General features: G+C 41.0%; 1 protein-coding gene, 1 long non-coding RNA gene and 1 pseudogene across 3 annotated transcripts; all 3 read left to right on the plus strand.

Annotated features, from left to right (window-relative positions):
- Positions 1 to 4,563: 4,563 nt before the first annotated feature.
- Positions 4,564 to 32,202, plus strand: LOC131682855 (uncharacterized; annotated as a pseudogene).
- A 23,066-nt stretch (positions 32,203 to 55,268) lies between these two features.
- LOC131680035 (uncharacterized) lies at positions 55,269 to 55,844 on the plus strand. The gene has a single exon (XM_058960767.1). It carries the CDS (start codon positions 55,269 to 55,271, stop codon positions 55,842 to 55,844), a length of 576 nt encoding a protein of 191 aa, XP_058816750.1.
- Positions 55,845 to 61,833: 5,989 nt separating this feature from the next.
- LOC131682861 (uncharacterized) lies at positions 61,834 to 65,928 on the plus strand. 2 transcript variants are annotated; one of them, XR_009304210.1, is made up of 9 exons: positions 61,834 to 62,086; positions 62,167 to 62,196; positions 62,256 to 63,034; positions 63,172 to 63,312; positions 63,385 to 63,680; positions 63,772 to 64,029; positions 64,346 to 65,314; positions 65,377 to 65,490; positions 65,550 to 65,928. It is a non-coding gene; the product is annotated as an uncharacterized LOC131682861 (long non-coding RNA). The 2 variants fall into 2 exon arrangements; XR_009304209.1 differs by having other exon boundaries at positions 61,834 to 62,196.
- Positions 65,929 to 72,089: the final 6,161 nt, after the last annotated feature.

Raw genomic sequence — 72,089 nt, forward strand, 5'->3', positions numbered from 1 at the left:
TGCCATTTGCCTTTGTTAATTGAAAACTCACTGATTATGTCATTTAATAGTCTGATGTATTTATATTTTTAAAATAATTTTGGAATCCTCGATTTAGCTTAAACAAAGTAACATTAGTATTATTTAAGATCCAAGTGGCTAATACTACGTTCACACAACAAGTAAAAACGTGTTTTAACGCTATCTCGATGACATTTTTCTTGTTGCTAATTATTATAACATGTTTTAACTCTGTAGTGTAAACATGGTATACAACGTTATTTCGCTATTTTGCTAATAATAGTGCATACTATCGTGAACGTTATAGAGTTGTATTGTTAGTCTCTAGCCACTCCAAGGATTGAAAAAGCTTCTCTAACATTATATTTAGTAGTCAGACAGTTCAGCCAAATCTGACTATTTCAAATTAAATCAAATGCTTACAAAACAATAATGGAAGCCTAAAAATCTTTCCTGAGTTGGGCTCAACCACACGACACTTCAGTGCACTAGCGTCGCGAAAAGTCAAGATCATTCTGCCCAACTATACTTTGAGAACAAAAATCGAGGGCACGATTTAATCATTGTTTTGGGTACTTGGGTAGTGCTTGTTTTATACCGCTCAAAGTGTAGTTCAGTCAGCATAATAACCCGCGCAAACATTGATCGCATTTTGTTCAATCGTTAGTAGAGAAAAAAACAATGAAAGTGCATATTAAAAATAATCATGACTTGTGTTCCTACTACCCAATTCTCAAACGAATATTGATATCAGACTAGCTCGCGCTTTTAGAAATACTCCTACGGCCGGCTGTTTAGAGTTGTTCAAATTGCTGTAGTTTAGGGAAAAACTAAATCACTCTCGATGGCCGGCTATCCAGAGTTTAAATACAAGAAAAATCATAACTAAATATCTTTTTGCTGTGAGTTATACTCTAATGTTTAGTAAAGTTACAGTGGTTGTGTCTGAATACGTTTACTATTTTTGTGATCCTAGTTTATAATTGTAGGATGCATTGATTTGCATCAAATTTATCAACTAAAAAAAACTAAAATTCTCTTCGTGGTGTCGTGATATTTTGGTGATGAGTTTACCGTTGGATTGTTTTACTCATAGCCGTAAGCTCAAACGCGTACTATTTCTAAACCGGACTAACTTTTAAACCGGCCTAAACTATTTGGTAAGCTTTAACCGAAGACTCCATATCAAGAAGACTGGCAACTCTGTCCAGAATCCGGAGACAGTAACAGCAACGCCACTTGCGGGTGAAGGTGGTACTTTTCATAGTAATGCACACACACATATACATTTTTACATTAAGCTTCCTCCCTTCTTCCAATAGAGGCGCTGTAACCTCTGTCGCTTCTCGTTTGTATGGGGGAAGGAAAGAGATATCAGTCTTCTTAATATGTAGTCTTCGCTTTAACCCAATGATGCTGTCATTTATATGGCTGCGTTCTGATCTGCGATACACGACAATTTAAAAACAACAAATTCGTGTTAAAGAAAATGAGTAAATTAGACAACATGGAGAATTGTTTTTCATTCGGATATTTTCTTGCAATAAAATAGCCTTTCTTCGTCATATGTCTCGTTCCATAGTGTGGGAGAACAATTTTGTCTACATGTAACTGATATATTTCTGAATTTAGAACTTTAACTTGGTGGATAGTTTATAATTGGCCGATGATGTACAGCATTTTTAGGGACATAATATTTAATGCACAAAAGAAAATAAGTTTGACGTGGTTGAACCATCGTTTGTAACTGGTGTCATGATAGTTATTTTAAGCATTGATTAAAACATTGGTTGAAATATTTCAATATGAATTAAAAATGAACTGTGTCCTGTGAATATCATTCTAATTGAACACGATATCTGTCGACACGGTGGGAGAATATTTTTATTCGTTTCAAGCTAATTTTCACAAGTTTGGAATAAATATCAATTATAAATATTGGTTAGATCACACTTTGCAAATTAGAATTGTACACGTTTTTTCAGCGAAGCTTAAATAAAAAGTAAACAAAGGTCAAACAAAAAATTAAACTTTGACAGAATGATCACAAGTGTTATAGGGTGATGAGCCCATTTGTGCCACGTTTCTATTATCACCCTACCCATTTGAAGCCATTGGTTAGAGCAGTGTCTGCTATCTTTGTTCAACGCATTGAGTCAAATGGTAGCGTAACAATAGGGGCACTCGATTTGAGTTTTCGTTGCGCTCAAACACAACAATTTCACTGTTTTCAGTGCATTTTTGTTATTATATTGGTTCTTAACAACGAAGCAAAGCTGTTGATGTCAATTTTTACGTATTCCATTGATTGTAGGGCGAGAAATTAACGAATTAGTGAGGCACCTTGCTTAGTATGGTGAAAATAGGCACTTCACCCTATGTATTTCATATTGTTGATTGCATATTTCTGTAATTCATCAATGCAGATTGGAACGATTTTATTTGCTAACAAAATTTTTACGATTTTATAAATAAACAGAAATGAAAGTTTTGAGCAGCCTAGTAATATATTTTTACGAACAAATATATTGATCGCCGTTGCGTTCGCAATCAATTTTAAAATATTTTTATTTGTGAGTTTATTCATATAGGAAAAATTCGTATATTTAAAATCTTTTCTTTAATCTTTGCTTAGGGTGTTTATGGAGTTACTTTGTAAGCAGTTAGCATTCTGATTCAATTTGTCTATCCAATGAAAAAAAAACTATTTTTTTCGTTATTCACTTTCTTTGATGTGAGATACGACAGATATATGGACAATAATTCGTGATAACATGTTATTGATTTGATAACATGTTATTAAGTGATCCTATTTATTCTCACAGCGATATGTAAAAGAAAATAAAACAATTCTTATTGCAGTTTTCATTCTAATTCGTAAAAACAACATTGATCTGAATATGCAATAATCGATTCGATTTATCCAAATGCTCTCCTGTAACTCTTCGATGAGCAATTGGAATCATGCATATAGAGAGAAGGAAAGAACAGAGAAATCAAAAATACAGGTAAATATAGTTCGACGGTGCTTGTCTTTTCTACCTGTTAAAACTGGCTTATTTATTGCCATCTTTATTGCGAGCAAAGAGAGCCATATTGATCCAGAAGAAAGCCGAAGAGAGGATTGAAAATAACGAAGTATGCGCAAGAGAAGCATGTCATATTTTTATCTTTTTCCAGTAACATGATACTGCCATTTGCCTTTGTTAATTGAAAACTCACTGATTATGTCATTTAATAGTCTGATGTATTTATATTTTTAAAATAATTTTGGAATCCTCGATTTAGCTTAAACAAAGTAACATTAGTATTATTTAAGATCCAAGTGGCTAATACTACGTTCACACAACAAGTAAAAACGTGTTTTAACGCTATCTCGATGACATTTTTCTTGTTGCTAATTATTATAACATGTTTTAACTCTGTAGTGTAAACATGGTATACAACGTTATTTCGCTATTTTGCTAATAATAGTGCATACTATCGTGAACGTTATAGAGTTGTATTGTTAGTCTCTAGCCACTCCAAGGATTGAAAAAGCTTCTCTAACATTATATTTAGTAGTCAGACAGTTCAGCCAAATCTGACTATTTCAAATTAAATCAAATGCTTACAAAACAATAATGGAAGCCTAAAAATCTTTCCTGAGTTGGGCTCAACCACACGACACTTCAGTGCACTAGCGTCGCGAAAAGTCAAGATCATTCTGCCCAACTATACTTTGAGAACAAAAATCGAGGGCACGATTTAATCATTGTTTTGGGTACTTGGGTAGTGCTTGTTTTATACCGCTCAAAGTGTAGTTCAGTCAGCATAATAACCCGCGCAAACATTGATCGCATTTTGTTCAATCGTTAGTAGAGACAAAACAATGAAAGTGCATATTAAAAATAATCATGACTTGTGTTCCTACTACCCAATTCTCAAACGAATATTGATATCAGACTAGCTCGCGCTTTTAGCAATACTCCTACGGCCGGCTGTTTAGAGTTGTTCAAATTGCTGTAGTTTAGGGAAAAACTAAATCACTCTCGATGGCCGGCTATCCAGAGTTTAAATACAAGCAAAATCATAACTAAATATCTTTTTGCTGTGAGTATACGTGTACTCGGAGATTAACCATCCCACCGCATAAAACATATTCATTTTGTGGTCGCATTAGCTGCTTGTGGCGAATCCTAGACATGTACCTGTCCTTCAATCCAACTCCGTAATACCTATGGAAGCGTCGCTGAGTCGGGGACCTTCCTTAAGTAGGTATTACATCAACATTTCCTACCCTATCCTAAGTATCGGTGAAGATGGTCGTGGCCGGCAATAACGATTCTCATGCTATTGGTTTACTGAACTCATAAGAGATAAAGTTCATTCTCGATCATTTATCTCACAAGCAAGATGAGTTGAGCTACCTATAGGCAACATGATAATCGTTAGTATGCAATCTACGAATAGCATCGTGCTTCGCAACGCAACGCAACGTACACTAGGTAATTCATAAATTTTAAAATAGCATGAGCAAGTGAACTCTTAATATCTTCATTTTAAATTTTCTCGGTGGTAGGCATGCTAGAAGTAAAAGAAAGCCAGACTGGTCATTTTCTCAAAAGCAAAATACTGGAAGTACTGGAGGCCTACGACATCGACATCAACCAAATATTCTCCACCACAACGGATAATGGTGCGAATATGATCGCTGCTATTAAAGCAGTCCAAACTACAATCGCTAGTGCGGACTCAATATCATGTGATGACGATACAGATGACCAGGCCGATGAAGTATCAACATCAATAAAGGCTGAGCTTTCAAATCAGTTAAGCTTGGTAAGATGCGCTGCACATACTCTTCAGTTAGCAGTGTCCGACGTGATAAAAAAAATGACGCGAGAATCCGTAAAGTGACCAATGTAGTAAAGGAAACGAGGAAGACAAAATACACGCTTTATTTTGAGCACAAACAGGCATCTAAAGTCCCCCTTTGGAGTTTTACTCGGTGGGCTGGAAGGTACAAAATGGTAAAATCCATAGTTAAGCAAGAACCTTTTTACATCGAACTTGGCGTACAGTATGAAGATATTGGTATGTATACATGTATGTTGAATGGTTTAAAATCTTTTGCTCAGTAAGGGGAATGGGCGCGTTGTGTCAGGTTTTTTTCCATACGTTTAGTTGACACGGCATTTGCAAAAGCTTTTTACGCCAGTTTCTTTTTTTACATAGCACGTTACAAAAATCCTTAAGACTAATTTTAACTATACTAGTAATTTGTCTAAAACTAACACTGAAATCACTTTATTGTTTGCTTTTTCCTAACATTGTTGTATTTCATAATGATCTAGTATTTTCGGGTGTATTTATTTACTTTTTTTCTGTTATTGTCTAAATTTAAAAACTGAATATTCTAGGACACTTTAATTGGTGAATGATTAGCCTTGGATGAGAGTATGAGGAGATGAATTTGATTAAATTGGAAAATGATAGATAAGTTACATGTATAGAGGATCGCGATACGCCGGGATGTCTATAACAGGAACATGGATTGGTCTTCCTCTGACTTGTAAAGAATCTACTAATTGTGATCTGGTTTCACGATATTCAGTGCAGGACCAAACAACATACTCAATGTCATGGTAACCCTCTCCACAAGCACAATGATTACCCTCAGCGAGCCCAATACGATGGAGATGCGCATCTAAAGTATAATGATTGGACATGAGCCTAGACATCACACGGATGAAGTCCCGACTTACATCTAATCCTTTGAACCATGCCTTCGTTGATACTTTAGGGATAATTGAGTGTAGCCATCGTCCCATATCTCCATTGTCCCAAGATGTTTGCCAACTAGCAAGTGTCCTCTGTCGAGAAGTGCTATAAAATTCATTATAAGCGATACGTCTTTCATATATTTCACCATCTAGTGCACCAATCTTGGCTAAATTATCAGCTTTCTCATTGCCCGCAATAGAGCAATGGGTAGGAAGCCACACTAGGGTAAATTTATAACATTTTCTTGTTAGGTTACTCAGAGATTCTCGTATCTTCCCCAAAAAGAATGGATCGTGATTATCAATCCTCTTTAAGCGTAGAGATGCAATTGTGCTGAGACTATCAGTGAGGATAAAGTAATGGTTCGGGGGTAAAGTATTAATTATTTGCAAACTATAGTGAACTGCTGCTAGTTCCGCTATATAAACAGAGGCGGGTTCTGCAAGTTTGAGAGAAATTGAAAAATTATTGTTGAAAATACCGAAACCAGTGGCCTCACTGATTCGTGACCCATCAGTGTAAAACATTTTAAGGCAGTCTGTGTGTTGATATTTATTTGTGAATATTTTAGGGATCTCCCGCGAGCGTAGATAATCCGGAATTCCACGAATCTCTGCTTGCATGGACGTGTCGAAGAATAAAGTGGATTCAGGAGTATCTAGTATATTGACGTATGTGGGGACATAACTAGCAGGCGTTATTTTTTGTGACATATGATTGAAATACACTGTCAAGAATCTGGTTTGGGGTTGAAGCTTGACAAGTCTTTCAAAATTTTCAATTACCATTGGGTTCATAACCTCACATCGAATAAGTAAACGAGAGGAGAGATCCCAGAATCGGTCTTTTAAAGGAAGAACTCCCGCTAGTACTTCAAGACTCATCGTATGGGTCGACTGCATGCAACCTAAGGCAATTCGTAAACAACGATACTATATCCGTTTCAGTTTAATAATGTGAGTGTTCGCAGCTGAACGGAAACAGATGCACCCATATTCCATTACTGAAAGTATTGTTGTTTGATACAATCTTATCATGTCACTTGGATGAGAACCCCACCATGATCCAGTTATTGTTCGCAGAAAATTTATCATTTGTTGGCATTTCGTTATTAGATAATTAATGTGGCCTCCCCATGTGCCTTTAGAATCGAACCAAATTCCAAGGTATTTAAAAGTCAGGACTTGGGCTATCGTTCTACCAACCATCTGAAGCTGAAGCTGAGCTGGATCACGCTTCCTTGAGAAAACGACCAACTCTGTTTTCTCCATAGAGAAATCGATGCCCAGTTTTAAAGCCCAAACTGATAAATTATCTAAGCTATCTTGCAATGGTTGTTGTAAATTTATAGCTTTTGGTCCTGTGGCAGAAACCACACCATCATCTGCAAGTTGTCTTAGAGTGCATGGGCTGACAATACAATTATCAATGTCATTCACGTAAAAATTATAGAGAAGGGGGCTTAGACAAGAGCCTTGTGGGAAGCCCATGTAACTTATTCTGAGTGTCGCCAAATCGCCATATTAAAATGCATGTGCTTTTCTGACAATAAATTGTATAAATAATTATTTAATATCGGTGAAGGACTACATTGATGTAGCTTCTCCGAGAGAACATCAATGGAGACTGAGTCGAATGCTCCTTTTATGTCTAAGAACACAGACGCCATTTGTTCTTTTTTCGCGTAAGCGAGTTGGATTTCTGACGAAAGTAGCGCCAGGCAATCATTCGTTCCCTTTCCTCTCCGAAAACCAAACTGGGTATCTGAGAGCAAGCCGTTCGCCTCAACCCAATTTACGAGACGTCGTAGGATAATTTTTTCCAACAATTTCCTGATGCAGGATAGCATTGCAATCGGTCGATGCGAGTTATGATCGGAGGCTGGTTTTCCCGGTTTTGGAATAGCGATAACTCTCACTTGTCTCCAGTCACGCGGGACAATATTCCGCTCAAGAAACTTGTTGAATAAATTCAACAAGCGTCTTTTTGCTAGGTCAGGCAGATTCTTCACCAAGTTGAATTTAATTCTGTCTAGTTCCGGAGCATTATTGTTGCACGAGAGGAGTGCAATTGAAAATTCCATCATTGTCAAAGGCGAATCTATGCAATCGTTACTTGTGGGAGCATCGCGAATGATTTTCTGCGCAGGAGCAGAATCTGGACAAATTTTCTTGGCAAAATTAAATATCCAACGATTCGAAAAATCTTCGCTTTCATTAGTCACATTTCGATTCCTCATTCTTCTGGCTGGGTTCCAAAGAGTACTCATTGATGTTTCTCTTGACAAGCCATCAACGAAGCGTCTCCAATAACTAGACTTTTTGACACGACGTATACTGTCAAATTTGTTTTGCAAAATGAAATAATTGTGTTGATATTTATTTGTGAATATTTTAGGGATCTCCCGCGAGCGTAGATGATCCGGAATTCCACGAATCTCTGCTTGCATGGACGTGTCGAAGAATAAAGTGGATTCAGGAGTATCTAGTATATTGACGTATGTGAGAACATACCTAGCAGGCGTTATTTCTTGTGACATGTGATTGAAATACACTGTCAAGAATCTGGTTTGGGGTTGAAGCTTGACAAGTCTTTCAAAATTTTCAATTACCATTGGGTTCATAACCTCACATCGAATAAGTAAACGAGAGGAGAGATCCCAGAATCGGTCTTTTAAAAGAAAGACCTCCCGCTAGTACTTCAAGACTCATCGTATGGGTCGACTGTATGCAACCTAAGGCAATTCGTAAACAACGATACTATATGTTCCAGTTTAATAATGTGAGTGTTCGCAGCTGAACGGAAACAGATGCACCCATATTCCATTACTGAAAGTATTGTTGTTTGATACAATCTTATCATGTCACTTGGATGAGAACCCCACCATGATCCAGTTATTGTTCGCAGAAAATTTATCATTTGTTGGCATTTCGTTATTAGATAATTAATGTGGCCTCCCCATGTGCCTTTAGAATCGAACCAAATTCCAAGGTATTTAAAAGTCAGGACTTGGGCTATCGTTCTACCAACCATCTGAAGCTGAAGCTGAGCTGGATCACGCTTCCTTGAGAAAACGACCAACTCTGTTTTCTCCATAGAGAAATCGATGCCCAGTTTTAAAGCCCAAATTGATAAATTATCCAAGCTATCTTGCAATGGTTGTTGTAAATTTATAGCTTTTGGTTCTGTGGCAGAAACCACACCATCATCTGCAAGTTATCTTAGAGTGCATGGGCTGACAATACAATTATCAATGTCATTTACGTAAAAATTATAGAGAAGGGGGCTTAGACAAGAGCCTTGTGGGAGGCCCATGTAACTTATTCTGAGTGTCGCCAAATCGCCATATTAAAATGCATGTGCTTTTCTGACAATAAATTGTATAAATAATTATTTAACATCGGTGAAAGACCACATTGATGTAGCTTCTCCGAGAGAACATCAATGGAGACTGAGTCGAATGCTCCTTTTATGTCTAAGAACACAGACACCATTTGTTCTTTTTTTGCGTAAGCGAGTTGGATTTCTGACGAAAGTAGCGCCAGGCAATCATTCGTTCCCTTTCCTCTCCGAAAACCAAACTGGGTATCTGAGAGCAAGCCGTTCGCCTCAACCCAATTGTCGAGACGTCGTAGGATAATTTTTTCCAACAATTTCCTGATGCAGGATAGCATTGCAATCGGTCGATACGAGTTATGATCGGAGGCTGGTTCTCCCGGTTTTGGAATGGCGATAACTCTCACTTGTCTCCAGTCACGCGGGACAATATTCCGCTCAAGAAACTTGTTGAATAAATTCAACAAGCGTCTTTTTGCTAGGTCAGGCAGATTCTTCACCAAGTTGAATTTAATTCTGTCTAGTTCCGGAGCATTATTGTTGCACGAGAGGAGTGCAATTGAAAATTCCATCATTGTCAAAGGCGAATCTATGAAATCGTTACTTGTGGGTGTTCTGTATGACGGTGGAATGAAAGACGAGAGTTACTTACGCTATACTTTATATTTAACAGTCGGAATACAAAAGAGAGTTAATCTAATCAGCACAGGCTTTATATAGGTTTAGCACCGGAAATGAATAGGTTGAACAATCAACAATATAATGTTTCACATTCAAGATAGTGAGAGAGCTGCCCTGACATCTATGGCGTAATTCTACAGCTATAATTATAGTAACAATAGAGTAATCTAATATATTTCATCCTCCCAGTTTTGAAGGATCTTTTAATACAATTTTAATACTTCATGTAATTCCTAAAATCAAATCTAAGCGGTGCTCTTTTAATTCGATTCGATCTTCTAACCTTTTTCGGCGAACTCAATTTTACATCACTACGTCTATTATTATCCATTGGTTGAGATTCTTCATTTGGAACAAAAGTTTTGGCATGGACCAAATAATCAGGATGAAACCTATCATCTAAGCTGGATTTCCTAATCTGATTACGGTGAACATATTTAAAATTATCGTTAACATTAATTAAGTATGTACAAAAGCTAACCTTTTTTACAACTCTTGCTGGAATCCATTTTACATAATTTTTAAACACATTTTTGTACATTATTTTTGCATTATTTTCAAAAACTTCTTCATCTATCCTTTTGTCTTGTTTTTGTCCATCATTCGATTTTAGAGTACAATTTTGTTCCGAATTTTGTTTTTCTTTTTGCTTAGGATTTAATTTACTTAATAGCGTTCTTGGTTTAAATGAGTAGATCAAACTATTTGGAGTTCTGCCAGTAACAGTAGAGGGGGTATTGTTGTATGTTATCACGAATTTACATATCAATTCAGACAGAGACATCCTTCGATCTGTTGACGAATCAAGGAATACCTTTTTGAATACTCCTTTGACTGTTTGCACAGCCCTTTCCGCCAACCCATTGCTTTCGGGATGATACGGGGGAATTCGAGTCATTTTAATACCATTTTGCTCTCCAAACTCAACAAATTCCTTGGAACCAAATGGCGGACCATTATCAGAGACGATCTGATCAGGTAACCCAAAGTACGCAAAAAATTCTCTCATTTTACTGATTAATGAAGCAGCATTGGTTTTGTTCATTTCCTTTACATCTATAAACTTCGAAAATGAATCGACTACGACCAAACATGTATATTTTTCGAAATGAGAAAAATCGACATGGATTCTTCCAAAGGGTCGAGTAGACTCGGGCCATTCTACAGTGTCTTTGGAGCACTTCGAGTTTTGTGTTTGCTGGCAAGTAGGACACGATGCAACGAATTTTTCAATGCCTTCGTTGATATTTTTCCACCACACATACGATCTAGCATTCATCTTCATTCGTACTATTCCACAATGAGGCTCGTGCACTATAGCGAGTACATTCTTCTTTAGCTTTTCAGGGACAACAATACGATCATAGTAGAACAAAGCACCATCTTCAATGCTAAAATTGCAACGGATTTTGAAGTACGGTTGTAAATAATCAGGAACCATGTTAGGCCAACCATCATGGACGCAAACGAACAATTTCTGGACGAACTGATCACGTTTTTGTTCATTCCTAATCTTTTCAAAATCAAGAGGACAATCTTCAGTTAAACGGTGTATAGATTCATCTTCAATACCAGTTGGTTCTGGTAACGGTAATCTAGATAGAGCGTCAACATGGCGCATTTCTCGTGCTGGGCGATGGATGAATTCGTACTTGTACATCGACAATATGACTGACCACCGCTGTAACCTTGATGCAGAAACGACAGACGTTTCTTTTGTAGGACTGAATATTTGTTTCAGTGCTTCAGAATCGGAACATAGAATGAAACACTTACCATATAGGTACTTGTGAAAACGAGTCACAGCGAAGATTATTGCAAGTGCCTCGCGGTGTAGCTGGGAGTAGTTTCGCTCCGCTGGGGAAAGTGTGCTTGATGCAAATAGGACTGGACGCTCAACCCTATCAACAATGTGAGATAGTATTGCACCCACACCGAGAGGACTGCCATCAGCACATACTACGATTTCCTTCTCCGGATCGTACAGAGTTAAGACATTATTCTCAAGAATTAGTTGCTTGCTTCTTTCAAATGTAGACTGACAAAGGAGACTCCAATCAAACTTTGAACCCTTTTTCAACAAATTGTATAGTTCGCGCAATTCCTCGGACAATTTAGGGATGAATCTACCATAATAATTTAATAATCCCAAGTAGGCTTGTAGCTCAGGAACGGACTTGGGAGCTGGAGCATTTACAATCGCTGCAACTTTTTCAGCATTTGGACGAATGGTATTACAACTTAGTGTATGGCCTAAGAAATCTACAGACTGTTCGAAAAATTTGCACTTTTCAAGATTGATCTTCACACAATGTTCATTCAGACGACTAAGAACCTCTAAAAGTCGAACCTTACACTCTTCCATGGTCCTACCACCAATAATAATGTCATCAAGATACACTTTTGTCCCAGGTACGCCTTGCAACACCCTATCAATCACAGACTGAAATATCGAAGGTGCACTCGACACACTGAATGGCAATCGTGTGTACTGATATAAACCCTTGTGTGTATTAATCGTTAAATACTGGCGAGACTGCTCAGACACCTTTAATTGCAGGTATGCCCTGGATAAATCAAGTACACAAAAATAGTTCAAATTAGCTAAACTAGCGAACAGATCATCACTGCGTGGAAGAGGGTAGTGTTCGGTTTCGATAAATTTGTTGATCGTAACTTTACAATCTATACAAATACGCACCGAATCAGACTTTGGCACTACCACAATTGGAGATGCCCACGGACTAGACTTTACGGGGATTAACACACCTTCGCGACACATTCTTTCCAGTTCATTTTCGACTCGATCACGGATTCCGAAAGGAACCGTATAGGCTTTATGGAAAATTGGAACGGCTTCTGGTTTGAGCATTTCTGCTTCGTAACCGATAATACACTTGGATAGACTTTGAGAGATCACACTTGGAAATCGTTTCTGAATATAATCCAGATCGATAGACTCGTTACCCACGAATTGAATTCGTGTTGTACTAGAACTGAATAATTGTCTCCAGTCTGGGACCAAATTATCGAGCCAGGGGCGACCGATTAACGGCATCTTAGATACTGCTGGCATCCTACACTCACAGATGACAAGTTCTAACTCTACAACACGTGCACTTTCTGGTAACCTAACCTTAACCTTAATCTGACCATTAATTTGGATCTTATCCCCAGTTAGAGTTACAAACGTTTTGGGGCACTTTTGAATCGGAATTCCACTGAATAGCGATAAATACCTTTCTAGTGGCATGACAGACGCACTAGCTCCTGTATCGACCTCCATGATGACAGACCTGCCTTCGATGATGACATCCATCTTGGCTACTGGACTGCTGGACGACGTACTGATATCGTTGACTACACTGACGGCTTCAGTTGACCCTTCTACTTCCTCCACTAACTTCATGGCAAATACTTCGCCTTCTTCTTCGCTGTCGGACACTTTATGTTTGATTTTGTGAATTCTTGACGACTTTTTCAAAACACTTTTCCCGTTCTTCTTCGGTTTCGACCTACAAACCAACGACGTATGTCCTTTCTTCCCGCACGCAAAACATTCCCAGTTCCGTGCTGGACACTCCTTCGGCTCATGAGATTTTCCACACAGATGGCACGTTTTACGAAATTCGCTTTTAGTTGGGTGTGACGATGGCTTCTCTTCTTTAGCATGTGATTGCTTCAAACCTAACCTCTTCACATACTGTTGCGTTGGATGTTGCAACGTGGTGTTGCCGGACTCCGCCATTTCGTAGTTCAATGCCAATTCACACGACGATTTAAAGGTTAAATTTTTCTCCTTTAGAAGAATTGCTCGCAAACCCGAACTTTGAATTCCAGCCACAAACCTGTCCCGCAAGGCGTCATCTAAGAAATCTTCAAATTTACACGACTGAGCACGTGTTTTTATCGCGACAATGTACTCTGCTATCGATTCTGACGATGCTTGCACACATTGGTGAAACTTATACCTTTCCGCGATCACGTTTACTGTAGGCGCAAAATGGTTGGACAATACGGTCACCAATTCTACGTACCCCTTCGTCTTCGGTTCTGCAGGGATCACTAACGACTTTAGGATCTTATAGGTTTCTGGACCGATGAGTGTGATGAGCATAGCGACACGCTTGTTATCGGTTACATCATTCAGCTCGAAAAAGAGTTCGAGACGCTCTTTGTACTCTTCGAAGCACTCACCAGGGACGTATGGTTCAATGCTTCCGATCATTCCTCCACGATTTATGATTACCGGTTTTGAATGTTCAGATTCTACTTTCTTTTCGCCCTCTGGCATTACTTCACGACCACGTGATTTAAACCGACGAACTGACTTTAACACGACCAATATCACTCAAACGTCGAACATGCGTTACCGATTTCCTCGTCGCCAACTGTTCTGTATGACGGTGGAATGAAAGACGAGAGTTACTTACGCTATACTGTATATTTAACAGTCGGAATACAAAAGAGACTTAATCTAATCAGCACAGGCTTTATATAGGTTTAGCACCGGAAATGAATAGGTTGAACAATCAACAATATAATGTTTCACATTCAAGATAGTGAGAGAGCTGCCCTGACATCTATGGCGTAATTCTACAGCTATAATTATAGTAACAATAGAGTAATCTAATATATTTCAGTGGGAGCATCGCGAATGATTTTCTGCGCAGGAGCAGAATCTGGACAAATTTTCTTGGCAAAATTAAATATCCAACGATTCGAAAAATCTTCGCTTTCATTAGTCACGTTTCGATTCCTCATTCTTCTGGCTGGGTTCCAAAGAGTACTCATTGATGTTTCTCTTGACAAGCCATCAACGAAGCGTCTCCAATAACTAGACTTTTTGGCACGACGTATACTGTCAAATTTGTTTTGCAAAATGAAATAATTTTCAAAGTTCTCACGTATACCCCCTTTCTGTTTCATAATTTCTTTGTAGGCAACTGGTTTAGCTTCATATGCATCTCTTTGTCCCACCAAGGATTAGGGGGCCGTCTATTTATTGTCATTCCAGGATTGCATTTCGTTTGGGCTTGTTCTGCTGCTTCAATAATTAAACCCGCTAGGAATTCATATTCTTCGGTAGGGGGTAGCTCTTCTGTCAAAGCAAGAGAAGTGGAAATTAATGTTTCGTATGTTTTCCGATCAATATTTCGTGTTAAGTCATAAGGAACATTGATTGAATTCGTAAGGCCTAATTCACTGTTAATTGAAACAACGATTGGCAAATGATCGCTACCGTGAGGATCAGGTACAACCTTCCACGTGCAATCTAACCGAAGTGATGTCGAGCACAGAGATAGATCTAATGCACTTGGACGTGCAGGAGGTCTGGGGATGCGTGTTGTTTCGCCAGTATTTAAAACTGTCATATTAAATTCGTCACAAACATTGTATATCAAAGAGGATCGATTATAATTGTAGAGGGAACCCCACAATACTCCGTGCTAGTTGAAGTCTCCCAGTATCAGACGCGGAGCAGCCATGAATTCCACTACCTTAAAAATTTGACGTTGTCCAATTTGAACTTTGGGAGGTATATATATAGAAGCGATAGACATGTATTTGCCTTTAATATTCGTTTGGACTGCTACAGCCTCAATGCCAGCAATCATGGGGATGGTAATTCTATAGAAAGAATAGCACTTTTTAATTCCTAGAAGCACTCCTCCATACGGGGTGTCTCGGTCTAGGCGAATGATGTTGAAATCATTTAAGTTGAAATTAATGTTTGAGGTACGCCATGTTTCACATAGAGCAAAAGCATTGCATTTTAAATTATGCAGTAAAATTTTTAAGGAATCAATTTTTGGTATGATACTTCTGCAATTCCACTGTAAAACAGTGATGGAGTCTTTCACCTTAGGAGTTGAATTAACCATTGAAAGATACAATTGCTGCAAGGATGGGCCATTGAGCAATCAGCTGATCTAAAAATGTTCTAATTGTTGGGAGGAGAGCTGAAAGTATACTCTTTAGTGGTTCAGAAATATTGAATGCTTTAAAAATCCAATCAACAATTTCAGAAAATTTCTATAATCCTACCCCCGGCTGAGGCTCAGAGAAAGTCGAAATTTTATTATTTCCAGTAATGGTGTTTTGTTTGGATTGTACGTTCCCAAAACCGGGCGGAATTGATTTCGGTTTTGAATCGGAATTTTTCGGTTTTGGGAGCAGTTTATCTATTGGTGGAGAAATTTTAAGGCCCTTTCTTGGTAGCTTGGGAAAGGAAGACTGTTTTCTTTTTCTGGAATTTCCGGGTAAAACAAATGATGTACCTTCGCACGCTCCGTCAGAGTCAGACTGTTCCGAAAATAGAGATGTGTAAGTGTTTTCTAAGAAGATGGGTTTAGGCGTAGCATTTTTCAACATTTCTGCATAGGAGCGCTTAGACCTCTCCTTCAAGGATCGTTTAATTTTATCCTCGCGCAATTTATAAATGGGGCATGCAGGGAGCTCATGCGAGTTTTCTCCGCACATTAAACATTTTTCTGAATTTTCATTGCATGTATCCTCTTGATGAGAACCCCCACATTTGCCACACCGTGCCTTATTGGAACAGTAAGTGGCTGTGTGGCCAAGCTGTTTACAATTAAGGCAATTCATTACACGAGGGATAAAAAGGCGAACAGGGAGACGAATCTTATCGATAATGACATAGTTGGGCAGCGCAGACCCAGCGAAAGTCACGCGAAACGAGTCAGACAGTCGATAAACTTTTTTATCTCCTTCGTGTGATACTGAATGCAATTGCTTGCATTCAATTATCTTTACGTCTTTAAGTATGGTGTCTTTGAAACGACCAACCCCATGCTTAATTAAGTCATCAACAGTCAAACTCGATTCTGTGATGACCCCATCAATTTCAATTTCCTTTGAAGGAATATACGCTCTATATTCACGCGTAAAAAGCTCGCAAGAAGCAATTGCATTGGCTTGTTTGAGACTACCAACGACAATGCGTATTTTATCTTTATTAACTTTGACTATCTCTTTCACATCCGAGAATCGCGAAGTCAAATCTTTCGAAATTTGAATGATATTTAGCGCCTTTACTTTACGCCTAATAAATACAATCCATGGTCCCGTTGACGACTCTGGGTAAATTTTAATTCTAATCGGGTTTTCATTTTCAGCAAAAGGCTTAGGGGGAGGGTCTGTTACTCGTTCTCCCATCTCGTCATCCATTTTACCTAGCAAGAAAAACTATCACAAAAAGTAATGAAAAATATACCTGTTATCTGCTATCTCTTAGGTGACGAAGACACCGGTAGAACACACCTCATGTGTTACGTTGTAAACTCGGTGCCCGTTGTTTGACAATGTGACACTTGCTGTCCTTCTTCGTCGCGTTGCTTCTTCAGTAGAGAAATAGGCCTACCGGCAACACTTCAAAACTCTCTCCGGTTAAGCTGCTCGTCGGTATCACCACCGCAAGCGCGCTCTCTCCGTTTCCATCACCGCGGTAGACAAATGTGGCTACCTGTGGCTTGCTGCGAAAATCCCACTGTCGATGTATTGTGTCAGGTTGGTCGTGGCACAATTCGATTGTGAGTCAGTGAATGCATGACGCACAAAAGAGCCTGAGCCGATTGCAATTACTGTCAGGGATCAATCGAAGACTTAGAAATGGAAACATGTACGTCATTAAAATCGGTTCAGTTTACATAGTTACAATTCGTCAACAATTTGGGTCACTAAACTATAATATAATATATTTAAACGCAGTGTATTTATCACAAAATATGACTAACCATGTCCCGTTTCATGTCCGTTGAACTATTCTGAGTGGCCAACATAAATTTATTTATTCGTAACACTCACCTTTTTCCTTTCTATATCGTTTTAGTTATTTTTTCTTCTCTGGAGAAGCGGACAAGATTTACTAAAGCTTAATTATGTGCAAACAGTGCTGCATTCGGTAACCGTAAACAGAAAACCTTCCTACACAGTTGCAAGTACTCATATTCGACTGTCTTTCCGTATAAGTTCTCACACTGTGTGTGACAGCAACATATAGTGTCAGTCATACTACGTGAGTGCCTTTGCGAAAAAAATGTTCTGTCTTTTTGCTCTTTGGTTCACTCAGTTTGACTGAAGCCTCTCGATGACAGTCAGTTTTGAAAATTATTGTCATTAAGCCTCGCAAAGGAAATTTTAAATTCTGCACGATGCAAGTCGATATTACAGTTTAAATACATTACAATTGGTTTGGTTGCTAACCGAAATTGTTTGAGAAATGTTGTCTTTCATTTTCCGTCATTGTTTGCAAGCCACGTAAATCACGTGTGTGTGATGGTCAACGGTAGCAAGTGAGTTGTTCGTGGTCGCAATTCGGTTGGATTTTTAACCATGCAAAGTGCACCCATGCTACGATAGTTAACGACATAGTGTTTTCTCGCTCGAGCACCTATTTACGGAACATAGTTGATTATTCCATCCTACCGCCGGTGGTGTGAAATTATCGTTTTGTTTTACTGGTTTTGCCTTCGGTATTGACGCTGTGCTGAGTTCATCATTCCACCATTGTGTAACAAACCATTTTAATCACTCACTTGAATGAACACCAACAGAGCTCTCACTCGTGCTGCTCTGACAAAAATGGGTAAAGATAGTAAGGATAAACAAATGCTTGCTGTGCCAGTGGGATCCAATGTCGTATATACAGGTCTGGCGAAGATGGCACTTTGGTATTCGTAAGATGAATCTTACATGAGTGGTGTGAGTGATCACAGTATAAATCGACTTGCTTTCGTCATACCGGTCGTTCCGCTCCCATTGAATCGTGTGACCGCTATGACGTCGACCCGTTGTGCTTCTGGATTGTTTACATATTTTTGGTTGCCAACACTAGCAAACCATGTGTTCTGCCACACCTATATATACCTCATTGAGTGGGATCCACCAGTGGCGAAAATCCAAACAAAAAACGATCACGAGAGGATTTGGACCGAACCGACGACGATGTTGAATGTTTTGATCAGCTGTTAATTCGTATCAAGCAGATGAAGATGGATTGATGATGGAAATGCAAAGATTGAGAGGAAGATCGATTCCAGTAATGCGGCTCTCGTCAGTGAAATATCAACCCTGCGTCAGGAGGTGAATCAACTCAAGATCGACTACGCTCGGGATGTCAACGGATTGAGTGAATCTCACGTGGAAACAACAGAGGAAGCGCGCCGGCATAGAGATACGGCTGGTAAACTGCTGAAATCGAATGATCTCATTCTCACAGGTGTACCCTATAGCCCTACGGAAAAAAACAGATGATTTCCTGCAAAAAATATGTACAACTCTTGGGTACAGTGACTCTGCTGTTCCATCAGTTTATACTAAACGTCTGGCTCGAGTTCCTATTGCCGCCGGTGCAACACCGCCAATCCTATTTCAATTTGCGTTCAAAGCGTCGAAAGATGAATTCTTCCATCGTTATTTCACTACGAAGAAATTGAGATTGCTTTATCTTGGCTTTGGTGTTGATAAGCGCATTTATTTTAATGAAAACCTTACCGAAGCTGCACGAAACATCAAGGGAGCTGCACTGAAATTGAAGCGTAGTGGTCATCTTCAGAACGTGTTTTCCAAGGACGCAACTATCTACGTGAAACCGCTCGAAGACATTCCGGCTCATCCTATCTTCGATTTGGACCAGTTAGCAAATTTTGGCGGCCGAAAATAAACCCTTCCTTGAAATTTCTTATTTTCCTACCAACAATATTTCCATCATTCCATCCCTACTTCATCCCATGTTATCTTCCTTCCTGAAAGTTAAAACGATGTTACGCAGAAAGTGCTCTACGATCCATTAGAACGTTGCTGTGGTCGCTGTTGTTGCTGCTTTCACCAATCAATATCACCGATATCGTTGTGCTTTAGCTATAATTTTCAATTGAATTTGCGATCCAAAAGCCACATTCTAGGTAAAAAAAATAGAATAATGATGATTTCAAATGTTAGTGATATACATGTTACCCTATTCATAGATTTTTTTCCATACGTTTATTTGACACGGCATTTGCAAAAGCTTTTTACGCCAGTTTCTTTTTTTACATAGCACGTTACAAAAATCCTTAAGACTAATTTTAACTATACTAGTACTTTGTCTAAAACTAACACTGAAATCACTTTATTGTTTGCTTTTTTTCCTTACATTGTTGTATTTCATACTGATCTAGTATTTTCGGGTGTATTTATTTACTTTTTTTCTGTTATTGTCTAAATTTAAAAACTAAATATTCTAGGACACTTTAATTGGTGAATGATTAGCCTTGGATGAGAGTATGAGGAGACGAATTTAATTAAATTTTGACAGACGCTGTTTTTAGAAAATGATAGATAAGTTCCATGTATAGAGGATCGCGATATGCCAGGATGTCTCTAACAGGAACATGGATTGGTCTTCCTCGGACTTGTAAAGAATCTACTAATTGTGATCTGGCTTCACGATATTCAGTGCAGGACCAAACAACATGCTCAATGTCATGGTAACCTTCTCCACAAGCACAATGATTACCCTCAGCGAGCCCAATACGACGGAGATGCGCATCTAAAGTATAATGATTGGACATGAGCCTAGACATCTCACGGATGAAGTCCCGACTTACATCCAATCCTTTGAACCATGCCTTCGTTGATACTTTAGGGATAATTGAGTGTAGCCATCGTCCCATATCTCCATTGTCCCAAGATGTTTGCCAACTAGCAAGTGTCCTCTGTCGAGAAGCGCTATAAAATTCATTGTAAGCGATGGGTCTTTCATATATTTCACCATCTAGTGCACCAATCTTGGCTAAATTATCAGCTTTCTCATTGCCCGCAATAGAGCAATGGGCGGGGAGCCACACTAGGGTAAATTTATAACATTTTCTTGTCAGGTTACTCAGAGATTCTCGTATCTTCCCCAAAAATAATGGATCGTGATTATCAATCCTCTTTGAGCGTAGAGCTGCAATTGTGCTGAGACTATCAGTGAGGATAAAGTAATGGTTCGGGGGTAAAGTATTAATTATTTGAAAACTATGGTGAACTGCTGCTAGTTCCGCTATATAAACAGAGGCGGGTTCTGCAAGTTTGAGAGAAATTGAAAAATTATTGTTGAAAATACCGAAACCAGTGGCCTCACTGATTCGTGACCCATCAGTGTAAAACATTTTAAGGCAGTCTATGTGTTGATATTTACTTGTGAATATTTTAGGGATCTCCCGCGAGCGTAGATGATCCGGAATTCCACGAATCTCTGCTTGCATGGACGTGTCGAAGAATAAAGTGGATTCAGGAATATCTAGTATATTGACGTATGCGGGAACATACCTAGCAGGCGTTATTTCTTGTGACATGTGATTGAAATACACTGTCATGAATCTGGTTTGGGGTTGAAGCTCGACAAGTCTTTCAAAATTTTCAATTACCAGTGGGTTCATAACCTCACATCGGATAAGTAAACGAGAAGAGAGATCCCAGAATCGGTCTTTTAAAGGAAGAACTCCCGCTAATACTTCAAGACTCATCGTATGGGTCGACTGCATGCAACCTAAGGTAATTCGTAAACAGCGATACTGTATCCGTTCCAGTTTAATAATGTGAGTGTTCGCAGCTGAACGGAAACAGATGCACCCATATTCCATTACTGAAAGTATTGTTGTTTGATACAATCTTATCACGTCACTTGGATGAGAACCCCACCATGATCCAGTTATTGTTCGCAGAAAATTTATCCTTTGTTGGCATTTCGTTATTAGATACCTAATGTGGCCTCCCCATGTGCCTTTAGAATCGAACCAAATTCCAAGGTATTTAAAAGTCAGGACTTGGGCTATCGTTCTACCAACCAACTGAAGCTGAAGCTGAGCTGGATCACGCTTCCTTGAAAAAACAACCAACTCTGTTTTCTCCGTAGAGAAATCGATGCCTAACTTCAAAGCCCAACTTGATAAATTATCCAAACTATCTTGCAGTGGTTGTTGTAAATTTAAGGCTTTTGGTCCTGTAACAGAAACCACCCCATCATCTGCAAGTTGTCTTAGAGTGCATGGGCTGACAATACAATTATCAATATCATTCACGTAAAAATTGTAGAGAAGGGGGCTTAAACAAGAACCTTGTGGGAGGCCCATGTAACTTATTCTGAGTGTCGCCAAATCGCCATATGAAAAATGCATGTGCTTTTCTGACAATAAATTGTATAAATAATTATTTAATATTGGTGAAAGACCACATTGATGTAGCTTCTCCGAGAGAACATCAATGGAGACTGAGTCGAATGCTCCTTTTATGTCTAAGAACACAGACGCCATTTGTTCTTTTTTTGCGTAAGCGAGTTGGATTTCTGACGAAAGTAGCGCCAAACAATCATTCGTTCCCTTTCCCCTCCGAAAACCAAACTGGGTATCTGATAGCAAGCCGTTCGCCTCAACCCAATTGTCGAGACGTCGTAGGATAATTTTTTCCAACAATTTCCTGATGCAGGATAGCATTGCAATCGGTCGATACGAGTTATGATCGGAGGCTGGTTTTCCCGGTTTTGGAATAGCGATAACTCTCACTTGTCTCCAGTCGTGCGGGACATTGTTCTGCTCAAGAAGCTTATTGAATAAATTCAACAAGCGTCTTTTTGCTAGGTCAGGCAGATTCTTCACCAAGTTGAATTTAATTCTGTCTAGTCCCGGAGCATTATTGTTGCATGAGAGGAGTGCAATTGAGAATTCCATCATTGTCAAAGGCGAATCTATGAAATCGTTACTTGTGGGAGCATCGCGAGTGATTTTCTGCGCAGGAGCAGGATCGGGACAAATTTTCTTGGCAAAATTAAATATCCAACGATTCGAAAAATCTTCGCTTTCATTAGTCACGTTTCGATTCCTCATTCTTCTGGCTGTGTTCCAAAGAGTACTCATTGATGTTTCTCTTGACAAGCCATTAACGAAGTATCTCCAATAACTAGATTTTTTGGCACGACGTATACTGTCAAATTTGTTTTGCAAAATGAAATAATTTTCAAAGTTCTCACGTATACCCCCTTTCTGTTTCATAATTTCTTTGTAGGCAACTTGTTCAGCTTCATATGCATCAGAGCACTCTTTGTCCCACCAAGGATTAGGGGGCCGTCTATTTATTGTCATTCCAGGATTGCATTTCGTTTGGGCTTGTTCTGCTGCTTCAATAATTAAACCCGCTAAGAATTCATATTCTTCGGTAGGGGGTAGCTCTTCTGTCGACGCAAGAGAAGTGGAAATTAATGTTTCGTATGTTTTCCAATCGATATTTCGTGTTAAGTCATAAGGAACATTGATTGAATTCGTAAGGCCTAATTCACTGTTAATTGAAACAACGATTGGCAAATGATCGCTACCGTGAGGATCAGGTACAACCTTCCACGTGCAATCTAACCGAAGTGATGTCGAGCACAGAGATAGATCTAATGCACTTGGACGTGCAGGAGGTCTGGGGATGCGTGTTGTTTCGCCAGTATTTAAAACTGTCATATTAAATTCGTCACAAACATTGTATATCAAAGAGGATCGATTATCATTGTAGAGGGAACCCCACAATACACCGTGCGAGTTGAAGTCTCCCAGTATCAGACGCGGAGCAGCCATGGATTCCACTACCTCAAAAATTTGACGTTGTCCAATTTGAACTTTGGGAGGTATATATATAGAAGCGATAGACATGTCTTTGCCTTTAATGTTCGTTTGGACAGCTACAGCCTCAATGCCCGCAAACAAGGGGATGTTAATTCTATAGAAAGAATAGCACTTTTTAATTCCTAGAAGCACTCCTCCATACGGGGTGTCTCGGTCTAGGCGAATAATGTTGAAATCATTTAAGTTGAAATTAATGTTTGAGGTAAGCCATGTTTCACATAGAGCAAAAGCATCGCATTTTAAATCATGCAGTAAAATTTTTAAGGAATCAATTTTAGGTGTGATACTTCTGCAATTCCACTGTAAAACAGTGATGGAATCTTTCATTGGAGGAGGTGAATTACCCATGGAAAGATACAATCGCTGCAAGGATGGGCCATTGAGCAATCAGCTGATCTAAAAATGTTCTAATTGTTGGGAGGAAAGCTGAAAGTATACTCTTTAGTGGTTCAGAAATATTGAATGCTTTAAAAATCCAATCAACAATTTCAGAAAATTTCAATAGTCCTACCCCCGGCTGAGGCTCAGAGGAAGTCGAAATTTTATTATTTCCAGTAATGGTGTTCTGTTTGGATTGTACGTTCCCAAAACCGGGCGGAATTGATTTCGGTTTTGAATCGGAATTTTTCGGTTTTGGGCGCAGTTTATCTATTGGTGGAGAAATTTTAAGGCCCTTTCTTGGCAGCTTGGGAAAAGAAGACTGTTTTCTTTTTCTGGAATTTCCGGGTAAAACAAATGATGTACCTTCGCACGCTCCGTCAGAGTCAGACTGTTCCGAAAATAGAGATGTGTAAGTGTTTTCTAAGAAGATGGGTTTAGGGGTAGCATTTTTCAACATTTCTGCATAGGAGCGCTTAGACCTCTCCTTCAAGGATCATTTAATTTTATCCTCACGCAATTTATAAATGGGGCATGCAGGGAGCTCATGTGAGTTTTCTCCGCACATTAAGCATTTTTCTGAATTTTCATTGCATGTACCCTCTTGATGATAACCCCCACATTTGCCACACCGTGCCTTATTGGAACAGTAAGTGGCTGTGTGGCCAAGCTGTTTGCAATTAAGGCAATTCATTACACGAGGGATAAAAAGGCGAACAGGGAGACGAATCTTATCGATAATGACATAGTTGGGCAGCGCAGACCCAGCGAAAGTCACTCGAAATGAGTCAGACAGTCGATAAACTTTTTTATCTCCTTCGTGTGATACTGAATGCAATTGCTTGCATTCAAGTATTTTACGCCTTTCAGTATGGTGTCTTTGAAACGACCAACCCCATGCTTAACTAAGTCATCAACAGTCAAACTCGATTCTGTGATGACCCCATCAATTTCAATTTCTTTTGAAGGAATATATGCTCTATATTCACGCGTAAAAAGCTCGCAAGAAGCAATTGCATTGGCTTGTTTGAAACTACCAACGACAATGCGTATTTTATCTTTATTAACTTTGACGATCTCTTTTACATCCGAGAATCGCGAAGTCAAATCTTTAGAAATTTGAATGATATTTAGCGCCTTTGTTTTACGCCTAATGAATACAATCCATGGTCCCGTTGACGACTCTGGGTAAATTTTAATTCTAGTCGGATTACATTTTCAGCATAAGGCTTAGGGGGAGGGTCTGTTACTCGTTCTCCCATCTCTTCATCCATTTTACCTAATAAGAAAAACTATCACAAAAAGGAATGAAAAATATACCTGTTATCTGCTATCTATTAGGTGACGAAGACACCGGTAGAACACACCTCATGTGTTACGTTGTAAACTCGGTGCCCGTTGTTTGACAATGTGACACTTGCTGTCCTTCTTCGTCGCGTTGCTTCTTCAGTAGAGAAATAGTCCTACCTGCAACACTTCAAAACTCTCTCCGATTAAGCTGCTCGTCGGTATCACCACCACAAGCGCGCTCTCTCCGTTTCCACCACCTCGGTAGACAAATGTGGCTACCTGTGGCTTGCTGCGAAAATCCCACTGTCGATGCGGCACTTTTCGGTGCCACTTGTTTTCCTTATTCGTCGTACCACTTCTGCGGTAGACAAATAGAGCAAATGGGTCTACCTGTGACGCTTCCCTCTCGTCGATTAGAATTGCCCGACGACACCAATACACTATATTTTTTTCTGTGTGTACAGGCACGATCACTGTCGATTTCTGCCACCGCGGTAGGCAAATTCGTCTACCCGCGGTTTGCTGTCAAAACACCACTTGTCGAGGATGCCGTTGACCACGCCTCCGACGTATCAACTGTCGACTCACACTTAACAAACTGGTCTCTCTCTCTCCCACAATAACGCATACAGCGTCTCGCACTCCGTCACTCTCTCGAGAACAAAACCTTCCACCTGGAGGCACAACCGTCTCGGTCGGTTGCAAAAACTGTTATGGATTCATAGATTTAGCGTTCGCTTCTCTTCTGTTCTCCTTTCAGCTCGGCCGGCTTATATATTTACGATTGATCTTGTTTCTACCATTCGATGATGTTGGTTAATCATTTTAATGATAATGCACGTGCGCAAAGAAGTGTTGTTAATATTCCACGTGTGGTTATGAATGTTGCTTTACGTGATGATTGTATTAATCTGTGTCATATAAATGCACAAAGTCTTTGTGCTCGACGTTTAAGCAAGCTCGATGAGTTCAAAATTTGTTTTACGAACAGTAAAGTTGACATAGGGTGATGAGCCTATTTGCACCATGTTTCTATTATCACCCTACCCATTTGAAGCCGTTGGTTAGAGCAGTGTCTGCCATCTTTGTTCAACGCATTGAGTCAAATGGTAGCGCAACAATAGGGGCACTCGATTCGAGTTTTCATTGTGCTCAAACACGAGAATTTTACTGTTTTCAACGCATTTGTGTTATTATATTGGTTCTTAACAACGAAGCAAAGCGGTTCATGTCAATTTTTACGCATTCCATTGATTGTAAGGCTAGAAATTGCCGAATTAGTGAGGCACCTTGCTTAGTATGGTGAAAATAGGCTCATCACCCTAGTATGCATAACGGAATCATGGTTAAATGAAAACATAAGCGATGCAACAGTTGCCGTTGATGGTTACTGCATTCTAAGAAACGATCGTACTACCGGTCGTGGTGGAGGAATCTGCATTTATCATAAATTTGATCTGGATTGCAAAGTAATTGCTGGTTCTGGAAATCATGCGGGTCAGGGTGATGGTGACCGAACTGAATATTTATTTATTGAAGTTCGTGTGAATAACGATAAATTTCTTCTAGGTGTAGTCTATTCTCCTCCAGAGGTCGATTGCTCTAATATCCTTGATCAGAAACTCTCCGAATTGTCACTTGATTATGAAAAGATTGTTGTGACAGGTGATTTTAATACAAATTTGAAAAAAGTTAGCAACTGCTCGTTTCTGTGAAGTTCTAGATAATTTTGGCTTATTTTGCATTAACAATGAACCTACCCACTTTTATCCCGGTGGAAGTTATTATTAGACCTATTGATAACAAATGACATAAACTTTGTTCTGAATTTTAACCAAGTGTCAGCCCCTGGTTTCTCCCATCATGATATGATTTTTGCATCTCTCAATATAACTCGCAACAGTAACAACCGTTCTAACATGTATAGAGACTATAATCGAATCAATTTTCTGGCATTACAAGACGCCTTGAATATTATAAATTGGTCTTTACTTTATAGTATAACCGATTCTGATTTAGCACTCGATTTCTTCAATAGTCATATTGGTCAACTCTATGATAGCTTCGTACCATTGCGAGCTCCTCGACCTAAATCCAATGCTCCATGGTTCAATAACGAAATCTTGAATGCAATGATTGCCAGAGATACTGCATATCGCCTATGGACTTCTAGTAAAATAATTGTTGACCAGGTCCAGTTCAAAAGACTTCGTAATAAAGTAACTCAACTCGTTAATAAAGCTAAATCGAACTATATGACCTCTAACTTAGAATCATCTAATTCAAGTAAAGAGCTTTGGATGAAACTCAAAAATCTAAACGTTACTGGTGGCACGAAGAACTGTGCAAAGTTCGATAACACTGCAGACGAAATTAACGCATTTTTTGGTGACAACTTTACACAAGATCCTGAACCTGAATCTATACCACCATCAAATTCTAATGGTTTTCTATTCACGCCGTGCAATGAGCTGGAAGTCTCTAATGCTATTTTTTCGATAACTTCAAATGCCATCGGAATGGATAATATCCCACTAAGGTTTATAAAGGTCATTTTACCGTATATCCTCACCCCAATAACGTACCTTTTCAATTTATTCATTTCAACTGCTAAATTTCCTCGAGCATGGAAGACCGCTAAAATAATTCCGATACGAAAAACACCTGCCGGATCTAGCTTGAATAATCTCCGTCCAATCAGCATTTTATGTTCACTGTCCAAAGCATTTGAAGTTATTTTGAAAACTCAAGTGCAAGCCTATATTCAACGGTTTAATCTCCTCAGTCCGTACCAGTCTGGTTTCAGATCTGGACACAGTACCACCTCGGCGCTTCTTAAAGTACATGATGATATACACCAGTGTATCGACAAAAAAGGTGTTGCCTTTTTGCTTTTGATAGATTTCTCTAAAGCTTTTGATAGAGTATCTCACGTCAAATTGCTTCGGAAACTATCATATCAGTTTGGTTTCAGTCGTGATGCTGTTTCTCTCATCAAGTCATATTTGAATTCACGCACACAAGCAGTAGAAATAGGTGGAAGTCTATAAAGTCCAATTAACATTTTATCTGGCGTATCTCAGGGATCCGTTCTAGGACCGCTCTTATTCTCGTTGTTCATAAACGATTTGCCTTCAGTTCTAAAATTCTGCTTAATTCATATGTTCGCAGATGATGTACAACTGTACATCTGCTCAACTGATTTCAACTTAGAGGACTTAGCCACACTTATCAATTCGGATTTAAAAAACATTTTGGATTGGTCCTCGAGTAATCTGCTTCCCATTAATTTGTCGAAAACTAAAGTCATGTGTATTTCCAGAAGGCAGATTCGTACCGTGTTACCAGATATAACTATCCACAATGAAAAAATAGAATACGTTGCCAAAGCTCGCAATCTAGGTGTGATGTTCCAATCGAACCTTGAATGGGACTCTCAAATAAATGTTCAGTGTGGGCGCATCTATGCAGGATTGCGACACTTGAGACTTACAGCGGGAATGCTTCATGTTTCTACCAAACTTAAGCTGTTTAAATCACTTTTGTTACCCTATTTTTCTTATGGTTTGAAATTGATTTTGAATGCTTCAGCTGCTTCTTATAATCGATTAAGAGTATTATTGAACCATTGTGTTCGATGGGTTTACAATCTATCTAGATTTGCTAGCGTAACCCACTTACAGCGGCAACTGTTGGGATGTTCTTTTTATAGCTTTTTCCAATATCGATGCTATGTCACTTTATATAATATTATACACAATGGTCCAAGCTACCTCCTTGACAAGTTGCAACCTTTCAGAAGCACTAGAGTCCGCCACTTTGCTCTTATACCTCATAACTCTTCTCATTACAACTGCACTTTTTTCGTTCGTGCAATTATCCAGTGGAATCTGATTCCAATCCGAATAAAATCTCTCAATTCAATAGCAAGATTCCGTCGTGAATGTATGGCCTGGCTAAATGAAGGGAACTAACTCGAGTGAAATGAGCGACAAATAGTGGAATTGGGTTCACATGTCTGTTTTTAGTTTATAGTTTACAAATATTTTTTTTTATTTAGTATGAAAAAGATTGTGGTGTGAGCAACGTGTAAACCGATTGTAGAAATTTTATAAGGGTGATCCCTTACTCTGCAAGTATAATGAAATACAAATACAAATACAAATACAAATTGCTCATGCAATGTCATATTTAATTGTAATTTGTAATTTTATTGAGCACGATAACCTGTTAGTACAGACTTTGAATCAGGTCAAGGAAGTTTAATTATATAATATTCATTCTGTATTCTATGGGATTCCATAATAACATAAAACTAACATCTGTTTATTCGCAGTCTAGAGCACCCAATCACAGTAGGTAGGGTTAAAATGCAAGTAAGTCAAAAGAAATATATGTTGTGTTTTGATCATGTTGATGTGTTCGTTTAGTTAAAAATACGCTCTGCCTGTTGACAAAATTTTTTGCAGTAATCCAGGTCAAAAAACCACATGCATTACTACCAATTCAAAAGCATATAAGCTATAAGTATATTTCAAGTTTAACTATCAGTATGTTACTGATTTGGATCGATTTTAAGGCAAGTGCGAAGTGTCAATAAACACTGGCTGGTTTTTTTTATTTCCATTATAAAGGTTTTAACCTTTCGCCTCTTCGGGTTAGAAAAATCTCTTATGAAAAATTTCTAACACTATGTGCGGGGTCGTGACTCGAATCCAGGTGCGCTGCGTACAAGACAATCGATTTACCAACTACGCTACGCCCACCCCCGACTGGCTAGTGAGTGAATCGTATATGGTGATTATTTAGTGAATATAAACTACCCTTGTTGAATTTGCGTGGTAGACAAAAAGGAAAGAGAAATTATCATTGTGTTGTCACTTGACTCGGCTCTCTGCGTCCCCTCAATTTTTTTTCTCACTCTCCCTCGTCACTGTTGTTGGTACTCACTATGCTCAGTTTCGGTTGCTCAAGTTCTCTCAACTGAAAAAGACGATCATTTTGATTTGTGACCGAAGCTTTGCGTACATTTTGAAGAAAAAGTGATAGTCATGATTTCGTGCAACTCTGTGTGCAAAAACTTATGCATAGGATTATCAAGAGTGAACAAAAAGATGATAGCTCTCAGTATATCGCTGATCGAGAATCTACAACCATATGTACACATAATACTGGCACCGCAAGCAACATTCGATTCCTCGATTCCACAATGCTGAGAAATAAGCTCTAAAAATATCTAATATTTACTGCTTGTTAATGTCGCACAATTCAACGCACCAACCGGAAGGCTTTTATCCTGGGAGATTCGGAAACATTTAATGAAACTAAGAAACACATACATATATGCACACATGAATATAAGCAAAAACAAAGGAAAAGAAATATACAAGTGCACTAACGCCGGAGACTCCTGAATGCACTGAAACAAACAAAAAAAGGGTAGAGTACAAAGGATAAGAAAAAATAACCCATGAAATAGTGGACACAATAAACTTACTAACAAAAAAGGACTAAGATAGAAGAAAGAACGAAGGGAAAGTACCAACTGACCCATGACAGGCAGAGAATGCCGACATAACCGGGGATTAAGGTAATATCAAATAATGTGCTAATCCATTCGTACCTTACAGAGAAAGAAGGTGAAATCTAAAATCTAAAATAGCATCCAAACTCTCAAAAGAACAAGGGATGATGATAAAAAATAGGCGGTAAATATTAGCGTAAAGGTAAATTAAGGAAACGGAAAGGTAAGAATGAAAGAACCAATGATAATAATAATGATACCAAATAATACCAAATGACATTCTTTATATTGAAAAAGGTGTTTAAATGGCGCCCATGCGCTAATTCGTCCTAGTTTAAAATTTGGGTTGAGGGGGGCACGCATTTTTGGCTTAGGGCAGATGTAGATCAGACCGGATCTACACCAAAAATGTACTATAAGGAAACTATAAGGATATATGTTGAACGATTTAAAATCAAAATGGGGATAGTTTACTATTTAATTAGCTTGCGTTTTTTATAGCATTTTCTTCAGAAGACTGGCTCTTCATGAAAAACTTCGTTGCTGCGTTTACACCGGTTTATAAATTGACTAAAAATCTTCAAAACCACCACGTACCATTGAATGACTTTTATATACAATGGCTCAACATAATGCGAACGATCGAAAATGAGGTTGATAATCCGTTTTACGAACCTTTGCTGCAAGCCTTAAAAATCGTTTGGCAAAAATGAAAGAAAATATGGCTTTCAAGGCATCACTGTTTCTAGATCCGCGATTCAATTTTTCTGGATCAACAGTATTTTCTTTGGTAGCAGTCCAGGTAAATTTAATGTGTCATTTGAAATGATATTCATCTGCAAACATTTATTCATTTTTAAATAAACCACCATAGCAAATCTCTTTCATAAAACATAAACGATACTTTTTAGTAGATAATGAAACAAAAGAGTACATTTTTTAATTGTGTGTTTTAAGTTTTAGAAGCATAATAGAATAAATATAAATTAATGTAATATAAAATATCTTGGATAAACTCTTTACTGACTAATGCATTAATCTAAATTAACAATCTACATTTTAGGATTTCGTAACACAAACATGGCATAGAATTAGTCGGCTGGATCCGAGTTTTCCATCAACGTCCGCAGTAGATTCTGTTCCAGGGAAGTCAGGTAATCAAGAACTGGCGGATATGGATATGTACATGACGGAACTATTCGGTGGTGCTTCGTCATTCGATCCCAGCGCTTCAGACGGTTCTTCTTTTAGGAAGCAGATGCAGCAATTAGCAGCTGAGCCACGACAACCGTATAATTACGATGTGTTCAAACACTGGTTGTCAAGGAAGAATACACATCGTGAACTGCATGCGGTAGCCATGGTGGTTTTTGCTGTGCCAGCTACGCAGGTATCCGTGGAAAGGGCATTTAGTGCCCTAGCTTTGGTGCTTTCTGATCTCAGAACCGGATTGTCCGAAGAGACGCTGGAACATATACTTCTGCTAAAATTAAACAAAGACGAGTTCGAAAAAGTTATGCCAACATTATTTGATTGGAAACAGTTTTCGCCTGAAGAAGATCAATAAAAATTAATATTAATCAGCAAACCAAAGCAGAAATTATGCAAATTTTCTTAGGTTCCAGTTCTTCCCATAAACGAATCAACAAACCCATTGTCAAAATACATTTCATCTAGTAGAACCCACCCTCGTCCAAGCGAAGTGATCAATTCACTTATAAGTAGGAACATATCCACCGACAAGTTATGAAATACTTATGCCTGTTTCTATCTCTGTGAAAGTCCCATTTAATCAGACCTGCTTGATAAATAGAAACATCAGCCATCATTCTACTGAGATCAAATGATACGTAGTTCTCTTGCATATTTAGCTCCCCAGGTATCCGTTCTTAGCAAAAGCACAACATTTTGTGGAGTAGCTCATTAGTTTAACAATATCTGTGGGGAACTTTGCCGTAATCCTATGAAAAGTGTCACATTAGGACTTCCCAGTATTTGTTATTTTTTCTTGTTTCATTATATTATGTCAAATGAGAAAAATGGAATGGAGTAAAACAAGTGAACAACATATCGCATTATTTTCGTACTCTTAAAGAAAACCACGTTTGCAAATAATTATTCAAATCTGTTGAATACTAACCAATGAAGGAACCATTTAAACAAAATTGTCATGCCAATCTGGTTCACTGAAATTAAATGAAATTCAAAAATGCATGCGATAAATTTTTTACATGTCTAATTATTCCAATCAGGAATCAGGAATCAGAATATATTGGCTCAAATGGCACGTTCCCCGTACATAGTCGGGGATTTGTGCCTTGCCGTGTGTTTTCATCATTTCCTGAGCGGAAGGAAAGGACAAGGAGGTGTGGGGAAGTAGAATTGGAAGGGTGGGAAAAATAACAGTACAAAACAAAAATAAACAACAGGTAAGTTAAACTCACAAGTAGTTCAACTTGCCTGCGAATAAACCTAAAGCTCTTTGCCACATTGGATAAGAAACTTTAGTATGTCTCTGAGTTTCAGTCGACCAAACATGGTTTCGTCTATATAAGGACGGCTGAAGACTCGAAATCGCAATTGCGCTACCGCTGGACAGTTGCATATCAGATGATATGAGGTTCCGTAGTCGGATTCACAAAGATCACATGAAAAAGACTCAGCGCGCTGAATAGTTGCCATGTGATAATTGAGTTTGCAGTGGCCGGTTAAAACCCTAGTCAGCATACCGCAGTGAAGCTTCGAAAAATGTAAAAGATTTTTCGAAACCACTGGGCATGGTTGTTCTAAAAACGTCTTTGTTTGGCGACACGTTTGTAGATTTCTCCAATAATTGCGGTGCTCGGACGAAGCCCAGGACCATATTTTTTCCCTTATCCAACTTGTCGAAATTGGCAGCGCGGGCTCAGGACCAACGAAGTCAATCGCTGAACCTGCCCTGGCCAATTCGTCAGCCCATTCATTTCCAGTAATACCGCAATGTCCGAGCACCCAGACAAGGTAGATAGTGTTGACAATGCTTAGTTCTTCGATTTGGGTTCGGCACGCGATCACTAGCTTGGACCGGGATTTGTCTGAGCTAAGGGCCTTGATTGCAGCCTGACTATCGGAGCAGAAGTTATTAACTCTGCCGGACAAACTCAGTTGAAGTGCCGATTGCACCACGCACATAATCGCAAAGATTTCTGCTTGGAATACAGTACAGTATCTACCTAGTGAGTGAGATTGTTCCAATCTCATTTCACGACAGTAGACACCAGCACCAGCACGTCCCTCCATCAGAGAACCGTCAGTGTAACAAACCACTTGCGTTTGTTGTTGTCTTTCCATAAAGCCAGACAACCACTCCTCTCCAGAGGGAATCTTCACATGGAATGTCCTGTAAGGGACCATCCATAAATGACGTAGCATTATATGGGGGAGGGGGGAGTTTTGTATTTTGTGATGATGTGTGACGACAGGGGGGGTAGGGGGTCATGTCATGCTACGTAGCTTTTTTAAAGGGGAATAGGGGTTGACCTGATGTCACGACAATCTTACCCCTTTCATCTAACTAACATTGTTTTTGATTTTTTTTAAATCTTTTACGGGGACAACGAGGGGGGTGAGGGTTACCGTCAAGCTACGTAATTATCAGGGGGGGTATATGGAATTTTGTGACGAAATGCTACGATGGGGGAGGGGGGTGTTAAAAATCACGCAAAAAATGCTACGTCATTTATGGATCATCCCTAAGGAAAACTACAAGTGAGTGTAATATCGCTGGGAGCAAGAATATCTTCACCCCATGTAACCATTTGTGACCACAATCGTGTATGACTGGTAGCAAGATCAACATGATTACTGTTCCAAAGCCCAGTAACCTGCAGTCTGTATGCACATGATAGTGCTTCTTGTTTTAAGTGTATGTGTAATGGTTTGATATTTAGAAGTGCCTCAAGAGCAGCAGTCGGAGTCGTGGTGAAAGCACCAGTCAACGCCATGAGCGCCATTCTTTGCAGATGGTTTAGCTTTGACTGGACTGTCACCACCTCTCCCCTCTGCCACCACACAAGGCATCCGTATGACAGTATTGGACGTACAATTGTCGTGTAAATCCAATAGATGTATTTAGGTTTGAGACCCCAGGTCTTTCCAAAAGTTCGTCTGCACTGCCCGAAGGCCATGCACGCTTTCTTGACTCTGAACTCAATGTGAGCAGACCAATTCAGTTTGGAATCCAATATGACTCCAACGTATTTGACTTGATCTGCACACAGTAGCTCAGAATCAAAGAACTGCAAGGGACGAACCCCGGTTGTTATTCGCTTCTTCGTGAAAAGAACCATTGAAGTTTTGCTTGGGTTAACTGATAGTTTAACTTGTCGACACCACTGTTCGACAGCTCTTAATGCCTGTTGCATTAAGTCAAAGATTGTTCCGATGCAAAATCCAGTAATTAGTATTTGGTAATCGTCAGCAAACCCGTAGGTTGAAAATCCAAGCTCATTGAGTTTCTTCAACAAGCCGTCAGCTACTAAGTTCCATAACAAAGGTGACAGAACACCGCCCTGAGGACAACCGCAAATACTCAACTTCCGTATCTCAGCCTGTCGCAGTGACGAGCAAAGTATGCGGTTACTAAGCATTGCGTTTATCCAACCTGAGATGCATGCAGGTATCCCATGACCGCGCGTCGCTTCCAGAATAGACTGGAAGGACACATTGTCAAAAGCACCCTCAATATCTAGGAATACACCCAAGCTAGATTGCTTGAGCGAGAAGGCTTTCTCAATGTTGTAAACAACATCGTGAAGCAGAGTGATCGTGGATTTCCCACACTGATATGCATGTTGCATTTTGTGCAGTGGATATTCAACTAAACTAACGTTCCTGATGTAATGATCGATTATCCGTTCCAAAGCTTTCAGAAGAAAAGAACTTAAGCTGATAGGCCTAAAACTCTTGGCTTCTTCATAGCTTGAGCGCCCCCCTTTGAGAATAAATCTAACATTATTTCTCGCCATGCTTTCGGGATATACCCGGTAGCAAGACTGGAAAACAAAATCTTTTTCAAGACATGTTTAAGAATATCAAATCCCTTTTGCAGTAGCACGGGAAGTATTCCATCTTTTCCGGGTGATTTGTATGGAGCAAAGCTGTCAACTGCCCACTTGACCGATTCAGTGGAAACCAATGTGCGTGCTAACGCCCACGAGTCCGAATCACCAGAATGAGATCTGTGAACATTGTTCAACTCCGGATCGATACAACCTAGAAAGTGTGTGTGTCGAAGAGGCAATTAAGAACATCTTTTTCGTCCGTCACATAAACACCATCTCTGGTTTTCAAGGAGTTCATCTGAAAATCATTCGATTTGGAGAGAATTTTATTTAATCTGCTAGCCTCGTTCAGACTAGAGACATTAGTGCATAGGCTTTGCCAGCCAGCCCGTTCTGCAGATCTAAGACATTTCTTATATGCACTACGAGCTGACCTGAAAGCCCTGGAGTCATCACGCTGACGCCGGTTCCAAGCTCTTCTCATAACTTTCTTCATTCTTTCAAGCCACCAAGGGGTTCCCCTAGTCGATTTAACAGTACGAAGTGGACAAGCTTCTTCGTAGGATGCTAATATGAATGAGTTTGTCGTATCCACGACGTCATCTAAGTCGTCTAGTTGACTAATTGTTGGAAAATATCCATGAAATTTAGTCGCCAAGTTTTTCAAAAAGAGGTCTCAGTTTGTAGATTTAGGATTACGATATGTCACCACATTGAAGGTGACATCAAAATGATCGAAAAATATATATTTATGATCGGATAGAGACGGTTCAGTTTCATTTGGAACCTGCCAATTTCCCAGTTCATGCAAAATTCTATCAGAGCAAAGTGTTATGTCTAACACCTCCTCCCTCCCAGACCTCGCAAAAGTTGATCGGTTTCCCACATTCAGAATATGGAGATTTGTACTACTTATGTACTCCATCAGTTCAGAGCCTCTCAGATTGATGTCTGAGCTGCCCCAAATAATGTGATGAGCATTCGCATCACTGCCGATAATGAGCGGAAGCCCATTTCTGCTACAATATGATACAACGCTTTTGAAATCATCAGAAGGAGATGATTCGTTATGCGGTAGGTATGCTGAACAATAGATATATTTTTTGTCTACGTTTCCGACAGTCAGTGTAACTGTGACAACACAGATATCGCGAGTTGTGAGCTCCGATATGAGACACGCGTCAATAGCCTTATTTGCAAGAATGCAAGCACGAGGCATTTCACGTGGGTTAGTCATGCCTGTCTTGTTGTAAGCAATGAAGGCAGTGTTAAGTAACTTTCCAATAGAAGTTTCCTTTATGGAAATACGGTTCTTGAACCAATGCTATGGAAGCTTTACCTTCCTGCATGAGTCGAGATAAATTCATAGTTGCTGTACGTTTATGTTGGAGATTGACTTGTGCTATTCTAACCATTGTTGATTAGAGAACTGTACATTTCATCTCCAACACAAATTGCACAACAACTAGAGGACACCAAGCGAGTTGGGATGTTAACGCATTTAGCGAGCCATATCAGGTTTAAATGGGACATGATCATTCGATTCCCACGATTTGCGAAGAAAATAATGGTCCACTGTGTCAGAGATTCGCATAACACACTAAGGGCAAAACCCAAAATGCTCCGTGCGCGACTGGCATATTTTAGACCCTCCAGTCATTAAGTCCTCGGCACGGAACTACACCTTGACTTAGGGTCTCCTACTTTCAGTCGCCTCCTACGACATGGGAGCAGGACTCCAGTGGCTCAATTCTAGGCCGGATACCACACGGCCTCTGGGCAGGTTCATCTGTACACATCGAAATTTGATAATCGAAACTCAACAAAACTTCACCGAACTACCATCAGCCGAGAGTCTCAGCAAACCCCCAGCCAACAAAAATTCGGCAAAATTAAGTGGATCATCGGTGAAAAAAAAATCTGTAGAGTGAACGTTCCGCTGCGTAATGCAGCATACTGGGGAGTTCACCCGACTCTTCCCAGGCTCCGTTCGCCATTGAGAATGTTTTAAACCCCCTCAACAATTTTACCCATAGCACGGGTCGCATGACACTATGGAGTTGGGGTTCCCTGTTTGGTAGATATATTTCAGTGGTAAAAACCACTGAAACAGGTAGTCCGTAGTGTAATTCTTAGCCGGTTGAAACAACCACTACCGACACTACACGGCTTATCTAGGCTGTTCGGTGAAAGAAGCTGACATTGAAGAACAGCTTCCATATTTAGATGGGCGAACAGCCGCAGAAGGAAGGGAGGATAACGGGAGGAGAGGGATTTGGGCTAAGCGCTTATTTAAAGGCGGTGCTGGCTCGCCTTGTCAGGGCTGCTTTAGGGCATGTGGTATTTAGGCCTAGAACGTATAGGGCCCACTACCTCGTCCTACCACACCCGCAGTCAGCCCCCGCTGCTGGTTCGGGTCGCGAACCACAACTAGTTGCTATCGCGATTAAGCATTATCCACCACCTATGACCCGCCCGGTTGCTTGCAGCTCAGCTTCCCACGTAGCGTTCCTCCACCACCACGGAGCCCGGGTGGTTCACTGAAATTAAATGAAATTCAAAAATGCATGCGATAAATTTTTTACATGTCTAATTATTCCAAACTGAGTGCATATAAGGAGAGTGACGATGATGATTATTTGTCAGTGTCATTCCAAACGAGTCAAATCCATGTATTTTGAGTAGAGCACTCTAGTTAGAGTGTGGCCAAGAGGCCATGACGTATCCAAACGAACATGGAATTTGACGTATACACAATAGAAATACGTCAAATTTCATGTTCGTTTGGATACGTCATGGCCTCTTGGCCACACTCTAACTAGAGTGCTCTAATTTTGAGAGATCGTTTGTTCGTTTGGAATATTACTGACAGATAATCATGACAGTTGTCTTCACTCTCCTTACATACACTCTGATTCCAAATTAGTAGATACTTGACCATAGCTAACCAGACAATCATTGCGGTAATACCACTGAGAACTGACATACAAGTAAAGTTTTCAACTTGTGTAAAAAATAAAACTGTCGCTTTGAAATGACAACAGCAAGTAGCAACTTGCCACTGGCCGGCGCTTCGATCGGCCAGCAATCGCTATACGGGACTTGTGTGCAAACTTGGATACAATGGTGACTCACGCATGCGAACCTGTATGCGATGGTGATTTTCAACGTATTTTCATTTAAATGTTTACAGAGGTTTTTCGGGAAAGATTGTTCCAGCTTATATGTCTGTTCTTTGTGGTAATACCCTTCGGCAGGAGAACTATGCTATTAGCGCGAGGTATTTTTAGGCCGCTGGCTGATGCTGGCGCATTTTGGGATCGAATTAAACGTGCAAAAATCTATCACATTCAGTTTTCGTTGATGCAACACCATAGTGAAACAAATGTAAAAGACTCCCACGTTTTAATGAGTGTAGCACCGACTACACCAGTGTTGTGCACTGTCAAAAACGAAAATGCAATTAGTTTTCAACATTGCTTTACACCAGTGTTACAGCATGCGTTGAAAAAGTTTGGTATCATGTGAAAACCAAAACGCCAATAGACCCAAATGTAAACGAGGGTTATGGATGTTACGCAGGTATATCGCTGCAAAAAACGCGCTATTGCAAACGTTCTACAAGGTTACTGTGAGGAGTGATATATCAAAGTAGGCACTGACTCAGTTGCGTGAGAGAAAGGATAGTCAATCGCCTCACATTTGGAGCCAGACCGTTCTCGAGGTAAATTGAGTAATAAACTAGTTCCGTGTTGGGTGATTCTCTGCGGCACCTTGAAGTTCACATTGGCGACTGTGGCAGGAGTGCGGTTGTGGGATCGACCGTACGCAAAAGATCTAATTAAGCCTAATGTACTAATAGTACATGGGAATCACCCAACACTAAACTGCAAATGTGACAAGTTGAAGCGAAAAAAAATGTCATGGAAACAACGCGTACATGGTGGTTTAGTTGCAGTGGCTCTCAATTCGTGTATGATTTGCTAGGACAGCCACTAACAGCGAAAGAAAAATTTGGCGTGGTTCGAGACGGCACCAGCAATGCGCTCGTCTTGGCTCAAATCAACCACCAGCAAAGAAAATGGCAGACGCGAGTCGGGACGACTAACGCAGCACATTCAAAAATCGCAAATCTGGCGTGGCTCGAGACGACCGCCAGCAGTGAGCTTGTCTTAGATTAATTCAAGGGCCAGCAAAGAAAATGGCAGGCGTGAGTCGGGACGACTACTGCAGCGCATTTCATTTCCTGCTTGAAAAGCAAATTATAATGACCGTTGTCATGGGAACAACGTGTGCATGGTGGTCTAGTTGGAGCGGGACGTCCATTCGCAAGTACTTTGCTAGGAACAACAGCGAAAAACTCTAGCGTAGTTCGAGACGACCGCTAGTAAAGAGACCTTGGCGTGGTTCAAGATGACCGCCAACAAAAATCTGGCGTGGTTCGAGACGACCGCTAGTAAGGAAACCCTGGCGTGGTTCGAGACGACCGCCACGTGGATGAAAAATAACTGGCGTGGCTCGAGACGACCGCCATTGGAAAATGCATGACGTGGTTCGAGACGACGGCGGTCTACCATAGTTGGCATGACAACGCATTCCCGAATACTAGATTGTTTTTTATGTTACGAAGTTTTCTCTGAAAATATTCATTGGAGAACAACGAAAAACTGTTTGAACATCTTTGTTCTTGTTATTGTAGAGTCAACGAACAAACGATAGTGCAGATCACAATGTCGGATAGAAGACTTGTCTGGGCCGAAGAACCCCACGAAAGTGAGTTTGAGATTAATGACAGCGACGTAGATAGCGATAATCATCGAGCGTCGTCAGAATCGTAAGTGTCAGACTTTTTTTTTCTTTATCTGATGGGATTCTTATTATCCATAGTGATAGTGTGAATGAATATGAAAGTGATGCTGGCTCTGTAGATGACACCCCAGTCGAAGCGGTGTCACCCAGTACAAATGAGAGATTGGAACGACTGGAAGGAAATTTAGCGGCAATGGCAAGTAGGGAATGCAGTGATAGCGATGAAATTCATAGCTGAAACAGCGACCCTGCGCCCCCGCAGATTGTAGAAGCGAATTCACCATGTCTGGATCGAACTAGCCATGATACGGAAGTTTTGAGCAAGACTGATGCCGAGAAATCGGATACAAACGAGCGACTCAACCTCGTCTCGAAAAGGTATTGATCGATTTAGTAGAAGCCCTGAACCCGAAATACCAGCGTCCTATTTCCAATAGTGACGCGGACGCAAGCTGGAACTATGCTCGGGAAGCAACACCCATAGCATTTCCTCAAGCAACTAGTATCCGCTGGGATCACATCAAGGCATTTCCTGCCAATGTTCCGGCCAACAAAATGTGGGAAACATGGAGTCGTTTCATAGAAAATTTCGAGATCGCTTCATCGCTTTCCAATGCAACCGATCCCATTCGTCGTGCACAGTTGTTATACATCTCCATGGGGGAACAGTTGCAGAGCATTGTGCAAGCCGCAAAATTAAGGCCGAGCCTTAAGGATCCAAACTGCTATTCGATCCTTGTCAAGAATATTGAGCATTATTTAAGGTCTATGACCGATACAGCTGCGGAACACGAGGCTTTCTCTGGGATGCAACAAGAAAAAGGAGAAACTGCGGTTTCTTTTCACGCACGCCTAATGGGGAAGGTGAGATTATGCGGCTACAGTATTTCCGACCAGGATCGATTTGTGCGAGCACAAATGTTGAAAGGAATGGCTAATCGCGATCTTGCAAAGGCTGCAAGAACATATGGACATGACATCAATTTTATCGTCCAGTCAGCAACACGAGATGAAGCATACAAAGCGGAAACTGTACTGCAAGATTGCACGAACGTCGCATCAGTCGATAGTGGTAATCGAGGTCCAACTATCATCGGCAGTAATCGAAAACGACAAAGAGGCGAAGAAGGTAACGGCCCTCGAACAAAACGATATCGTGATGGCGAGTATCGACATGAAGGACGCAAGGGCCGCTGCTCAAGGTGCAACCATCCAGCACCCTGTCCCGCCATCAAGCGAAACTGCAATACATGTGGTATGCAAGGACATTTCTCAGACCTGCCGGAAGAAGCGGGTGGATCAAATCCAGAAGAATGTCGATCAGTCCGCATGGTTTAATGATGAAGTGAAAACAAAGGTATGAAAGTTTAAAATAAACAAATGGAAATTAGTAATTCGTTCTCATTTCTTTCAATTGATCGCTCAAATTTTTCCAGAAAATAAATGCCCTCTCGCTTGGCGATGTATTAGTCGATTGTAGTTTGGGTTCGTCAAGCGCTATTACATTTTTGATCGACTCGGGATCTGATGTGAATATTATTGGTTGAAATTATTGGAAGCGACTAATGAATGAATACCGATTGGGAGTTGCAAGGCTAGAACCCATTACGACCTCGAAATTTCATGATTTACGAGCCTATGCTTCACCACACCCAATGAAAATAACGTCAATTTTTAGAGCCAAAATAGAAGCAATAGCAATACAGAAACCGAGCACAACTGCCGAATTCTTGGTTATTAGTGAGGGACGCCGGTCACTGATAGGAAGATCAACGGCAAGTGATATGCAGTTATTGTTAGTCGGTACGGCGGTGAACAATTGCGAACATTTGAACAGTTTTGAATTGTTCCCTAAAATGCCTCACGTTAAAGTTAAGTTCAGCATCGATAGATCAATTCCTCCGGTTCGAAATGCATACTACAATGTTCCCGCTTCATACAGAGAAGGAGCAAAGCAACGCTTGAAAGATATGGAATCACGTGGCATCATCGAGAGAGTCGAAAAAGCGCCAGAATGGATCAGTGGCATGTCCGCTGTTGCCAAAGAGAAAGACGATTTCCGTTTAGTCGTAAACATGCGTGCACCGAATAAAGCTATCAAGAGAGAGTACTTCCGGCTCCCCTTGATCGATGAGATGAAGGTCAAGCTACATGGAGCTAAGTACTTCTCAAAATTAGACTTGACGAGCGCCTTCTATCATCTCGAATTAGCTACAGATTCGCGTGAACTAACCACATTTCCCCCTGAAGGCGGAATGTATCGCTTTACCAGATTAATGTTTGGGGTCAATTGCGCCCCAGAAATTTTTCAAAGAGAAATGGTTAGGATTTTGAAGGACGTTGAAAATGTTATAATTTACATCGACGACTTTCTTGTGTATGCTAAAAATTTAGAGGAACTTCACAATACAGTAGCAAAGGTTTTGCAAATCTTGCGCGCAAACAATCTGACGCTAAACAAACAGAAATGCGAGTTAGATAAGACACGCATCGATTTTCTGGGCCATGAACTGGATCAAAACGGTTTCCATGTTGACGATGGGAAAATACAGGATGTGAAGAAATTTCGGCAACCGACTACTGCATCTGAACTTCGCAGTTTCCTTGGCCTAGCATCCTTCATTAGTCCTTACATCGAGCGATTTGCTGACATTACGAGTCCTCTGTGGGCCGTCGCCACAACCAGTACCTGGAAATGGGGACAAGATCAAGAAAAGGCCTTCGAACGTACTAAAGAAGCGATCATCAACTGTACCACAACACTAGGATACTTTTCAGAGAATGACAAAACAGTGCTTTACACTGACGCATCTCCTGTCGCACTTGGAGCTGTGTTGGTCCAAGAGAGTGCAGATAAGACCCCTCGCATAATCAGCTTTGCTTCCAAAGCTCTAACAGCAACGGAAAGAAAATATGTACAAAACCAACGCGAGGCTTTGGGGGCCGTTTGGGCTGTTGAACTATTTTCGTATTTTCTTCTCGGAAGAGATTTCATCCTACGCACCGATGCAAAAGGAATAACATTCATTTTAGATAGACAGCGGGAAGATTCAAAAAGAGCTTTAACAAGAGCTGACGGATGGGCTTTAAGGCTGAGCCCCTACAGGTACAGCGTGGAATACATACGGGGTAGAGACAATATCGCAGACCCGTCATCACGGTTATATAATGGAAACGATGGAGCTTTTGAAGAGGAATCCAGTCCATGGGAAGTAGTGACGTTGGAGGCAAAATCTGTCGATTTTTTAACCGAGGAAGAAATAAAAGAGGCCACAGCAAACGACGAACAGCTTCAACAGGTAGCAAACGCGCTGGAATCAGGCAATTGGTCGAAACAAATTCGAAGATACCAATTAGTAGCAAATGATCTGTCAGTTCGTGACGGTATTATCGTTAAAAATGGTTGCGCAGTTATCCCCGAGAAACTTCGCCAGAAAACACTGCAGATTTCACATGCAGGTCATCCACTAACCGCGAAACTTAAAAGTATATTGCGAGAACGAGTATGGTGGCCAGGAATGCCTTCCGATGTAGAGAAATTTCAACCCCATTATTCCCCCAACAAAACGGTTTAGTAGAGAACCATATGAAAGTAGTAAATAAGGCAATGGCTACTGCATCCGCTAACGGAACCAATTTCAAAGTAGAGTTACAAGCCGCGGTTTCTGCCCACAATGCATCTGCCCATACTGTAACAAAAGTGCCACCTGAAGAAATCATGCTTGGCCGTAAGATCAAGCGTGGTCTTCCTCTTCTTTTCCCCGCCAAGGCCAATCACGACGACGAATTACTGAATGCGCGGGACAAAAAGGCAAAACTGCAAGGCAAATATCTAGAGGATGCACGACGAAGTGCACAGAACTGCCGCGTTAAACCGGGGGACACGGTTATAATTGAACGTACTTCTCGCACTAAAGGGGATTCCAAATTCGACACTAAGCGGTACACAATTTTAGAAGAAAAAAAAAACGGTAATCTTCTGTTGACCGACAACGAAGGTCGCGCCTTAAGACGTCACGTATCCCAGACGAAAAAGGTTTGTCAGTGGCGGGATGACGAGAAAACGAATAATTTTGCCGCTGAAAAACAAATTCGACCAACTAGGGAACATAACATTCCAAGTTACATTCATAATTACGTGTTGATTGTTGAGGAAGAAATGGCGTATCACAAGAGTCGAACGTTGAATGAATAAACTTGTATTAAACCAACTTGTAATTCCCTGCAATAAAGATTAATGGTTATACTCACCCATCAAACTAAATTCAAATGGTTTCTTTCTTTCGGAGTTCCTCACTAATATTCCAAAAAAGGAATAGAATTATATGTTGATATCTGAAAAAGTTCAAAACAATGATTATCGAAAATACTTCACTAACCTTTTTTCCAATAGTTTTGGATTTTGACCGGCTTAACAGAAACAATAAACTGTTTATTTGCCGTTATTCTCTATGTTGCTAAAGAGCAGCGACAACCGTAGTAACAGTTAGAAATGACAGAACTAAACTCAGGAAGCACATCTATTCTGCGTACAGTTGTGATAGTGCGAGATTGAGATAAATCAGGTAGAGAATCGCATATATATATATATATATATATATATATATATATATATATATATATATATATATATATATATATATATATATATATATATATATATATATATATATATATATATATATATATATATATATATATATATATATATATATATATATATATATATATATATATATATATATATATATATATATATATATATATATATATATATATATATATATATGACTATACACATTGCAACTGTGTTGGTGTCCTGGACGTCAAATAAGTCAATAGAGAAATATTAGCATCACTGCGAACATCACGGTGATGGCAATAGAGCAGGGGTATGGTATAAAGCCATTTTAACGTAGCCAACATTAATGCATTGTATTTATAAAGTGAAAGAGTGTTGCCGGCACATTATTACTGGAGCAATCGTGTAAAATGGTAAAAAAAACCTGCAGTAGGTAATATCAAATTCCGTGATATTTTTTTTAGCGAGGAGAAGGGAGATGTGAGGAGTGATATATCAAAGTAGGCACTAACTCAGTTGCGTGAGAGAAAGGATAGTCAATCGCCTCACATTTGGAGCCAGACCGTTCTCGAGGTAAGTTGAGTAATAAACTAGTTCCGTGTTGGGTGATTCTCTGCGGCACCTTGAAGTTCACAGTTACATAACTTATTTATCTTCCTGAGTTTAACCTCCTCTCCATAGTAAAGTGAAATGGCGATATTATATTAAAGAATTGTTGAATTATCTAAATTAAATATGCCAATAAATCCGACCCTGGCTACTCGCATCTTTTTATAAATTGAACACAACTGCTATTGGTATTGGCCCTCTTGCTGCTGGAGTGCAAATCATGAATGTCGGTCCGAAATCACATCAAACTATCATATTTTTGCCTTTCTCAATAGAAAGGTATTGCAATTGCTCTGTAAACCGACTTTTTAACGGAGGCCCGGAGGGCCGAGTGACATATACCATTCGATTCAGTTCGTCGAGTTCGGCAAATGTCTGTGTGTGTATGTATGTGTGTATGTATGTATGTGTGTGTATGTGCGTATGTGTGTGTGTATGTGACCAAAAATGTCACTCATTTTTCTCAGAGATGGCTGAACCGATTTTGACAAACTTAGTCTCAAATGAAAGGTGCAACGTTCCCATAGGCTGCTATTGAATTTCTAATGGATTCGACTTCCGGTTCCGGAATCATAGGGTGATGAGTACGAACACGCAAAAAATGTCGATTTTAATAAATTCTGCAATGAATGTATAAAGGTGAAATTTTTTCCAAAATATGATCACAACTGCTTCGATTTGTAGTATTAGGTCACTAACATCCATTCAAAGTCTATTTGGCCACATTGGCCACGATCGTCGGTTCCGGAAGCCCCGGCGGAAGTATCTAAATTCAGAATAACAGTCACATCGGTTTCTCGGAGATGGCTAGACCGATTCGACTAAACTTGGCCTCAAATGAAAGGTATTACGTCCCCGTAAATGGCTATTTAATTTCATTCCGATCCGACTTCCGGTTCCGGAGTTACAGGTTGTGGCGTGCGATCACATAGCAAATTGTGATTCAAACCGATACTCCGATGAAAGCAAAAAAGGTAAAAATTTCGCTAAAATGTCTCTCAAACAACTTAAATTTGCTGTTCTAGGTCACCGACGGCCAACCAAACTTTCGTTGACTACATTGACCACCATAGAAGGTTCCGGAAGTGCCCGGGAAAAGCGGCCATCTTTCAAAATTTACGAACTCACATCAGTTTCCCGAAAATGTTTGGGCCAAATTTCACAAACTTAGTCCCAAATGATAGCTATATTATCCCCACAGATGTCTATAAAATTTCGTACGGATCGCTTATATGGGTCCGGAAATATAGACTAAATCGTCCGGTCACATATGAAATTCCCATATAAGCCGAACTCAATTTTTTTTTCAAAGGGGGGACCTCATGAAATTTCAGAAATCGAATTCGTATTTTTGATGCCAAACATCTTTAAAATGCATGAAACGTCGAGATTTTATGTTATCTCGAAAAAATCTTTTTTTATAAAAATCGACTTTTTGGGACTGCCGATTTCGCACCTTTTTGCCTTTCTCAATAGAAAGGTATTGCAATTGCTCTGAAAACCGACTTTTTAACGGAGGCCCGGAGGGCCGAGTGACATATACCATTCGATTCAGTTCGTCGAGTTCGGCAAATGTCTGTGTGTGTGTATGTGTGTATGTATGTATGTGTGTGTATGTGCGTATGTGTGTGTATGTGACCAAAAATGTCACTCATTTTTCTTAGAGATGGCTGAACCGATTTTGACAAACTTAGTCTCAAATGAAAGGTGCAACGTTCCCATAGGCTGCTATTGAATTTATAATGGGTCCAACTTCCGGTTCCGGAATTACAGGGTGATGAGTACGAACACGCAGAAAATGTCGATTTTAATAAATTCTGCAATGAATGTATAAAGGTGAAAATTTTTCCAAAATATGACCACAACTGCTTCGATTTGTAGTATTAGGTCACTAACATCCATTCAAAGTCTATTTGGCCACATTGGCTACCATCATCGGTTCCGGAAGCCCCGGCGGAAGTATCTAAATTCAGAATAACAGTCACATCGGTTTCTCGGAGATAGCTAGACCGATTCGACTAAACTTGGCCTCAAATGAAAGGTATTACGTCCCCGTAAATGGCTATTTAATTTCATCCCGATCCGACTTCCGGTTCCGGAGTTACAGGTTGTGGCGTGCGATCACATAGCAAATTGTGATTTAAACCGATACTCCGATGAAAGCAAAAAAGGTAAAAATTTCGCTAAAATGTCTCTCAAACAACTTAAATTTGCTGTTCTAGGTCACCGACGGCCAACCAAACTTTCGTTGACTACATTGACCACCATAGACGGTTCCGGAAGTGCCCGGGAAAAGCGGTCATCTTTCAAAATTTATGAACTCACATCAGTTTCCCGAAAATGTTTGGGCCGATTTTCACAAACTTAGTCCCAAATGATAGCTATAATATCCCCATAGATGTCAATAAAATTTCGTACGGATCGCTTATATGGGTCCGGAAATATAGACTAAATCGTCCGGTCACATATGAAATTCCCATCTTTAAAATGCATGAAACGTCGAGATTTTATGTTAAAATTTTATTATAAAAATCGACTTTTTGGGACTTTGCCGATTTCGCACCTTTTTTCAGTTCATGTTTTACCGCCGGCGTCGGCGGTAAAACATGATGATGAGTTATGTTCTACCATAGACCATGCGGTAGACTTGGGTGAAACACCCAACTCCTACTCTGCAGAAGGCAAAAAATTCTTCACATTTCCTTTCGATCATGCCCATATGAGCCTGCCTAGTTCTAGTTTTCCGTTCTAAGTTTATAACTGATTCGCTCTAGAATACCTATCCGTCTTTCAATTTCATTGCTTTCGTTTCTCTTAGTCTCAAATTTGCCGAAAATAGCCAACAAAATCGATACAGAACAAGGGTGTTAGTTGTTAGTAATTGCCCCCAATTCCTTCTTTTTCCACAGATGTGTTTTTTTTTTGTTCGAGATCTTTTGCTACTTTGCTCGTTTTAATAATTTCGAGTTCTTTTGCCTGTTGTGCTCGGTTTTTAGTAATTTTTTTTTTGTAATATTGTTTTAGGCTCGAGATGGATAATATATTTTTTTGTGTGTCCTCGAGTTATGTCTTTTTTTGTAATTGTGTTTTTTTCATAATAATTTTTTTTTCATAATATTTTTTTTTCTTTAAATTTTTTTCAAAAATGTTTTGTGTCGACAACATTTGTCGAAGCGAGGTAAGTATTTTTGCGGGAATACTTGATTGTCTTCCTTCCCGTCTATCGTGGCTATTGTGTATGTTGCTTCGACATCTCCCCCTATCCAATTGAGGTTGACCCAGGAGGGTACCTGTAAATAAAGACCTAAATTCCTGAAAATAGATACATGGTATTGTTAACCATGCGGTTATGAAAGAAAAGTACTCTGAAATCTTACTTACCCTAGTTAGCTCTATCGATCCTAGAGAGCACCTGAAAATTAAAATTGCCAAGGTGGACTGATGCGCAACTTGCGAAACCAAATCGAAATTCTCCTAATAATATTTAGAAAGATAGAAAAAATAACGCACTTTGGCTCATTTGCGACTCTTGTGAAATTTAAATTGAAATTCTTCTGTAGTATCTGTCTCTACTGCAACTTGTTGATAACTTTCTTGTTTTGGCATGTTTGCCCTTTTCATAAAATATTTCCCATCTGGGCGTTTTCTCGCCATTTGCTTAACTGCATTTTTTTTATTTTTATATTTTAACCAGTACTTGGACGGATTCATTTGGTAAAATGTAATCTTCTGAGCGTGTTCGCTACACGTCTCTTTATAAATTGTTTACTCTCACTTCCACGTTTTTCGTGATGCTTTCATCACCTATAGTTATAATGTCCTTTAAGACTTTTCTGATTATTAAACCTTTTTGCATTGTTTCAACTGATAAGATCACCTAACATTGGTCTGATCTGATTCTTTTCCTTGTATTTGTCTCGTATTCCTGCTCTTCACCCTTTTCGCCCTTACTTAATTCGGTCTCGTTTGTCAACTTTTTCGTCCTATCTGAAATTTGACCACTCGTTCATACTTCACTCATTTATCATGCATACCGGCGTAGGTTTCCTTGTGTTCATTCACCCTTGTCATTCTCAGGAGTCCTACCTCCCCTTGTCCATTCATTCTTGTGCTTCTAATCTCGATTCTTCGGTATTGTCAACTCTGGAGTTTCAAATCGTAGTATAGCTTACACGATCCGATTTAGAAAATAAGCGCCCTTTATAATCTTGGCTCTAGCTCTGGTCCTTTGACTCTGGCTTTTGGCTCTACTTTTATTTTGGCTCTGGTTCGCTGACTCAGGACTTCTTGTATTTTCACTTTATAAATTGCACTCGACTCAGGTCCTTTGACTCTGGCTCTTGGCTCTTGACTTTTATTTCGGCTCTGGTTCAATGGCTCAGGCCCTTCTGTATTTTTGCTTTGGTTTGGTTCAGGTTTCTTGGACTCTGACCATCTCTTGTATTCATTGTCAATGTTTTGCAACCTTCCTTTTGATTGCACTTTTTCCTGTGTTACAATTGAAAACAACCTCGCAAAATTTATGATATCCCATATTTTATACGACAGTTTTCTTGTCTCGTTAATAAAAAAAAAGTTTCCCACTTTCTGGCTTTATATTTTCTACCATTTTAAATTGCTTTTTATCGACAGACACTGCTTATTTTATTTTAAACTTTTGATTTTTTTCTGACATAAACCTGTGATATCTTGCGTACCCTCCATCCTCGATTCCTACTCTTTCTCCCCGAGCCTAAGCCCCCGGTTCTTTCACTCATCTCATTACATCTCACTCACTCTCTCAACTTCAGATACCATATCTTCCCTTTTGCAAACAATTGAAAACCAATTTTATTTCAAAGATTCATCGATTTCTTCGCACAAATTTAGATATCGCTTCGGACACCTGACACTACATCTCTTGCGGCTCGGTTCCTCAACATCAGCGTTTTGTTCGTACGGTATAGACGAAGTTTCTACTTCATGTGAGTTGTGTGTTCCCTGTTGCTCCTTTTCCTTAGCGTGCAATGGTTCAGACTTCTCCACTTCCGTCTGTGTAAGATCTTTGTACCGTTCAACATATTTCTTCAACATCTTGACGTTACGTTCATACACCTTATCGGTAGTCACATCCTTTATCGTAGCTCTTCCAGCTACTGATAGCTTTACCACTTCATGCTTTGCGTTTTTATAAATTGTGTCAGCCTTGTCCCTCTTTTGCTGCATTACTAGCACCATATCTCCTACCCGGATTTCATTCGCTCGTGCACCTCGTCTCTTATCTTCCCTTGCATTGCGCTCAAATTTAGCAACTCGGTCACGGTCCCGTAGCTCGCCATCTAGTAACTGTGCTGAATTTACTTTGATGTTAGGCAGCATGCCTCTAACCGCTCGCCCGAACATCAATTCTGCGGGAGGTACTTTCGTCACGTGATGGGGCCAGGAATTATATGCGGCGACATAATCGGCAAGGGCATCCTTCCAATTCTGTTTAGTGAGCCTGGCTATGGTTGCAACTTTGTTTATTCCTTGCATGCAACGTTCAACCAGACCGTTTTCGGTTGGATTAAGAGGAGTACTATGAATAAGTTTGATACCCCAGATATCCTTCAACCAAGACCGCAATTCAGAGTTATTGAATGGTGGCCCATTATCAGCTTTCAGTGTCTTTGGTAAATGATAAATGTTAAAAAATTCGCCGTAGGACCCTTTTCATCGCTTCAGTATCTGTCTTTTCCATAGGTAATGCCACCAGGAACCTCGAATAGTTGTCTGTAAGTACTAACGCCTTCCAATTCATCGTATCCGAACATGAGGAAAAATCCATGGAAACGTATTCCCACGGATTGGCCACCACAATCCTTGTCTCAAAAAGTTTTTCATTGTGGACATTCCTGGATGACTGCGATGGGCTATAACAAGAGCTCGTCTACGTAGAAATACCGGAAGCAACAATTTCTCTTGCTTTAATATTACATTCTCTTGGACATACATGTCGTGTTGGAATGGCTGGTATTTGATAATGCTTGGTGGCCATTTATCGGTCTTTTCCAGCCATTGAACAACTGTCTGCAACTCCTCGTCTTTCAGTGATTCCTCCTGTACCTGTGCTGTGGTTAACGCTAGGAGCTGCTCGTTGATGTTATTGATGTTCGCATCGACTAAACACAGTTCATGAGGTTCTTTTTCCGCTCCGAATTGCATATCGTTGCGCTTCCCTCCAATCCAAGATGCTGCATCAGCAATATTGTCTTTGCCTGATACATGTTCAAAGTCATAGTTAAAATGGTCCATTCTTAAAAACCAACTTTCTGCCCGTGACATAATCCTTTTACCTACATCTTTTCGCTGTTTTGTCTTAACCATAAACATAAGTGCCTCGCTATCCGAACGCAACGTAAATTTACATCCAAGCAGGTAATATGCAAACCGTTGCATGGCCCAGACAATCGCTAGTGCTTCGCGATGCAGCTGCGGGTATCGACTCTCTACTTCCGTTAAACTTTTCGACGCACATGCTATTATTCGACGCTCCCCTGACACAGCATCCTGTTGTGTAAAAAACAGCGCCAAGCCCCCAAGGAGATGCATCCGTATATAGTACTGTTCGATCATTTTGATTGAAATATCCTCGTTTTACCAAGTCGTTCTCCGTCGCATTTTTCAAATCATCGAATGCTTTTTGTTGTATCTCGGACCACTCAAACCTAGTATTGTGATGCAGTAGATCACGTAGAGGCTTAGTAATGTGTGTGTGTGGCCCTCGCTAATGAAAGTGATCATACCCAGAAAACTTCTAACTTCAGAAACATCATTTGGTTTCTCGAACCGCATTATATCTGAGATCTTCTTCTGCGTCGGTAACATGCCCCTTCCGTCCAGAGTAAATCCGACAAACTCAATCGTTCTCTGGTTATACGATGATTTCTCTTCATTTATAGTTAAATTGTGGCTTGGAACTACATGTTTCACTTCATCCACGTTTTTCTGGAGTTCTTCCAAAGATGGGGCGAATACCAGAACATCGTCAAGGTATACAATGATGCCCTTGCAATTGATCAGCATCATCTCCATAACCCGCTGGAACAGTTCTGGAGCACACGAAAGCCCAAATGGTTGTAGCGTCTTTGGTATCAGTTAAGAAATTAGGGTTAAGAAACACACTCCAACAAGAAACAATTAAGCGTACACACAGCAAGTCACACGCCCCTCGCACGCTTTGCGTCGATCGACTAAGGCGCCGCCGCAATTAATTAAGACGTCAAACATTCGGCTGTCAGTGATATTTCCGCTAAAACCACACTATAGAAATTCACTTCGAAAAGCAGCTCGGTCCAGTTGGCCGCACAAAGCACACGGTCATTCTCGAAACGGTGGACCGGCCTTCTAGCACAACGGGAAGACAAAGCACGCTCGTAAAAGGCTGCATCACTGGAAAGATATTTTCACCAGGTTAGTCGCAAAATTGAAATTAAAAGAACGTGTACTCACAAGATCCGTCACTTCGCAGCACAGCTTTAAAGTAAGGCCGCTACTCACAGCTAAACGGACCTAGCAGGCAAGATTATTAAGACCGCTCACTCAATTCACCCAATCCGCATGCGATAATCGGCATCTGGGGAAGCAAATCTGTCGAAGCGGTGGAAACCCCACGAACACGCAGAGGAAGATCTGAAAGACAGGTTAGTTATCGGATGGTTCGCAAAGCGTGATCTAATCAGCACCAACTCGTTCCACAGCATAACAAGCGATACAAAGTCAAACGGATTGAGTGTCCGTTGGGGAATACGTGCATCATTACGACACGACGGGGATCGAAAAGTGAGTAACACAAAATACTGGTGAAATGACATTGCTGACTCTTGTTTCCTGTCAGGGTCCCCGTTTTTGTACATCGAACGAAGTCGTTCCGGTCATTGCGTGGTGAGAGATCCGCGACGAACGAGGTGAGCGATACCATCGTAAATACAGCACGTAAACTGCTGAGCCGTGAACGGCAGAGTTGTTGGATTGATATTGGGCGCTCAGTCGACCACGTGTGGCATATCATAGCAGGCGTGGCCAGGATTAGAGGGCGTGCTTCTTCGTGTTGGAAACGCGGTGGACCAACGAACTAACCCACCGATTTTCGTAACGGGTGATCAAAAGACACAGGACTGCTGCAAGAAAAGCGTGGCGGACGAAGGGAAGTAACGTGACGTGTGTAGTGTGGGGCCCCCGCTCAAGTGTAGTGAGTACCTAAAATTAAGCATGCAATAGACAGGAGAAAGAGGATAGAAGGAGAGGAGAGAGAAGAGAGAATGAACAAGATGCAGTAGGTTAAGAATAAATGTAGTAGTTGGAAGAAGTGTCGTTGTTTTGTTGGTGCGTTCAGCTTATTCCCTTTTTGGTGCTAGCGGCACAGCGGAGGCATGTTCACGGCCGAAGCGATAAAATTATTACACTGGCGCCCAACTAAAAACCCCACATTAGACACACATTATCGTTAGCATTGAGTTTTGTTTAGTTTGGTGATAGTTTTGTGAATTTTCACTCGAATTTTTTATGTTACATTCGATTAGTGAAACCGATTTTGATTATGGATTATACGCACTTAATCGATGAGGAGATTGAGTACGAGTTGGCTTTGAGACATGTGGTTAATTTAGAACCAAAGACTCATCGCACGAAAGTGCAACTTTTGCAAAAAGCAATCCGAGAGGATGCAGCACGGAATGTGACACGGGACAGCGCAGAACACGCTATAAGTCCCACAGTAAACATGGAAAGGTGTCAAATCCAAATTTATGAATTACATAAGCTGGTTATTGTCGCTCTTAGAGACGTAAATATAGAAATGCTCGCGCAGCTTCGGTCGCGTATCGCACACTATCGATTCCGGTTAGCAATTTTGAAACCTCCGGATGGGTTCGCGGAAGCGCACAGTTCGCTTCGAACGCTAGTTAAAGTGATGGAATGTGATGTGAACAGTGTACTGAACAGAGCAGTCACCCGAGTGGTGAACGGAAGTGGTGGAGGAAGAGAACAATTGGACGTACCGATAGGTAGAAACAACGTCTCAAGAGCAAGCGATAGCAGACAACACACCTCGTTACCTCCAACCAGCTCTCCACTAATACCAGGACGTTTGGCGTGGCCGGACTTCACCGTTTCGATGGGAGCTCGCACTACACCCCATTCCCATCCGGGAATCGCACAAACAACAGCAACATGAGAGGAGCGACGAGCGAACTTCAAGGCCAGTCGCACCTGAATGACGTCGACACGGCGGAAGTCATTTGGCCACCACCATCAAGAACACAGCAGGAGGCTGAACAGGCACACAATCCAAACCGAAACAATCGATGTCGCAACGCGTAGGAGGAATTCGACGGACTTTGGGATGATTTACTACGTCATCTACTGCGGCGGGAATCAGCACCAGCACAAAATCGTAGTGAGGACAGGCGCATGCTGAAGGCAGTGCACAACTGGCCGTTCAAGTTCAGACGAGAGAAGGACACCACATCACTGAACGTTTTTCTGGGCAGGATGGAAACTTTCGCCAGATCGGAAGGAATGAACGATGACACACTGCTAGCTAGGCGATCGTCACAGCAGCAAGACCAAGAACACTGCAGGAGATGGTTGAGATCTGCACCATCTACGACGAAACTAGACTGCTGCTGAGCAGGCAGCGACGTCTTCCTATACCGCACGGCGCATTGTTGGAACCAAACTTTGCAACGCCGACGGTTACACCAAAGCCGACGCACACCCCACAATATCAACCACGATTCAATCGAGTTCACGCGGTTGAGATGGAGGAAACCTTGGGAGACGATAACAGGATACCGGAAAGTCTGGCAGCAAGTTACGAAGTAGATCAGTCACATGGTTGGAAAGATCCCTGGCAACTGAAAATAGATCAGCTAATGGAGCAGGTCAGTGAAATGAAATTGCAATTATCAGCAAGAGGACCAAGACCAACATTTCCATCATCGCAAAAAACAAACCCACCGGTGCAGCATCGGCGGTATATGCAACAACAGGAAATGCAAACACGACACGGGCAGCTTCAGCAACAGGTATTGCAACAGCACCAGCCACATCATGTGCCTTTTGCGCAGACAAAGGCACACCAACCGAGAAGCGAGGAGCCTTCACTGCAAGCACAGGGCGAAAGCACTTCTGATCACCGGCGCTTAGTGATGATTTGATGGAACTGTGACGAGGAAGGACATCGGTTCATGGACTGTCCCAAGCCACAGGCGATATTATTCTGCTACAGATGCGGGAGGAAAGGATATTCACTGCGCAGCTGTTTCTCTTGCAGAACTGATGCGGGAAACGGCACAGCGGAGAACAGACAGTAGAGGGAAATGATTTTCCGCAGCAGCTCGAGAATCCCTCAACCATTCCAGAGTTTCAAAACGTTAACTCAATTATCATCAATCCCGGACAGGACAACCGACCACATGCAGTAATTAGTGTAATGGGAAGAAAAATAACGGCATTGCTGGACAGCGGTGCGAATTGCTCGATTCTAGGAGGAATGTATGTAAAGTTAGTCGACGACCTATCGTTGCGAAAAGGTATTGTCGAAGGAGGCATTAAAACAGCTGCTGGGACGCGGCACAGGATCAGAAATTTCACCCGATTACCCATAATATACAACAATCGCAACGACACGATTCCAGCACTTTTGGTACCCACGATTCCAGACTGTGTGATCCTCGGAATGAACTTCTGGGACAAATTCGGAGTAAAGGCGGTCTGTTGTGCAATGGAGACCGAAGTACAGGACACTGATCTGAAAGAGGACGAGCCCATGAAGGAGCTAACCGTCGAACAACAACAGCAACTTCAACGTACGATTTCAATGTTCCCAAAGGCGAAAAACGGGAGGATAGGAAGGACCACCATGTATGAGCATCGTATTGATGTCGGACAGGCTACACCGCGCAAGCAACGCTGCTATCCAATGTCTCCGTATGTACTGGAGGAGGTGAACAAAGAGATCGACAGAATGATTTCGTTGGACATAATCGATGATGCACTTTATTCACCGTGGAACAACCCTTTAGTAGCGGTGAAGAAGAAGACAGGACAGCACCGCGTCTGCTTGGATGCGAGACACCTCAACTCAATGGTGAATGAAGGCTATCCGATACCTCAGATTTCCTCGATTCTAAACAATCTCGGCGGCTGCAATTACATCTCGTCGATAGATTTGAAGGATGCGTTTTGGCAATTACCGCTACATCCGGATTCGAGACCGCTGACGGCGTTTACAGTTCCTTTGAGAGGACACTTCCAATTTAAGGTTGTCCCATTTGGACTGTGTACGGCCAGTCAAGCCCTAGCTCGGTTGATGACGCGACTGTTTGCAGATATGGAACCTGAAGTATTCCACTACCTGGATGACATCATCATTTGTTCCAGGACTTTCGAGGAACACATAAAGACGCTCGAGGAGGTAGCCAAACGGTTACGGCATGCAAACTTGACGATATCAACGGAAAAATCGAAGTTTTGCCGGCGTGAAATCAAATGCCTCGGCTACATCCTAAATGAAGACGGTTGGAAAGTGGATGAGGACAAAATCGAAAGCATCGTTAAGTTCCCTTCTCCATCGACTAGAAAGGAAGTGCAAAGATTCCTTGGTCTTTGCAATTGGTACCGGCGATTCATCGTGGACTTCTCAAGAATCGCAGCTCCAATCACGGAACTAACGAAAACGAAAAGTAAATTCTGTTGGAACTCACAGGCTGAACAAGCTTTCCTGAAACTCAAAGCAGCGTTGGTGTCGGCACCGGTATTGGCAATGTCAGATTACACGAAACCGTTTTCGGTTGCTTGCGACGCCAGCGATGTGGCAATAGGCGCAGTACTGACGCAGGAGATAGATGGGGAAGAGCATCCAATTTGCTATTTCTCTCAAAAGCTGTCTTCATCCGAAAGGAAATACTCCGTGACAGAGCGGGAATGTTTGGCCGTAATCCGCGCGATCGAAAAGTTCCGTGGATACGTTGAAGGCATACGGTTTACGGTGTACTGTGATCACGCAGCGTTGAGTTACTTAAGGTCGATGAAAAACCCGACGGCGCTAATGAGTGGATGGCTATTAAGATTGAACGCGTATGACTTTGAGATCAAATACCGGAAGGGAAGCATTAACGTTGTACCGGATGCGTTGTCGAGGATCGTTGCAAGCATGGTATTCGCGACGGAAGAAATCAAAGACAGTTGGTATAAGAGCCTTCGAGAGCGCATTGCAAAAAACAGCGATAGCTTTCCGGACTTTCGTCTGACAGGAGGTGAGCTGTACAAAAATTGTTTGTGCAAGGACGAGATGGGAAACAGGATCCACAGATGGAAGAAAGTCGTTCCGAACGAAGAACGAATCGAGATCATAAAACGGTTCCATGATTCTCCGACGGCTGCACATCTGGGATTTCACAAAACCTGGCATAAGATACAGTCTCACTTCTACTGGCCAAAAATGCAACTGGATATCAGCAAGTACATGCAATGTGTGTAAGGCCAGCAAGGCTCCGAACGTACAGATGATGCCAACGATGGGGAAGCGGAAACCGGCCAGACTGCCATGGAAACTGATTTCGATGGACTTCGTAGGCCCACTGCCCCGATCGAAGCGAGGGAATACAGTGATACTGGTTATCGTGGATTGGATTACGAAATACATTATTGTGCACCCAATGCGCAGCGCAGATTCGGTGAAGATGACGGAATTCCTGGAGAGGGAGGTATTTCTGAAATTCTCACGTCCTCGGATAGTCCTGTCCGATAACGGAAAGCAGTTTCAGTCATTACCATTTAAATCACTGCTGTCACGACACAACATCATCCATATGCAGACGGCGTTCTATTGTCCAATGGTCAACAACACCGTTCCCTGTTAGATGGAGATCACCGAGAATGGGACGAGCAGCTCCCAGCAATCACCGCGGCTATCAACAGTGCCAAACATGATGCGACCGGCGTAAGTCCACACGCTGCAAATTTTGGCAGAGACCTGATTCTCCACACGGATCTGTACAAGCAACAAGAACTAAACGATCAGGATGACCCGAAGGTGGCACAGGACATGCGGTTATCAAAGATCAGGCGAATTCAGCAGTTCGTTGTACAACGCATACAAAACAACCACGAAAAGGCGAAGCTGCGTTACAACTTCCGTAAGCGAACAGTATCATTCAAGGTGGGGGACCTGGTGTGGCGAAGAACATTCGGTCTGTCCTCAAACCATGACCATGTCAACCAAAAATTGGATCCGAAGTTCACACCGGCCATCATAAAGGAAACCCTCGGAGCCAACCTATATTTGCTGGAGGATGTGCTAACAGGAAGGAAGGGCAAATACCATGCGAAGGACATCAAGGCAGATTAGAGAAAATATACTCAGCTATGTCGGCGGGCTTCAGCCTGCTAACCATGAGCAATGTGCTCCAAAAATACCGTTAGCCGATCGGGACAAATCGTGCCCTGTCATGGTGTGGTGAGCAATAACTTCTTTCAAACTACCTCCCCACCATGGCTCACCAGCCAGCGTCAAATGGGTTCGAGGAGCTGTCTAGGAAGTCCCATGACAACATGCCGTTAGCGATTCGGGAGAAAACGCACGTCGGAAGCAAAAGCCTTCAACAGGCACGCCGTTAGCGATTCGGGAGAAAACGCACGTCGGAAGCAGAAGTCTCCAGCAGGCACGCCGTTAGCGATTCGGGAGAAAACGCACGTCGGAAGCAAAAGCCTTCAGCAGGCACGCCGTTAGCGATTCGGGAGAAAACGCACGTCGGAAGCAGAAGCCTCCAGCAGGCACGCCGTTAGCGATTCGGGAGAAAACGCACGTCGGAAGCAAAAGCCTTCAGCAGGCACGCCGTTAGCGAATCGGGAGAAAACGCACGTCGGAAGCAAAAGCCTTCAGCAGGCACGCCGTTAGCGATTCGGGAGAAAACGCACGCCGGAAGCAGAAGCCTTCAGCAGGCACGCCGTTAGAGATTCGGGAGAAAACGCACGTCGGAAGCAGAAGTCTCCGGCAGGCACGCCGTTAGCGATTCGGGAGAAAACGCACGTCGGAAGCAGAAGCCTCCAGCAGGCACGCCGTTAGCGATTCGGGAGAAAACGCACGTCGGAAGTAAAAGCCTTCAGCAGGCACGCCGTTAGCGAATCGGGAGAAAACGCACGTCGGAAGCAAAAGCCTTCAGCAGGCACGCCGTTAGCGATTCGGGAGAAAAAGCACGTCGGAAGCAAAAGCCTTCAGCAGGCACGCCGTTAGCGATTCGGGAGAAAACGCACGTCGGAAGCAGAAGCCTTCAGCAGGCACGCCGTTAGCGATTCGGGAGAAAACGCACGTCGGAAGCAGAAGTCTCCAGCAGGCACGCCGTTAGCGATTCGGGAGAAAACGCACATCGGAAGAAGAAGCCTTCAGCAGGCACGCCGTTAGCGATTCGAGAGAAAACGCATTTCGAGAAAGCAGAAGCCCACAACAGGCGCGCCATTTCGGAACGAGAGAAATCGATCAGCGAGCACGCGAGCGCAACAGGAAGGAAAGCAGGCAACCGCAAACTAGAGACGGAACTTTCGGAGCGAGTCTCGGGAAAACCTTGAGCCGTTGCACAGGGGTGCAGGTCGACGAAGGCGGACCCCTCTGGACTCCGCAGACATAGCAAAAGTCAATCTCATAGGTAAGCTGCTTCATGGTGACACATCAAACCAAGTTATAGACCTCAGTCACTGGCGCTAGCGCGCGAGCATTTCTCGGAGCGAGCAAAACCAAGCAGCGGATAGAGCAGATAGACCAGGACAACAATTCAGCACAGCAGACCGTGGCGAAGCGGAATCACCAACGGACACACACCGCTCATAGCAGGGATTTCGAGCATGACGAAGCCAAGCACCATACTCTCCTCACAACCTGCCAACTCCTGCTGCCTACACAACGTTCCAGCGTTTACCGTTCTCGATACGGGAGAAATCGAAGTACGAGTATTTACGACACGCAAGCCTCCGCGGGCAAGCCGTTTGTCAGAGCGAGAGAAACTGACACAGTTCACGAATCAAAACGATGACGGAACGAGAAATTCGGACAAGTTAACCAGCTATGAGCAATACCAGCGACGATAAAATAGAAAAGCCACTCAAAACAATACGCTTCGCGGAATCAAAATAACCACTTCCTGGATTGGTGTCGGACTTTGGTCAGATCCAGTGCTAACAAGATCCAGACGATCGGAGGGAACTCAATTGTAGCAGGGGCCGTCATGAAAATCAAAAGAAACGCGATTCTGGGCGCGGTAAAACCCTTGCTATGGACTCATGACGTTCTAGGAACTAAATACCCCTTTGCCTGCGCAATTGTCAACCCCACACAAATAAAACTATCACTTGTAAATTGTAGCTTCTCGTAATTTAATGATAATCTTACTAGTTTAGTGCTATAATTAGTATTGATTAGAGCCTGTTGAGCCGAAGTGGGGGATGTACAGAGAAGTAGGGATAAAAACTCAGTCGGAGACATTTTGCCAAAAGTTGTTTGGTGTTTGTGATCGCAAATTCTACCAGAACTCGCTGGTGTATATTTTGTTTTGTGTAAATGGAGAATAAGTTTAGAGAACTTTGGCGGGCATAGTAGCTTGCGGATCATAGTTTGTGATATGTTACTTGTTGAACTTGTAGTTCGAGCAAGTCCCCTTCTGAGCGATCCACCGTCTCTGACCGACTTTTTGCAGTAAAAGTTGTTTTAGAATTTTTCATGCATCTGTAGCTACGATGCATGAAAAATTCATCTGCTTCGGTAATGTTGTGTAGCGTCTTTGGTATCAGTTAAGAAATTAGGGGTAAGAAACACACTCCAACAAGAAACAATTAAGCGTACACACAGCAAGTCACACGCCCCTCGCACGCTTTGCGTCGATCAACTAAGGCGCCGCCGCAATTAATTAAGACGTCAAACATTCGGCTGTCTGTGATATTTCCTCTAAAACCACACTATAGAAATTCACTTCGAAAAGCAGCTCGGTCCAGTTGGCCGCACAAAGCACACGGTCATTCTCGAAACGGTGGACCGGCCTTCTAGCACAACGGGAAGACAAAGCACGCTCGTAAGAGGCTGCATCACTGGAAAGATATTTTCACCAGGTTAAGCTAAGTATGCACCTCTTGCGAAATGAAATTTCCTATACAAAACCTATGCATAAAAAACGTCGCGAAATGCTCGCGAAAAAATTTTTCGTTTCCATTTCGTAAGCGGTACGCAGCTCTCGCGAAAACGATAACGAAAAATGCAGTTAGCCGAGACACGGTTCGACAAACGATAAGTTTCATAATACTTCCGCGAGATAGCGCTGCTTTCTATGCGCTGTCACCAAGGCAAACTTTTTCCTTGCGAAATAATGGTCAATGGTATTATTTCGCACGGAGGCTCGCGAAATTTTGACAGGTTGCAATGAAAAAATATAAAAAACACAAGATTAGTAATTTTTTGTATTTTTTTCATCGCTACCTGTCAAAATTTTGTAGTTTTGAGAATCAATATTTTGAATTTGAATGGTAAGTTTTAAAATATTATTGGAATTGTGATTGTTTCTAGTAATTATTATTATTTACAGGCACACCCGAACAAAGCAGCCACAAGAGCAGCATTTTTCGTCAGCAGCAGAAGCAGCAGCCATCTATCTACTTGATAAGTTTTCATCAACAACAACCAGATGCTACAAATCAGCTCAACTGGACTCAACATCCTGGATCTGGCAATCAGCCAACCAACATTAAATCGATACAACCGTAGCAGTACCAACAACTCCAAATCCAGCAGCTGCCAACAATCTCTCAAAAAAGAACCACAGCAATTACAGCTCAGAACCAACAAAGCAACAAGAGCTTTTTTTACGAATAATGGACCCAACGGACACACTTTATCGGCACATTCTGTCGTAAAACTTGCCTGCCACTATTCTTACCAGCGGTTACCTTCCTGATGTAGAGAAATCAGAGTCAAACACAAACGTCATATTACTGCCTTGGCTCCTACCAGTTGCTTGCATGAAAATATCGCTGCCTCCACAGTGCTCGTGATTCCATCCCAGCAGCAGCTAGCAACCACAATTCCAGTGCTTATCGCCAGCAACATCAGAAAATCAAGATTTTCCCTAGACCATGACCATCATCCGACAGATCGGTAGCAACAACGTTCAACTGACGGTAAAACCTGGCCAGCAACTGCAACTAGTGCAATCGATCCAAGCCAATCAGGGCCAAATGTAGAAGACCATTGGTCAACCGCAAAAAAGATACATCAACAGCACCTTCAAACACAGTAGCAGCAGCATACTGTACTGTACCACGCCGCGTGCAGGAGGACTTTTTTTTATTCAGTTGGTGCAGCAAGGTGAGTCATTTTTACTACCTTTTTTAGTTTCGAAGGATCAGTACCGTGTTCAGTACATTGTAATGTAATACCCTATTCTTATTTCAAAAGCTCGCGTTCACTCATTCACGGATATTTTTCATCATAATTTTTTTCAGATCGAACAGCAACCATAGCGGATACACATCACCGAACACCAACAACATAATGCCATAGTAACCACCCAGCAGCAGAACACAGTGATAATGGGCCAACAGTAAATACAACATCAAGATCCTCGGAAAGGACTTTCTCTTTCGGTATGTGTTTAACAGTAGCTTCTCTCCTCCAAGCATACCTTTGCATATTTAGATGTCCTTGTCAATTTACAGAACAAACATAATGGAAGCATACTCTACACGCGCGACATATTCAATCGGGCCAACCGTGTGACTCGTTTGGAAAAAAGCGCTCATCATCGGTTTCATGGCAGCGAAGTGAGCAGACAAAAGAAGGCGTTTTTTCCGCAAGGTCGCTCTGGGCAAAAGTTCAGCCAATTGCAAGGAATAAAGCACCGGAGTGACAGTATCCGTGCTTTTGAATTTTAATACCCGGTCGAAACGATGGCAAGTGCTGCCGATAACTGGGTCAAAAAGGCGGAGGGAGGATCAGGAAATTTCTGCACTCGGTAAGTGTTTTTTTTTGTCATAACCAACTAACCTATTTTTGGAGCGATAATTTTTCCATAGGTTTTGAATTTTTCTTTTCAATACAAATAGGTTATCGATCTGAGTATCCCTAAGGATAAGGAACCAGAGCCGGCGGCTGACAGCCCAAAGAAAGAGAATGCGGAAAAACCTTCTAGTTCACCGCCAGTAGAACCAGCGATCAAATTACTCCCGTAGAAACGGCTGCACCTGCAGTTTTGTTTTCGGTAGCTACAGAAATTAAGACTTTAGCAGCTCCTGAAGAAAAAAAAAAGCTGCTAGCGAAAATGGAGAAACAGCTTCCTCCACGGAAGATGCAGAGGCATTCAAGTAAGTCGAAATCTGGAGAAAATTTTGATTAGGACATAAGTAAGTGTAAGTAAGTGAGAGCCTCTCTCTGTTTACTTTCTGTTTCGATTATTACGTCTTTATAACACTTTACACTAATTTTCCAGTACATATCGAAAGCCGATAGTTTTTACTAGAATATTAGGCAAAGAGTTGAGTACTAAATATTGAAACGACCGAGTAATTAACAGAAGAGAAACACACCAAAAAGAATCTCATTGTTACTTACGTCCTATTCAAATTTTTCTCCAGAAATATTTAATATCAGCTTTAAAATTATCCATGATTCATCTTTTAGCCCGGCGGATGCAAGTTTGCTAATTAAACTTATTCGCAAAGGTCTAGTAGAATCAAAGCTGGATCTGGGGGTGAAGGATCCTTCTTCGCCGCTATACTTGGTTAAAACTTTCGAAGCTTTGCACATGAATTCGGAACTGCTTCAGGGAGTCTATGCTATGGGTTTCAACGCTCTTTCCAAGATTCAGAAGACGGCTCAACCTACTCTGTTGGCCGATCCGCCACAGAACATAATCGCCCAGAGTTGGTCGGGAACAAGAAAAACCACTGCTTTCGTGCTGGCAATGCTCAATCGAGTCGATCCGTTGAAAAACTATCCGCAGGTGATTTGCCTTTCCCCACGTATGAACTGGCAATTCAAAAGGGGAAAGTAGCTGCAAAACGGCAAAGTTTTGTGCGGAAATCGAACTTGGTTAAACCGTTCGCGGTGAGAAGATCGTCAAAGGGGCGAAGCTGACTAATCATATCATCATCGGAACAGCCGGGCGTTCGACCTTAAGAAGATTGCAATTTTTGTACCGGACGAGGCGGGCGTTATGATCGCTGTTCTTTTTAGCCACGTACGAGCGGGAGGTGATGGGATTCGCCCAGTACATCGTAACCAATCCGATCATGATTCTTCTGGTGCGGGAGCAAGAATCACTCGATAACACCAAACACTACTACGTCAAATGCCGCAACCAGGAAGAGAAATATCAAGCAATTTCAAACATGTACGGTGTGATTACCGTCGGACAAGCGATCATTTTCTGTCATATGATGTATAGGACAGTTGTAAACTCCAAGTAAACTTATTTTCGGCATTGTTAATCGATCGAAACAGGCACGCAAAACGGCCGGTTGGACCAGGATAATCACTCAGTAGCGGTACTGTCCGGTGATCTAACGGCGGAGCAACGGTTGGCCGTTCTGGATCGATCCTGAGCCGGACTAGAGAAGGTATTGATTGCAACGAACGTTCTGTCTAGGGGTAAGTTCCACCACTTGATTCTGGCTGCAGCACCAGGTTACGGAGAGATTCTTCCGCCTTAGGTATCGATGTTGAACAGGTGACCATTGTCATCAACTTCGACCTGCCGATGGATTAGCAGGGACGAGCCGATTGCGAAACGTATCTACATCGAATTAGACGCACCGGTAGATTCAGTAAGTGTGACTCATTCTTGTGATCCTACAGATTGTATTTCTTCCCACTTCTTTAACAGAACTGAATCACCATCAACCTAGTGGGCAGTGATCGAAGCATGATGATTTGCAGATCAATCGAAAAACACTTCCGGAAAAAGATTCAGTTGCTAGACGCGGAGAACTCGGACGAAATTGAAAAGATCGCACCGTAAAGTGTTTTCGACCAGCTACTGGTGAAAGGCATAGGAGCTTTTTTGGGTCATACTTGTTATGATTCTGAATTTATAATTTTATTAATTTTTTTTTTCTTCCTTGACCTGACATATGTAACCAACAGGGTAATAAATTTACAATTAAAATTACAATTTATCTCTACCCAGTTCTATCCAAACATTTGAAAAGGGCCTAACTGCAAAATGTAACAAATTGAAATTTCATGTTTTCCATTAACAAATATCTACCCGAGCACGTACATAACGCAACATTTGAGAATTTTGATAGCGATTTTACAACAATTAATAAAAGGGCCTAATTGATTTTTATGACCGAACTGATTATGAAAGGACCTAGCTGATTGAAAAGTGCCTAACTAGCAATACACTCGTTTTAAATGGATTATAACGTATTATTGTATTATGACTGATTGTAAAAGGCTTATAACATCTTTTCCATAATTTACATACAGGGTCAATCTGACCATCAAATTAGAAATCAGTTAATTCGTCTAACTTTCGGTGTAATATCAGACTTGAACAGCATTTTTTGTGTGAGGTATTCTGCCGCTAGAAGCAAAACTGTCCCATGTGCTATGGGAATCCCTATACACATGGGACAATTATGCTTCTTGTGGCAGTAATGCAAGTAGTAGCAATATGCGCAATTCCTTAAACCTCTATAGTGTTTCATGCAATAAGAATTACCACGAATTACTTATGGCAATAAATTTGAACTACGATTCTCACAATTGTTATACCAAAAATAGGTTTGTATCCGTACTGATTATTGGTAGCATTCCCTGAGACTTCCAGAACATTTAGTAGTAGCCATTGTTATCATAATCGATTTTTAACGTCAGCCAAAGTTTAAAGCCTAGGGTTTGGTTCGACCTGAAACCGATTGAGTCGGAGTCGGTTGTTATATTTGCGTTATATTTCCGGATTCCGAAGCGTGTTTCGAAAGGTAGTTTCCCCGAGACTTGTGAAAGCGGTAAAGGCGGCCAAGGCAATCAGATTTGCTTCTTAATGGTCAAACGCCGATTAAGAGTTACGATTCGGACAATTACAATAGATTTGGTTTGAGCGAATTTCGATCATTTCCCTGGGTCTTCTGGAACCGGTAGAAGCAGCCAATTTAGATAGAAAATGGCCAGCCAATGATTTAAATTTCCGATTGCAGGAATTGTGCTGTCTAAATTGGTCAGACTGAACTTCCCCGAGACATCCGGAACCGTCACAAATAAGCATTATGATTAATCATGCTCGAAATATGATTCACGCTGAGTACGTTACTTCCCTGAGAGCTTCATGAATGGCAAATAGGTTTACAATTGTTACCGATTTCATACACATCCGTGATGAATTAATAAAATACATTATTTAAAACATTTAAATGACAACAGAAATATAAAAAAGAAATAAACAAACAACAGCTGATGTCGTTTTCCAGTTATCAAAAGCGACATCTAACAGCAAACACACAGACGCGAGCAAATGTCAAAATTCCGCACGGAAGAAGGAAAAATATTTCGCGACCTCATTTTGCAAGAGGTGCATACTAAGCTTTAGTCGCAAAATTGAAATTAAAAGAACGTGTACTCACAAGATCCGTCACTTCGCAGCACAGCTTTAAAGTAAGGCCGCTACTCACAGCTAAACGGACCTAGCAGGCAAGATTATTAAGACCGCTCACTCAATTCACACAATCCGCATGCGATAATCGGCATCTGGGGAAGCAAATCTGTCGAAGCGGTGGAAACCCCACGAACACGCAGAGGAAGATCTGAAAGACAGGTTAGTTATCGGATGGTTCGCAAAGCGTGATCTAATCAGCACCAACTCGTTCCACAGCATAACAAGCGATACAAAGTCAAACGGATTGAGTGTCCGTTGGGGAATACGTGCATCATTACGACACGACGGGGATCGAAAAGTGAGTAACACAAAATACTGGTGAAATGACATTGCTGACTCTTGTTTCCTGTCAGGGTCCCCGTTTTTGTACATCGAACGAAGTCGTTCCGGTCATTGCGTGGTGAGAGATCCGCGACGAACGAGGTGAGCGATACCATCGTAAATACAGCACGTAAACTGCTGAGCCGTGAACGGCAGAGTTGTTGGATTGATATTGGGCGCTCAGTCGACCACGTGTGACATATCATAGCAGACGTGGCCAGGATTAGAGGGCGTGCTTCTTCGTGTTGGAAACGCGGTGGACCAACGAACTAACCCACCGATTTTCGTAACAGGTGATCAAAAGACACAGGACTGCTGCAAGAAAAGCGTGGCGGACGAAGGGAAGTAACGTGACGTGTGTATCAAACCGTTAGCGGTCATAAACGTTGTAACGTGACGAACATCCTCATGCAGTTCGACATGAAAATACGCATCTTTCAAGTCTAGTTTAGAAAAGAAAAGAGAACCATTGTTGTGAGTAATGTCTGCCCATATCTTGTCTAGCGATGGCATTGGATATGGATCACGGATTATAGCCTTGTTAACCTCCCGATAATCAATAACAATACGAAAATCTTTAACGCCTTTCGGTACCAACACCATGGGCGACACAAATGTAATTGTGTCAGCTTCCTTATCGGCTTTTTCGATAATCCCCTTTCTTTCCATGTCCGCAAGTCTTTTGTTGATTGCGTCCTCAAATGCTTTGGGAACAGTGTAGCGGATTATCTGCTTCGGTATAACAGAATTGTCTATTTTAAATCGAACTCCTCCAACTTTGGAAACTCATTTCGTTCTGTACCGGAGATAGGTTGTGAATCGTGCATGTCATTTTTCGTAGTGTAGGACTCGGCAATAGCGTTAACACTTCCTGCCTTTGGATGTCCTATTTGAATCAAGTTCAACTTTCGGGACGTTGGATATCCGAGTAACGACAATTTTGTTCCATTTACCACGAAAAATTTATCCAGCACTCTGAATTGATTATGGCCTTTGACCGCAATATATGCATTGAACGAACACACAACGTCCAAAGACCGCTGATTGGCATACCCTCTTAGAACTTCCTCTGGATGAACAATCAAATCTTGAATAACTGTATAACAATTGCGCTTTATCATCTGCCATCCGTGGCTCGTTACTGTATTCACGGTGGCGCCGGAGTCTATCAAGAATACGAAACTCTCGGAGCCAACTACACATTCTACAAGTCGTGGATCATTGTTAACGTGGGAGCCAATGTGTGATGAATGATGGGGCCCAGTGATTAACTACAACATAAAAAAGATGGGTGGGTAATGTCTAGGACATAACCGGAGTGTCGTGACTACTCGTTTGACTTGTAATTCAAATCGAATGATACTCAATGAAATATGTGGGAATGTTTCAACTTATTCTTTATAATAATTATGGTGGTGCTGAACAAGAACCTTTGTTGTTGGCGTTTGCGTTGATAGGGGATGCGCTGGATTCTAAGCTCGTTGAGACATTCATTCATGAAATGAACAATTTTCTTGCTTTGAAATATCAATGTTAAAATCTCTCGAAACAACCATCGGAATCTTTTTCGCACACAAATGAACACGCTTAGCGAAAAACTAGGGGCGGGTAATGTCCGGGACATAACCGCGATGATCATATTCTTAAAATTCTGCTTGTATCTCTTTCAAATGGCTAAATTTTACGCATTAAGTTCGATTCACCGGGCTCAGCGAAATTTTCCTGGGGATCCCGTTCGTTAGTATATTCAGCAAAACAATTTTATTACCGAGTTCTTCGCGTTGAATACAGGTCAATAATTTCATATAATGATTTCAACAAGCAGACAATGTACGTGTATGACAGGTGGGAGTGTTCTGAAGTGGTTTTAGTGGAGGTAACAACATAAAATCATGTATTGGACATTTTACAATGATTCTCCTTAACCCTTAAACCACGGGGTTGGCAGCAGAGGGTTAAGTTGTTTGGAAGAGATGACAGTTAATATATGATAACTAAAAATATAAAATTGTTCTATAAATTGCAAATTTATTGCCGCGTTGACCTGAAAATGTGTCATTTCATTCATAAAGGAACAATCATTGAAATTATGTCAATTTATGCTTTGCAAGATTTGAAATAACTTCGAAGAGTGGTCACGACATCCCTGTTATGGCATACACATTACCAACCCATCTTTTCATCATTCGTTTTGGTGTAGCTTTCGCTTAGTGGCAGGGTTGCCACATTCACTGATTTTCTTGGAAGGATTTGCAAAAACCTTCGAGTTTGTAGATTAGAAAAACATTTTCTTATGATTCACTGGTAAAAGTACAGAATTAACAAACGCAAAATTAGTACTAGTTAATAAAAGAAACTTTCTAATTAAATTCTTTTTCCATTTTGTATTCGTCCTAATAAGAACGGTTTGTAGATAACTATGTTGATACAAGACGAGAATCTTTTGAAACATTCAAACCTTGCCGACGATTGTTTTTACTGCGTACATGCATCTTTCCCCTTTCGCAGCACACTCCGAATGAGTACGCTTCGCATTAAGGCGTTCCTATTTATTGACTTTACAATGCAGATGGAAGGCCATCGTTTTGTTCGATAAATGAAAATATTTTCATCATTCGTTTTGGTGTAGCTTTCGCTTAGTGGCAGAGTTGCGACATTCACTAATTTTCTTGGAAGGATTAAACAAAAACCTTCGGGTTTGTAGATTAGAAAAACATTTTCTTATGATTCACTGGTAAAAGTACAGAATTAACAAGCGCAAACTTAGTACTAGTTAATAAAAGAAACTTTCTAATTAAATTCTTTTTCCATTTTGCATTCGTCCTAATAAGGACGGTTTGTAGATAACTATGTTGATACAAGACGAGAATCTTTTGAAACAATTCAAATCTTGCCGACGATTGTCTTTACTGCGTACATACATCTTTCCCCTTTCGCAGCTCACTCCGAATGAGTACGCTTCGCATCAAGGTGTTCCTATTTATTGACTTTACAATGCAGATGGAAGGCCATCCTTTTGTTCGATAAATGAAAATATTTTCATCATTCGTTTTGGTGTAGCTTTCGCTTAGTGGCAGAGTTGCGACATTCACTGATTTTCTGGAAGGATTTGCAAAAACCTTCGCGTTTGTAGATTAGAAAAACATTTTCTTATGATTCACTGGTAAAAGTACAGAATTAACAAGCGCAAACTTAGTACTAGTTAATAAAAGAAACTTTCTAATTAAATTCTTTTTCCATTTTGCATTCGTCCTAATAAGAACGGTTTGTAGATAACTATGTTGATACAAGACGAGAATCTTTTGAAACAATAGACCTTTCTCGTCCGACCTAACCCCCTTTTTTCTTATTTTTATTCAAAAGATTACACATTTTTAAGAATATTGCCGTTGAAATGAGACTATTTGGAGCTATCGTGATTTTTTAATGATTTTTTTAAATTTGAAAAATGCAAGAATGTTGAGTATTTTTTTCACCTTTGCAAGAATGGTTGGACTCAAAATGTGTGTTTAGGCAACACTGTTTTGTATATTTTTGCTTGAGTTCCTGGCAACGCGGCAAATGAAGTGGTGAGTCGCGGTACAAAGTTCATTGATTATGTAAACAAACTAAAGTGAACCTCTCGGCGGAGAACATTGCATGATAATGTTTAACCTCCCTTTTTCGACAGATAAGAGAGATTGTTTACATGGTCTTGAAATTTTTGTTGATTCGATCATAGTATGAGAAACTTGGTTTGGTTCGCTGCCAAATGTTAACACTTTCCAAACAAGGTCGCTCAGCTGCAATTTTTTATTTGATGTCGGCATCATACATTGTTCCGTTAAATTTAACATTTTTACTTTTCTTGTACATGATTCATTGTAGAAGTAAGGCCAAACATTTGAAAAAGGCCCACTGCCAAATGCAAACAAATCGAATTCTCATATTCTCTACTCAAATCCTGGGACAAAACCTGTGGATATGTGTTTTTTCTTTTTTTCTGTTCATTTGATCTCTTGTCTTGTTCCCTTTGGCTGCATTTGACAGCTCCCCCTGGCTGCAATTAACATTAGGTTTTTTCGTATCCACACGTCACGTCCCAGTTAAAAACTATCTATATGGCCATGTGCATAAACATAACGTAACAATGGATTGTGAAGAATTTAGATAATGATTTTATAACAAATTATAAAAGGGCCAGGCTGATATAAAAGTCCTAACTAGCAATACGCTTATTATAAAATGATTATAAAGGATTATTGTAACTGATTCCAAAAGGATTATAAAGGCAGTGAAATAAGAACTCAACGAATTAAGGGGAGTGTCTCATGTAAACAATATGCGCAATCAAACTAAATAAAACAATATTAAATTTGTAAATAGAATTATAATGAATTCGACCAAAACTTCTTTTGCCTTTTTCTCAAGGTTTACGTTTGGCAGTTAGACCCTTTTCAAATGTTT

Source organism: Topomyia yanbarensis, chromosome 2 (assembly GCF_030247195.1).
Source record: "Topomyia yanbarensis strain Yona2022 chromosome 2, ASM3024719v1, whole genome shotgun sequence".
NCBI classification, from domain to species: Eukaryota; Metazoa; Arthropoda; class Insecta; order Diptera; family Culicidae; genus Topomyia; species Topomyia yanbarensis.

What these genes read in the sequence shown, in the direction of transcription:
- LOC131680035 (XM_058960767.1), top strand. Translation starts at nt 55,269, where the DNA reads ATGGTTGAGATCTGCACCATCTACGACGAAACTAGACTGCTGCTGAGC.